The 55096-nt window shown below is 42.8% G+C and overlaps 1 protein-coding gene across 1 annotated transcript; it reads left to right on the top strand.

Annotated features, from left to right (window-relative positions):
* Positions 1 to 4270: 4270 nt before the first annotated feature.
* Positions 4271 to 39149, top strand: LOC139373389 (syndecan-2-A-like). Its single transcript, XM_071113837.1, has 5 exons — positions 4271 to 4906; positions 33213 to 33327; positions 33753 to 33922; positions 34863 to 34983; positions 37093 to 39149. The coding sequence occupies exons 1-5, from the start codon at positions 4847 to 4849 to the stop codon at positions 37254 to 37256; spliced, it is 630 nt and encodes a 209-aa protein (XP_070969938.1). The 5' UTR covers positions 4271 to 4846; the 3' UTR covers positions 37257 to 39149.
* The last annotated feature ends 15947 nt before the right edge of the window (positions 39150 to 55096 follow it).

Genomic DNA, 55096 nt, shown 5'->3' with positions numbered 1-55096 from the left:
TCCTAATTTAAAGAGTGGTATGTAAAACTCCTCAGAAGTCTTGCCAGAGTCCTTTCTCAGCTGATAGTGAGACTGAGGTAAGAGAAAATTCTGAAAGCAAGGTGACAAGGCGTCTGTTGTCCCAGTCGTTAATCCCAACATGTTTCAAGCTGACCACCATGGTCACTGTTCCCAAGAGCTCCAAGGTAACCTGCCTAAATGACCATCGCCCCGTAGCACTCACATCTGTATTTATTAAAGTGCTTTGAAAGGCTGGTCATGACACACATCAACACCATCATCCCAGGCACCCTGGACTCACTCCAATTTGCATCCCGCCCCAACAGATCCACAGATGACGCAATCTCAATTAATCTTCACACTGCCCTCTCCCACCTGGACATTAGGGGAAATAACTACGTGCAGTTGAAGTCAGAAGTTTACATACATCTTAGCCAAATACATTTAAACTCAGTTTTTCATTATTCCTGACATTTAATCCGAGTAAAAAATCCCCATTTTAGGTCAGTTAGGATCACCACTTTATTTTAAGAATGTGAAATGTCAGAATAAAAGTAGAGAGAATTATTTATTTCAGCTTTTATTTCTTTCATCACATTCCCAGTGGGTCAGAGGTTTACATACACTCAATTAGTATTTGGTAGTGTTGCCTTTACATTTTTTAACTTGGGTCAAACGTTTCCACAAGCTTCCCACAATAAGTTGGGTGAACTTTGGCCAATTCCTCCTGACAGAGCTGGTGTAACTGAGCTAGGTTTGTAGGTCTCCTTGCTCGCGCACGCTTTCTTTTTCAGTTCTGCCCAGGAATGTTCTATAGGATTGAGGTCAGGGCTTTGTGATGTCTACTCCAATACCTTGCTTGGGGTCATTGTCCATTTGGAAGACACATTTAACTTCAAAGCTTTAACTTCCTGACTGATGTCTTGAGATGTTCCTTCAATGTATCCACAATTTTCTTTCTTTGTGATGCCAACTATTTTGTGAAGTGCACCCGTCCCTCCTGCAGCAAAGCACCCCCACAACATAATGCTGCCACCACCGTGCTTCACGGTTGGAATTGTGTTCTTTGGATTGCAAGCCTCCCCCTTTTTTCTCCAAAAATGTGTTTAATCAGAACAGAGGACATTCCTCCAAAAAGCACGATCTTTGTCCCCATGTGCAGTTGCAAACCGTAGTCTGGCTTTTTATGGCGGCTTTGGAGCAGTGAATTCTTCTTTGCTGAGTGGCCATTCAGGTTATGTCGATATAGGACTCATTTTACTGTGGATATAGATACTTTTGTGCCTGTTTCCTCCAGCATCTTCACATGGTCCTTTGCTGTTGTTCTGGGATAGATTTGCACTTTTCACACCAAAGTACGTTCATCTCTAGGAGACAGAACGGGTCTCATTCCTGAGCCGTATGACGGCTGCATGGTCCAATGGTGTTTATACTTGCATACTATTGTTTGTACAGATGAACATATGGTACCTTCAGGTGTTTGGAAATTGCTCCCAAGGATGAACCAGACTTGTGGAGGTCTACAATTTTCTTCTGAGGTCTTGGCTGATTTTTTTTTATTTTCCCATGATGTCAAGCAAAGAGGCACTGAATTTGAAGGTAGGCCTTGAAATACATCCACAGGTACACCTCCAATTGACTCAAATTATGTGAATTAGCCTATCAGAAGCTTCTAAAGCCATGACATCGTTTTCTGGAATTTTCCAAGCTGTTTAAAGGCACAGTCAACTTAGTGTATGTAAACTTCTGACCCACTGGAATTGTGATACAGTGAATTATAAGTGAAATAATCTGTCTGTAAACAATTGTTGGAAAAATTACTTGTGTCATGCTCAAAGTAGAAGTCCTAACCAACTTGCCAAAACTATAGTTTGTTAACAAGAAATTTGTGGTTGAGTGGCTGAAAATGAGTTTTAATGACTCCAACCTGAGTGTATGTAAACTTCCGACTACAACTGTATGTGAGAAGGCTGTTCATAGACTACAGCTCAGCGTTCCAGTGTATGTGACAATATTTATTTTTCTTCAAGCTCATCACCAAGCTCGGGACCCTGGGACTGAACACCTCCCTCTGCAATTGGATCCTGGACTTCCTGACGGGCCGGCCCCAGGTAGTGAGGGTAAGCAACAACACCTCCGTCACACTGACCCCTCTACATGGGGTCCCCTCGGGATGTGTGCTTAGTCACCTCCCTGTTCAACCACGACTGTGTGGCCACGCACGATTCCAACACCATCATCAGGTTTGCTGACAACATGACGGTGGTAGGCCTGACTACCGATGGCGATTAGACAGCCTACAGAGAGGAGGTCAGAAATGTCCACATCAGTAAGGACTTAACATGGTCCACAGACAGACACACATTTGTGAACAGGGCATGACAGTCTCTCTATGCAGACTCTATGCACACTAACAAGACTTTATACAGTGCCGCTTCACCTCAGGAGGCTGCAAAGAGATCTTGACTGGCTGCATCACCACTTGGTATGGCGATGCATCATTCTCGACCGCAAAGCACTACAGCGGGTGGTTCGGACAGCCCAGTAAATCACCAAGGCCGAGCTCCCTGCCATCCAGGACTTCTATATCAGGCGGCAAGGAAGGCCTGAAAAATTGCCAAAGACTTCAGCCACCCAAGCCACAGACTGTTCACTCTGCTACGGTCCGGGCAAACGGTACCGGAGCATTGGCTCTCGGACCAACAGACTCCGAGATAGTTTCTACCCCCAAGCCATAAGACTGCTAAATAGCCATACAACTGCTAAAGAGTTCATTAATTAGTTAAACAGACTATCTGCATTGATCCTGTCTTGCACTGACTCTATGCACACTAACAAGACTTTATACAGTGCTTTGAAAGAATTCACACCGTTTTTACAGGTTTTGTTGTGTTACAAAGTGCGATTAAAATGTTATTAAATGTCATTTTTTATGTTAAAGATCTACACAAAGTACTTGAATGTCAAAGTGAAAGACCAATATGAGAAATAAAACACTTATCTTGATTCGATAAGTATTTAACCCGTTGACTTTTGGCAGCGATTCCAACTGTGAGTGTTTCTGGGTAAGTCTCTAAGAGCTTTGCACACCTGGATTGTACAATATTTGTCTATTCTTCTTTTGCAATTCCTCAAGCTCTGATAAATTGGTTGTTGATCATTACTAGACAACCAACCAATGTTAAACATTATTGCATACATACATAGTGAGTCCATTATACATTCAGACTGTAACACAACAAAATGTGGAAAAAGGGGTGTGAATAATTCCAGAAGGCATCTCAAATACCTCTTACCCCTGCACATTGATCTGGTGCTTGTACTCCCTGTATAAACCTTAATTGTTTTGTATTTTATTCCTTTTTGTGTTGCTGTTTTTATACATTTTTGGAAAACTGCATTGTTGCGAAGGTCTCCTAAGCAACCATTTCACGGTAGTCTACACCCATTGTATATGGTGGCTGGTGAGAAATAAAATGTAATTTGATTTGAGCGAGGATGGCAAATATACAAGCATATAACCTGATACAAAGATTGAATGCATGGTTACTTGTAAGGTATAAACAATGTTTGCCATTCACAGTATGAGAATGTAACACAATTTAAACATAGTGCTCATTTATTAAGATTCAAACGGTCATTTACTGACACTCTACGTATGGGTGATATGATTCTAGGATTCATAAAGTAGGCCTACTAACACTGGACCCCATTTAATATCACTCTACCGTTTAGGAGTGAATTATACCAGTAGGGGGAGACTTTGCATCAAAATGAACCATAGAAATGGACTGACCGGAAAATTCCTTGAAATGATCCTCTGCTATAGGGTTTCCCAAACTCGGTCCATGCCCTAGCACGACACAGCTGATTCAAATAACCAACTCATCATCAAGCTTTGATTATTTGAATCAGCTGTGTGGCGCTAGGGCAAAAAAAAATTGTGTGTGCACCCAGGTGCCCCAGGACCGAGTTCAAGAAGACCTGCTCTATTGGACTATAGAGGCCCTCAGGAAAAACAGTTGGTAGCACAATTACAATGTCAAGCTGTCACAGTAATTTCAGTAAAGTAATACTTTGTTACAGGGAAATAATAGCTGATGATATGTCTGCAGTAATTTAATGGTTGTTTTTGCCTCTCCATTGGACAGAAGATGCAGATATTTATAACCCACAAATTAAGATAAATGTTATCTTTGACTAATGGCAACTGGACTTTTCTAGAACATTTATGTAGGCTATTTAAAGGTATATCACGTCAAAGTGTATTAAAATAAATGTAGATGCAAGCAACAGGACAGTTGATTTGATGGCAATTCATTTGATGGCAGTCCGTTGATACTGTATGATGTACAGAGAGGCGAAGCTCTTGGCTTGAACAATGCTCCCATATGGTCGGAGTTACTGTCAATCATTGGACGAGCTCTCCCTCATATGACCTGTATTTTCTTGCCGAGTCTCTCTGCATACAGCAATGCGGTTGAGTTTGTGTAACGTGTGACATGGCCGAATCTTAGCGCGTTATAGCGGAACATCTGACTTGCGTTTCTACTACACTCAAGTGAATACAGGGTATAATTAAGTCCGGATTCAACTGTGAAACATCCAAGTCAAGTGTCCTACGCAGCAATTTGACTCGAACTACATTTTTTTTTTGTACGAAAAAGTGCGTGGAGGAATAACAAAACGCAACACGTATCCGGTGGGATTCCATTCTAGAGTAGAGAAACGCGAGGGTGCAAAGGGGAGAGGGGGTTAGTCACAAACAGAAGAGGAAAGGGAGAGAAGGAGAAGGAGAAAGATTTTGTATGTTTTTGCCGTATCGACACATTTTATTGAAGGAATAATGAGGAACATTTGGATAATTTTGACCCTCGGCATAACAGCCTTTCTATCGGGGGAAAGGGTAAGTTTTAAAAGCGAACCATGTCGATTTGTTTGAGGGGGTAGCCGGGAAAACGAACAACTTCGAATCTTTGACCACTCCACTTTTTCTTGATTGTTGCATTGTAACGTTAGAGTACTCGGAGCAATTATAAATGTAGCCTATTCTTGTCCTGAATTTGACACGTTGTAGCCTATCATATAACTTAAGAGCAATGTCAATTCAGTTTCGGCCAGAGGTATTTTTTAAAAACTATAGTCAATAATATTTTTAATTGTTTTTCTTGGTCTGGGAACCATAACGTTACTGTACTTGCATGTCGATGTTGACAATGTTTCAGCGTTCAGAGTTTGCTTTGAACAGATACACATTGTTTTTAGAGTTTTAGTTTAATGTCAGTACTTAGTATTTTATCTCCTAAACTATCATTTCGATGTACGTGGCAGGTTGCTGGTCAAAAATAGAGGAACCCTTTCTGTATGGAAATGTCAACTAGCATAGTTTTACAAATCAGTGCTTATAAGCTATCTGTTATCATTTGGTCTTTGGGGGTAATAAACCCCAGTCTGGTTCCATTTATGCGGCTTTTGTCGTTAACCTATGAATTGGCCATTAATTCTATCTTATTGTGAAATGCAAATAAACACTTTTGCTGCATGTAGCCTATCCAAATTGCCTAGCCTATTCATAGCCATGGGAAGTAGGGGTGCGGATGGTTCTGCAGCACCACCTGAAAATAATGTGTATGTATGTGTGTGTGTGATATATATTTGTTGTTATATCCAAACTTTTGAATGGTACTGTGTGTGTATATATATATATACACACACACACACACACACACACACACACAGTACCATTCAAAAGTTTGGATACAACAACTCATTGCAGGGTTCTTCTTTATTTTTACTATTTTCTACATTGTAGAATAATAGTGAAGACATCAATACTATGAAATAACACATGGAATCATGTAGTAACCAGAAAAGTGTTAAACAAATCAAAATACATGTTTGAGATTCTTCAAAGTACACTCCCTTTGCCTTGACAGCTTTGCACTCTAGGCATTCTCTCAACCAGCTTCATGAGGTAGTCAATTAATAGGTGTTAAAAGTTAATTTGTGGAAGTTGTGTTGTGACAAGGTAGGGGTGGTATACAGAAGATAGCCCTATTTGGTAAAAGACAAAGTCCATATTATGGAAAGAACAGCTCAAATAAGCAAAGAGAAACAAGTCCATTACTTTAAGACATGGTCAGTCAACACAGAACATTTCAAGAACTTGGAACATTTCTTCAAGTGCAGTTGCAAAATCCATCAAGCACTATGATGAAACTGGCTCTCATGAGGACCTCCACTGGAAAGGAAGACTCAGAGTTACCTCTGCTGCAGAGGATACGTTCCTTAGAGTTACCAGCCTCAGAAATCGCAGCCCAAATAAATGCTTCACATAATTCAAGTAACCGACACATTTCAACATCAACTGTTCAGAGGAGGCTGCGTGAATCAAGCCTTCATGGTCAAATTGCTGCAAAGAAACCATTACTAAAGGCCACCAATAAAAAGAAGACTTGCTTGGGTCAAGAAACACAAGCAATGGACATTAGACTGGTGAAAATCTGTCCTTTGGTTTGATGAATTTGAGATATTTGGTTCCAACCGCCATGTCTTTGTGAGATGCAGAATAGGTGAACGGATGATCTCCGCATGTGTGGTTCTCACCGTGAGGCATGGAGGAGGAGGTGTGGTGGGGGGGGGGGTGCTTTGCTGGTGACACTCAATGATTTATTTAGAATTCAAGGCACACAAACATGGCTACCACAGCATTCTGCAGCGATACACCATCACATCTGGTTTGGGCTTAGTGGGACTATCATTTGTTTTTCAACAGGGCAATGACCCAACACACCTCCAGGCTTTGTAAGGGCTATTTGACCAATAAGGAGAGTGATGGAGTGCCGCATCAGATGACTTGGCTTCCACAATCATACAATCTCAACCCAATTGAAATGGTTTGGGGTGAGCTGGACCGTAGAGTGAAGGAAAAGCAGCCAAAAAGTGCTTAGCATATGTGGGAACTCCTTCAAGACTGTTGGAAAATAATTCCATGTGAAGCTGGTTGAGAGAATGCCAAGCGTGTGCAAAGCTGTCATCAAGGCAAAGGGTGGTTACATTGAAGAATCTTTAAATATGTAGACTTCATAGTTTGGAGTTCTTCACTCTTTTTCTGCAATTTAGAAAACAGTGAAAGTAAAGAAAAACCTTTGAGTAGGTGTGTCAACTTTTGACTGGTACTATATGTATATATATATATATATATATATATATATATATATATATATATATATACACACACACACACACACACACACACACACACACACACACACACACACACACACACACACACACACACAAATTGGGGGGGGGGGTAATTTTTTCATGAAAGTATTGGAAAAGTAGTGCACCTTTTCTGTCACTTTTAGAAAGCAGAGGGCAGAGAGAGTGACATTTGCTTTGCCTGTCAGCTGTTTAGGCATTGCACCGATTGCTTTGAATTTGGTTTTCTTATAGCCAGGGGTTGATTAATTGGGAATTGGGAGGTGGGGAGCCCTCCTTTTTGGTGACCATTTGAAACCAAAAGCTGTTTTATTTCTATTACGATACAGGCTGTGATAGCTGTAAGCCTAATTGTTATTTTTTATTTAGTCTCCCAGTAGGCTAGTGCAATTTTGGTTTAGTGTAGGTCTATTGGTATGAAAATAAACAACTGAACAATTTTCTACTTAGAGCATTTCCCCAAAATACATGTCATGTTTTTGGCATCAAAGACAATAACAATTGTAGGCTATAACACATTTGCATTGTCATGCATTGACAGAATGATAATTGAGATAGCCCAACTAGGTAATCATTAAGGTTAACTGTTTAACTTCTTGCTGTATGCCAACATCATCATCATCCTCTTCCTGCATCTAAACCTGCATCCCTACCTGTAGCCTACCTGCATCCCTACCTGTAGCCTACCTGCATCCCTGCCTGTAGTCCACCTGCATCCCTGCCTGTAGTCCACCTGCATCCCTACCTGTAGCCCACCTGTAGTCCACCTGCAGCCCTACCTGTAGTCCACCTGCAGCCCTACCTGTAGTCCACCTGCAGCCCTACCTGCATCCCTACCTGTAGCCTACCTGCATCCCTGCCTGTAGTCCACCTGCATCCCTGCCTGTAGTCCACCTGCATCCCTACCTGTAGTCCACCTGTAGTCCACCTGCATCCCTACCTGTAGTCCACCTGCAGCCCTACCTGTAGTCCACCTGCAGCCCTACCTGTAACCTACCTGCATCCCTACCTGTAGCCTACCTGCATCCCTGCCTGTAGTCCACCTGCATCCCTGCCTGTAGTCCACCTGCATCCCTGCCTGTAGTCCACCTGCATCCCTGCCTGTAGTCCACCTGCATCCCTGCCTGTAGTCCACCTGCATCCCTACCTGTAGTCCACCTGCATCCCTACCTGTAGTCCACCTGCATCCCTACCTGTAGTCCACCTGCATCCCTACCTGTAGTCCACCTGCATCCCTACCTGTAGTCCACCTGCAGCCCTACCTGTAGTCCACCTGCAGCCCTACCTGTAACCTACCTGCAGCCCTACCCGTAGCCTACCTGCAGCCCTACCCGTAGCCTACCTGCAGCCCTACCCATAGCCTACCTGCAGCCCTACCCGTAGCCTACCTGCAGCCCTACCTGTAGCCTACCTGCAGCCCTACCTGTAGCTTACCTGCAGCCCTACCTGTAGTCCACCTGCATCCCTACCTGTAATCTACCTGTTTCTGGTGTAATACATTTCTACCTCACACTATATCAGTCTTGCCTGTCCATCTTCCTGAATTAAAACCTTTGATATTCTAACAAATCAATCTTGTTGGCAAATCATAAAATATTACAAAGTTATTTAGATATAGTGTGGATGTAGGGCTGTTTTTGTGTGTGTGTGTGTATATAATGAGCACCCAGATGCTGCGTAGGCAACACAATATCAGACAGAGACAAGCTGGCCCGGTGAAACATTTCCAATGTTGGCTACTAGGTTGCTCAAAAATGTTTCAATATTCTCAGTGCTGCCTCATTCCTTGATGCAATGCTTCAATATTCGCAGAATGTTTCCCTTACTTGGTGAATAATGCAGACAGGCAAATACAAAAAATGAGCTGGGTGCACACATAAGGAACACTTTTGCTGGGTAGCGCACAAAACAATGACACTGTCATAGTACACTGCATGCACTGTTCCCCAAGGGTGACTTCATATAGCCTATAGCAGGGGGTCTGCATCCTTTTTCATAGGAGTGGCAATTTACAATTGATCCTACAATTTCTAAAGGTCTGGGTGCCAGTTATGATTTTCAGATAAGCATTGTAGGCTACTCAACTGTGCCCAGAAAATGTCTAATTGCCCACAAACTGAATAGCCTAATTCCAGCTGCCTACTAGACAGAGACGCTGTTCATTCAGCGACACTCCACGGAGCTCCACTACGCCTGCCTGTACCGAGGCGTTGTCGATTCAGCGTTGCTGAATCACGGGTGTGTCCTTAATGTGTCGATTCCTTGGTCGAGTTTCTTTTGTCTTTATGCGTCCTGGTCTGTTGAAAGCCTAAGTAATACCTTCGACGTATGCCTTTTTATTTCGATGCATCTGGCATAGTTTTCATTTTGCCGTCAGCTGTTTTTCGCTCTGGTTACCTTCACATTGATGTCGGCATTTGAAGTGGGCCTTGATAGTGTGTGTTATGCATCTATTTCATGTTGCACGGTATATGTATGCACTGTTCCATAAGTAGGCTAAATGAGTAAATGTAGCCTGTGTATGATGAGGTTGAGTCGTACATTGTAGACGACATTCCACAGACCCTTTAAACCTAATATAAACCTAATATTGTGGTGATAATCATTGGGGGACATTTTTGTTTGTTTTTGCTGTTCTCCAAATAGGATTTTTTGTGTTTTAAAAATGTTCAGAAGTACAGTAAACGAGCTTCAACTGGTGGGTGTATTTCGACACACCCAACTTTGCCATTCAATAGGCTAAGCTGAACTGCCCACCGCCCACCCCCAAAAATACTGACCCGCGGCTATGGACCTGTTCATAAACTTAACCGGGAAAGTAACCTAGCTATAGTCCTATCCCTATGCTATGTTATGTTGCGCTGCTCAGCTCGGTTTACTGCTTGGTTATCTGAGTCAGACATAACTCCAGGCAACCCAACAAGATACTGTGATGTTTGCATTCACTTTAGTGAGGGCTGAATAAGTTGCTTGACGCATTTCCATTACAGGATGTACCCCCCAGTGTTTCCTAAAAGATTCAGACGTTTCTGTCTCCATCTACACGGGCCTCACCCGAGTCACTATGCCATTGGCTCTGGTGGACCTCTTACTAAGGGGCCAAACGCCAGGCCACTGGTACTTTTCAGCTTTCGTTTACATAACAATGGCTAATTGTGAACTTTAACACTTCAGAAAGCAACTGTTTTGATTATGCAGAGGTTGATTCTGCTCTTCACAGGTCCTCACTGTCACCATTAGCTATGAAAACAATTTCCCTATATAAAGGTCTATACACTCGTGTAACACTGGTGTTAGTCGAAAAGCAGCATTATTGTCCAACCTATTAGAAATATGTATAGTATGCTTTAAATGATAAAGTCCAAACTTACTATTATGCGATTATGTTGTTTCTATATCATGTTTAGTCATTCAATTGGGGCACACTGTTTATCCCATACATTGGCTAAAATGCCAGCATGGATATCAGTGAGCATTTGTGTCTCATGTAGTTGGTGCTGTAACTGAACTCTTATTCCAAGTGTCCCGCTGTTTTCTCTGTGGCTTACAGACTTGTCACTTGGCTCCGCTCCTCTATGAATGGTTGTCCAATTAGCTGATTCAGACATCAGTGTTTTTTAATGAGTCATAGTTTGGCATGAGGTCACTCCCAGACTGCACGTTTTTTTAATAGACGAGCCTTAACCTGAAGCCCTTATGTCTGCTTGACTCAAAGGTGTCACTCCCTTGGATGTGATTGGGGAGAAGCTCAAAGCTCAGAAAAAACACAAGTGGTCATGTTACTGTGCATTTTTGTTGTTCCAAACAATGTTGTGATCAGGCAATTGTGAAGAGAGCCTCCCAACCTGTCATTTTCTTTGACCCTTTGGGTTGCATGTAGCCTAACCCAGTTATGATTCATGGTTGTGTGGGCATGACAACTACAGGCCCAACTGCTCACACTGTAATGAACACGAGGGGAGACAGAGAGCTGGTTTCAAGCGCAGGGCGCAGCAGGTGTTTATCGCAAAGGACCACATGAGGAGACATGTCGCTGGATCCAGGGGCAGGCTGAAGGTCATACACAGGGGTCCAAAATGGCAACAGTACAGGCAGGGAACAGGCTAGTAACGTAGTCCGGGAGATCAGACAATAGGTAGATAACAGGAAATCCGATAGGCTAAAGTACAGGCAGGGAATAGGCAAAAGGCGTCGTTAGTTTTTGCCTGCCTCACTATCATAAACGGGAGGAGTAAATTACGGGAAAACACAGAGCTCCGAAAGACGTGTGCCACAAAACAACCAATAACTCCGTGATGGGGTGCAAAGAACTGAACTAAATAGTGTGTGATAATGACATACAGGTGTGTGAACAGGTGATTAGAATTCAGATGATTGGGATCTGGAGAGTGAGGTGCGTTCAGGGGATCTAGGTGTTTGAGGGTGTGAGTTGGAAGCAGACGTTACACACACATTAATTTCTAGTCAACCATATATGGTTCTATATCATAACCCCCCTCCCCTATCAGTATCACTTCTCTCTCAATCTGTATTTCCCTTCTTGCAGTGAGGGGCGTAGATATCCGCCACAATGAAACTCGTCACGTGGCATTGATTCTCAATGTTGGCATGGCCATCAAGTGGTTTGGCTGATAACCACCAGAAAAATCGATGTGTTAATTAGAAGGTTGACGTTTATTGTCATGAATCTTGCCCTGGAGGTAGAACTTAGAGATTTCCGCTAGATGTGCCGGCTGGAAAGTCAAAATTGGCCAAAAGTGACCGACCGGCTTGCTACAGTCTTATGTAGTCAAATTTGAAATGGTATTTCTGATAAAACTTGAGACTCATAGCTAGAAAATGTTATATCATACCTTACAGTTGAGGAACATTAGGTAAGTAATTCTGCTTTGAATGTTGATTAACTTGTAACCCCACTTTTGAGAAAAAGGCTCTTGAATATTTTGTTACACCTACTGGAGAGCTCTTTGTCTACATCCATTCAGCATCGTTCACACCCTCTTAAGCCTTGGCCCCACCCATCTCTTTAAGGATTCACATGTGAGGCCATGTGCTAAACAGAATGAGTACGGTAGTGTACTAAACAACCAAATATTTCAAGACTGAAAGGCTTGTTTATGGTACGTATATTGACATGTCTCTAGACAGTTGTCACACTGACATCATGAATATTCAATTGTTTTATATTTTGTTTTTTGAAATTACTTTTTACCCCTTTTTCTCCCCAAAGCTGCACTGCTACTTGATACACTGTTTGCTTAACCCGGAAGCCAGCCGCACCAATGTGTCGGAGGAAACATCATCCAGCTGGCGACCGTGTCAGCTTGCATGCACCCGGCCCGCCATAGGAGTCGCTAGAGCGCAATGGGACAAGGCCATCTCGGCTGGCCAAACCCTCCCCTAATCCAGACGACGCTGGGCCAATTGTGCGCTGCCTCATGGGTCACCCGGACGGGGACGGCTGTGACACAGCCCGGGATAGAACCCGGATCTGTAGTGACGCCTCGAGCACTGCGATGATGTGCCTTAGACAGCTGCGCCACTCGGGAGGCCCTTTGAACATTCTATTCTCGTCCGACATCAAACTTGTCATTATGAAAAAGTATTAACACAAAAAAATATATTTAGTATATGTCAATCTAGCTAACCAGGCAACTAAAATAAACTTTTAAAAAAATGCTTTGGTTCTTTTTTAGCTTGTTAGCTAGCTAACGTTATGTTAGCCGGATAGCCAGTTCAAATAATGACCATATCATATAGCTGACAGCGTCTTATTACAGGAAAATAAACTCACAGCTAGATCATTATTTACAATTTAAATAAGATAATTACAGAATATAGATTACGGTTATGAATGTGACGAAATTAAAGCAATTTTAGAACTTGGACACTGTCTCGTTGGCCTAACGTTATAACCTAATTTAACTTTGATGCAGTTCATGTTGTTCTTCACATTACCGTCTCTGGTAAACACATTATATCCAATAGAATCTACATTTATTTGTCACATGCACAGGTGTAAAAGGTACAGTGAAATGGTTACTTGTATAGTGGCTAGTTAGCTAAACAATTAACCAAAATCCCAACTCACAATGTATGAATCTCCAGGTAGCTAAATCTAACCAACTAGGTTCAAGCTATAACTAGCAATGCAAATGGCTCTGATATACGAATAATATTACTACACAGATCATACACATAACGTTAGTTAACGAGCCAGCCAGCTAATATTAGCTAGCTAGCTAACAGTACTCTTTAACTTGCAATCAAAATTACTTTCTGACAAATTGTAGTGAGGTAGACTCTCTTACCTGTATACATGGATGAACGCTTTTCCCTCTCTGTCACGGATGCCATCGTTGCCCCTAGTTTGAAGATGTAATCCGAAGACAGGTGTTTTATACAACATCCTTCTGTGTGTTCTCTTACGACTCCCTCCACATATTTGCAGTCAAATGCCACAATTTTCTCCATCTCCTTAGCGATCAAACTCTGCTTCCACCGGACATTCCGCTGATTTCAAAACTCGGTCCTCCAGAAAGTGGAGAGGATTAGTAACACTTTTGCATTTCTTTGTGATCTCTTTCAGAAAAGCTGCGTTAGAAAGGATTACCTACACATACTGAGCAGCTCATGTTATATGGCAGACCAATCCAAACTCATCTCTCGGCATGTCCAGCCAATCATGGTTAGCGTGAAGGTTCCTGTATTTTGCTGTAGCTAAACCAACTAGACTCATAATTTGACAATTGAGATCGTATTTACAAATGGCATACACGTTTGTTATTAAAGCACATGAACGTTCACATGTTCCAGAAGACATTTCTTCCAAAAAACATATTTAGATAAACTATTTACGTTCAAATGGCTCGCCTGTGAAGTAGTGACACACGACATACACCTAGTTTCTTGAAACGAGTCAGATATCGTAAAAAATTCATGAAAACCAAAATGAGCTTTTTGGTCTAAATGTAAGGTTAGTGTTAGGCATTAGGGTTAGCAGTGTGGTTAAGGTTTAGGGTTAGGTTTCAAATAAGGTTTTATGACTTTATAACTGTGCCAGCTAGTGGCCACTCTGGAGAGCTGCCTCCAGGGCAAGATTCCCTTCCCACCACCCTTTTCAGTGTATTGCGCACTACTTTTTAGTTACACTGAAATGTATGATCCAACAATCGATTGCATGCTATTATCTCATGTTGATTTTTTGAAATGTATTTAGACTCCAGGCTTTATTCACTCCATGTCGCGGATGTTCAGCATTGCAGCGTGGTAGAAATGTAAAGGCAATGTTCCCGCGTTAGCGGTAAACGCTGCATGTGTCGGCTCAATCAGAAATGACCTTTTACATTTCTATCTTTCAATCTGTAACGCTTCAGCAATACAAATTAAGTAGAGCCCTTAGTGTCATGCAATGCAGGACCTCAAAGGAATAACTCCGAAATGGCCTTGGAATCTTGGGACACTCAAGGACAATGAGTGGGGAACCACTGAAATTCCATTCTATACACTTAGAGGGACTTTGCATCCAACAAAATAGGTGATTGTTTACAAACTGTATATCATGAAGCATTACACATCTATAAGCACACCATAAATGCATGAATGCTTACATTAAGTTGTAATAATGCTATGTAGCTGTAAAGAAATGTTTATGATGTGCTTATGAATGTGTATTGTGTGCTTTATTATCCCGTGCCCTTAAATAACACGAAATCAAGGGGGTCAGGGGAGATGTACTACACAGCACATCAGAGTTTCATTTGTTGGCCGTTTGTTTTTTTTGTTCACTGATTTAAGTAATGGTGTGCCCGAGTAGCACAAGCTGCTAACTGACCGCTGCAATACCCCACACTCCTGACAGCTCATCACCTGAGGCTGTTTGGCTTCGGCATAAAGAAGAGGGTAACAACATCGATACACAAACTGCATTCGCTAGCAGGCTCAGAACCACAGATGCGAGGCCTTTTTTTTATTTCCTAGTTATACAATTTTTGAACAACTTTATCGATATTCCTGTAGATTCTTGCAACTTTTTTTTTTGAACATTTTGACCGGAATATTTGTACACGCTGCTATTGTGCAATTTTAGGACCAGGCTCTTTTAAGGTGAGTAGAGGAGGCCTTTATCCATCCTTCTTTTATAAAAGTAAGCTATTTAAGAAGAGCATCATCTCTAATTTAAGGCATGATAAATAAATAAAATGTGTGTCTGCAGTGGGCAAAATATTCACTTTCCTTAGCCTCCCATACCATCTTGAACATTCTAGTCTTTATCTGGGAGCAAGCCTTTTAGGTACATACAGCCACATAGAAACCAGGGCTAAGTTTGTGGACCGTGTTTTTATAAACCTACCACAAATCAAATCAACGTTTATTGGTCGTGTACACAGTTTAGCAGATGTTATAGCGGGTGCAGCTAATTGCTTATGTTACTAGCTCCTAACAATGCAGTAAAATGTCAACAAGTACACAAATACAAATAATATTTTTTTTTACAAGAAATGTTGAAATGTCGGAATGAATTTTATTCACCTAAATAGCACTAACTGTAATACTAGATTGCATATCTTTACATATATATACCATATCAATTTACACAATATATACTAAGAATGATATGTACAGCAGTAGATACAGTTTTTTCGAAGAATCCAGGAAATAAATCAATATGTGGTGTGTGTAAGCAGTGTAACTAAAGTGCAATAAACTGTAGTAATAATAGAATACAGTATTTAATTACACACTACAAAACTCCATGGCAAAATGGATAGAATTGCAGGAATTTAGCTTCCAGACCAGAGCCTGGAATATACATATATGTATGTGAATGGTGTGTGTGGACTGAATGTGAATAGAAAAGGTGTGTACAGCAGTGGTTATATAAGATGAGCCATGACTAGAATATACTATATACATGTGAAGTGGGTAAAAAAGTATGTCAACATTATTAAAGTGACCAGTGGGAATAGTCATGTCTTGCTGTGTGCAGCATCTACTTCATGCCCCTTCCGGGGGTGTATTCATTTGCTCCCTATCTGACAAACATTATGTAATCTCTAATGGATTCTACAGGCCGAGGCTCCTTGGGCCTCTGAAGGAAGGCGTCCATCCCTTGTGCTCTTGCTTCGTCATCAGCCACGCAGCCCTGATTTGTCGACGCAACCCCGAAGCTAAGATTCTGCTTGTCATTACCGCTGTCTATTTGAGTTGCGCTGAGAACAGTTGCATGAATATTCCCTTTAAGACAGCTGAAAAGAATGAAGGCAAATGCTTTTTATTTTTTTTATTTAAAGAACAGAGCGATGCAGCAACACACTCTGCTTTGTGGACACTCAAGAAGCGAGTGTTTGTGTCGGCGTCGCGAACATCTGCAGGACGTATGTGTGTTTGTTTGAAAGGAACAGCTTCTCCCCCTCACGCCTCATGACTGGGTGGAAGGGATTCTTTCATGAGGCTGAGGTTGTGTGTTTCTAAAAGACAGTCAGTCCAGCCTTCTAGGAATGGGGAAAACACATTGGGGAGAGGCAGCACATGGACAGTGGTTTAACTTTGGCACCTTCCACCATGCATGTGGCAGGGGCAGTAAAGAGCCACAATTTGACAAACTAGTGACCCCTCATCTTTCTCAACATGGATGTCAAGTTTTTGTTGAAAACAGTAACTCATAGCAGCTTTTGCTTATAAAGCAGTCTCTCCGCACTCTCTTGATTAGCATAGCAAATGGAAAGTTCCTTCAGTGGATTGCGGTGGAGGTTCTGTGGTTGTGACGAAGAGAAGAGGGGAAAACCCTGTTTTCTTTGCTTGTTTCATTTACTACCCTGCATGCAGCCTGGTGACACTTTTTCATGGAAGAGAACAGTGTGAATTTGGTTTCCCTTTTGGCGAACAAATCTCCCTCTATCTGGTGCTTTACTGCGGGGGAACGCGTGAGTCCGTCTGAGGGGGGGGGGGCAGACCCATGTGCCGAGCAGAATGGCACTGGATTGGGCTAGTTAGGACAGTAATGAGAGTTAAGTGTTTGGCTTGAGCACAGCATCACAGATCTGCCTGATACTATCCCCAAGAAATCTGGGTTGCCAAAAGTAATAACGGCAATATTGTGTCAAAAAGCAATTTGTGCTTTCCCTCATTGAAATGAAAAATGTATGACCAACAATCGATTGCATGCTATTATCTCATGTTGTTTTGAAAGCTATTTAGACTCAGGGCTTTATTCAATCCATATCGCGGATGTTCAGCATTGCAGCGTGATAGAAATTTAAAGGCAATGTTCCCGCATTAGCGGTAAACGCTGCATGTGTCGGCTCAGTCAGAAAGAAATGACCTTTTACATATCTTTCAATCTGTAAAGCTTCAGCAATACAGATTAAATAGAGCCTTACTGTCATCCAATGCACTAGATACTTCACTGCAAGTAGTGAAATCTGAGCAAGCCTTAAGGTAAAATATCTTGAAATGATAAATACATTTAAAAATACATTTTTTTAAATAGCTAAATGATCTGCCAATGATTTTAGATGAGTAAAAACACATTTGTGTTGAGTGAGGTAAAAATGTACAGTTTCTGCAGCCTTGAAGGTCCTCAAGAACACCGTGGACTCTGGAGCTGGCCGCCTGGCCAGACTGAGCAATCGGGGGAGAAGGGCCTTGGTCAGGGAGGTGACCAAGAACCCGATGGTCTCTCTGACAGAGTTCCTCTGTGGAGATGGGAGATCCTTCCAGGACAACCATCTCTGCAGGACTCCACCAATCAGGCCTTTATGTTAGAGTGGCCAGACGGAAGCCACACCTCAGTAAAAGGCACATGACAGCACGCTTGGCGTTTGCCAAAAGGCACCTAAAGGACCCAGACCATGAGAAACAACATTATCTGGTCTGATGAAACCAAGATTGAAATCTTTAGCCTGAATGCCAAGCGTCACGTCTGGAAGAAACCTGGCACCATCCCTATGGTGAAACATAGGGATAGACATGAATAAACTGTGCAGCAACCCTCCCCATCCAACCTGACAGAGCTTGAGAGGATCTGCAGGGAACTCCCCAAATACAAATGTGCCAAGCTTGTAGCGTCCTACCCAAAGAAGACTCAAGGCTGTAATCGCTGCCAAAGGTGCTTCAACAAAGTACTGAGTAAAGAGTCTGAATACTTATGGCAATGTGATATTTCAGTTGTTTATTTTTAATGTGCAAAAATGTTTGCTTTGTCATTATGGGGTATTGTGTGTGTGTGTGTGTGTGTGTGTGTGTAGATTTGAGTTTTTTTCCCCATGCATTTTTGAATAAGGCTATAAAGTAACAAAATGTGGGAAAAGTCGAGGGGTCCGAATACTTAACAAATGCACTCTGTGATTGTGTAAAATTGTGTTTTTACCGTTGCCACATTTAAAGGAAGGACATCTCCTTGGTTTTCCAGGTTCAGTAAAGAGGAATACATCTGGGTGGACATTCTTTAATCTGGGCCTCCTTTCACCCTCAAATCATATTTTAGGTGCCACGGAATTACTCTCAAGTGAATTCAGTCACAACTGGAACTTTGAACAACACTCTCCAACTCCTTGCTCAGACTTGGGCACACGCACGCCACACCAGAATTCAGAATTTACAGAACTCTTTGTTGGTTCACAGTTTCATAGTTTGTGGTCAAGCTTGTTGGTCTGCCGTTTTGTATATCTGCTGCCTGCTAAATCAAACGTTGCTTGGAGGCCTCTCCTTGTCCCTTTTGGCTCTGTTCTGCTGTATAGACAAGGATCTGAGTGGGAATGTGCTCCATCTGTGGGGTGTTATCCAAAGAATGGGGGATATATGAAGGCATGACGTCAGTTTAACTTTTTCCATCTCTCTCCCAAGATTGCTCTGGAAAACGACACGGTGCATTTAACACATCTGTGCTCACTCATATTTACGAGCCCGTTTTATCAGTTCTAAAAAGCTCCTAATTGAAACCTGTACTGTGCTCCACGAAGCAGAAGAATGTACTTTAATGTCTGGTGTTTCCATTGTTTTTCCATGGCTTGATTCTATGCAACACTGAATCAGCTGCCGGGTGTACATCTTGCACTCTAATCAGGGTGTGTTAGGGACCACAAATTATACCTAATAATCTCGTAATGTTTTCATGAGAAATCTCCCAGATTCCAAAGGCATTTTGAGGAACTTCCGTAATGAAATGGATAGAAATTTGTTAGGGGCTTTCAAAATAACACCTCTCATTTGAATGCTGTGGTCATGTGTAAACCTTTCTCTTTTATTCAATGGTACTGCATTTAAAGTCCCTGATGGCGCACTCATGAATATTCAGCAGAGTAGTGGTTGTCATAGGAACAGTTTTATAAAAACAGGAAGTACTTTAGTTCTCTGTCTAGTTACACCGTACCGTAGGGAAATACTATATAACCAATAATTGCTCTCTAAGGCACAGCTATTTTTTTTACTATTTTGCTCTCCTTCTTAGCATGTAGGAAAATTGCCTCCAATTCAGATTTGGTTCACTTGTACAAAGACATTTTCACCTTTTGTGTTTTGTAAAATAGCTACATTATTATCCTTAATCCTAGCCGTGTTTAGAATACAGCTTCCTGCGTCTTCTAATTTGGATCCAGAAGACAACCATGATGTCATGATTGAAAGGAACTAGAAGCACAAGCATTTCGCTACACTCGCATTAACATCTGCTAACCATGTGTATGTGACAAATAACATTTGATTTGAAGACTCTTTCAAAAATATTCTGTAGTTTGGTTCTCCAAGGCAGCGGTGGCAGGCACACTGTCCAAAGCCCTAAACCCTGACAACACATCATCAAACAAAGACCGACAACGCGTCATTCAGCAAAGGGCAAACCAACAGTAATCAATGGCATGGGATAAATATAGTACAGGTCAGATGTAAAGCCCGGCCAGACGAGACCGAAAGAGATTTGGTGGATCTTTAATTAGCGCAGGTCAAAAAGTCTTTGGCGTGCTCAGACGCATTAATGCACCGGTCCTGCGAGCCCGTTAATCTTTACTAATGCATTCTGTTAACACCCATCTATGTGCTAAACACCAACTGTAAACCTGGCGCAGCCAGATAGCCATGTCCAGTGTCCCGTAGCGCTCCCATAACAGAGAGAAACAACAAGGGCACTCTTATTCAACAGGGGAGGAGGCTTTAGGGAACCGTGTCGGATGGAATCCATTTTGATTTGAAATGCAAATGCCACTGACATGCTCATTTCTCGCTGTCCTTTTGAGGCGACTGCACAGTCCTAATGGGAGGAACATTTCAAGGAGAGCCTCCAAACAAACAGGAGTTGAATGGGTGGCTGGCTGGAATGAGGGCCGACTGCCCTGACTCCAGACCCAGGATGTCCTGCAGAGACAGTTGAAGCCTCATGGCTGTCTCCAATAATTCATCCTCAGTGCCAAGGCTTAGTAAAATATCAGACCTGATCTACCATACCAGCCAGTGCCTGGACTTAGATATTAGGTACAAAGTTTTCAGAACCTCTTCAAAATGTTCCATGGGTTCATGGCATCTTCTGAAGCGTTGTGTTCCCCTTTTTGCGTGGCTTCACATCACTATGTTTTGACTTATTGACCACATAAGGCATCTTGACAGGTTTTGTTGGGGTCTAGGCTACAAATGCTTTGAAGACATCTGTACTTGTGTGGGGTATAGTAGCATCTCCCCTTTTAGTGAGGTGTGTATGTACCACCACAATCTCTGCTCTCCAGCTTTAAGGCGCTATGCGTCTCTTCTGTTCCTGCTTAGAGGTCCGCCCTTCATAGAGTTCCCGGGTACCTGCTACTGAGACCTATTCAAAGGCTCTAAAGTTGTGTCTTGAAGTTTCCGGTAACCAATGAAAACACTGGCTAGGTGCTTGGTGTGTCTCCGGGACCAATCAGAATGCTTCTTCTACTTGATCCTAAGCATCTTCTGCCCATCCATATGGAGGCAGTGAGACAGATGGTGGAGCACAGGGTGGCCTTGTGTTGTTTCAGGAACTCAGGGAAAGCTAGGCGGCAGATTTCATAACTGCACATTCTTCAGGAATTACAGCAGAGGGATAGAATTGGGTTGCGTAGCGAGAGTAAGATTTGGCAGATATGTTAAAGCTGTTTTTAGCTTCACAGTTTTGTCAGCGATCACAATTGCTGGTTCTTGACGGAGGACAAAACGATACATTTAGGAGGTTCTGGCCGTGTGTGTGTGTGTGTGTGTGTGTGTGTGTGTGTGTGTGTGTGTGTGTGTGTGTGTGTGTGTGTGTGTGTGTGCGCCTCTTGGTCGAAAGTGTGTTTTCTGTGTTGATAAAGTTGGCTTCTCCAAGGGTCCAGAGGGGGGAAGATGTTCCTTCTGCCACACATTCATTAATGATGGAGAAAGCAGCCAAGACGTGGTACTGGTAAAGGACCTATTTCTGTTTCCACAGAATGGAATATGAATTGCCTCCTCTTTCTCAAATATGAGCTCAGGGCTAGAGCGCTGCTTTGAACAGTCAGACAAAAGCTCCATAGAAACCAAGCAAACCCGCTTTTTGTAAAAGCCCTGCTATTTTTATTCAGAGGGTAGCTTATATGCCTATGGGTTTTGTGACTTCATAACTTTATTGCACGGAATACAGAAAACAGAGACCGGAAAATCCTGGTCTGTTACAGCTGTTTTACAAAAGTTGTCTACATAATGTGCTGGAGATGATATTGTCCAGAACCGTGTGAGTTGTTTACCCTTGCTTTGTGAGCTAACTGTGGCTACATTGTTTTTCTGTTAATTAGCTAGGAATGCAATCCCAGCAGCTGGCATGCATAAAACATGGAGTGGAAAATTATTTTCCCTTTGTTGTGGAGTGGTTTGTTTCAACAAACATGGAAACCAAATCGGATGGAGCGGTGGTATTCTGTCAAGCGTCACACACGCACAAACTCAACTGGCTTCCTCTCTGTAGAGTAGTGTTTGATCTCTTCCTGTGTACGGGGCCTGACTCGCTCCCCGAACGCCGGCTATAGCAGCTAATCTTCAGCATATGTCACTTCCTAAACTGATAATCCTCCCAGTAATTGTGTGACTGTGTGAAAGGTTAGTATGTACTGTAAGTATGTGTGTCTCTCCCCCCCCCCCCCCCCTGCACCTTCTTGTTAACAAAACAGGAAGAGGCCACATATTTAAAGCTGTGGCATCATTCAGAGCAGCTTTGTTCTCTGAGAGTCTGAGGTTAAGGTCAATGTTTCAATATGTCTTCATGATGCACTGTTGAATAGTATGTGACTGTGCAAACCTATAAGGTAACTAGCCCAGCTCCCAGGGCCTTGTCTCATTAATTGGCTATTAGATGACTCTTGGCTTCCCACTCTTCATATGTTGCCACTTGGCTTGAGCATGCCTTTAGGGCTGTTATTGTTTCGATCTTACCTCCGTAGTGCGGACAGAGTATGTAGCTTGCGATGAGGGCTAAGTGCCCCAGTGTGAAACTTTAGACCTGTCTCTGAATCAGTGTTTGAACGAAGCGACCGGGGCTAACCCTCCTAGTCCTGGATCACAGTCCCTGCAGGTTGTGCTGAGACCCGGGTTGGTGCTCCAGTCATTTTATTTGATCTTGTGCTAGCGTTGGTTTTGTGCTCTGCTGGATTAGCTTTGGATAATGGGATCAGGGATCACCACCTGCTTCTCTCTTCCTCCCCCTGCCGGTACTGGCTGTGTGTCGCTCCCTTCATCAACCTCTCAACATTCATTTTCCTCTTCATTGTCAGCATCATAGTCCGCATCGTCATGCCCTCAGGTACACTAACAGATAAACAGGTCCACACTGCTCTCAGAGGAACAAGTCATCACCGCTATGGCAACTCCATCTCCACTACCTCTCTCCCTCGTCATTATTTCTTTCATCTGGGCCAATCTCTCTCCCCCCCCCCCCCCCCCCTTCCTATCTCTCACAGTCCACCCTCTTCCTACTGTCGCCCCCACCCCCCACCACCAGAGTGTAGTGCCCTCCTGACTCCCGTGAACACAAATCCTCTTAAGGGAAGGGTTGGATGGGAATTCAATTGCTGCACTGTTAAGACTGAAGCAGATCAGCCACTGAAGCGGTGAAATCACCCCCCATACACATGGCCCATATCTATCCAGATAAGGGCTCATTTGCAGCAGTGGAGCAGTGAGAGATGAACTGAGCTTTGGAGGAATTTGGCAGGTCATATTTTTTTCTGCACAAATAGATAAGTGGGTGGGGAAAAGGCCATATGTATAAATGAGCTTGAGTGTGGGTGAAAGAGCATGAACATTTTCGCATCCCACCGGTCCGTTCTCAAGTTTTCTTCCTGTAAATGAAAGGAATAAGATTGCAAACTCTAAGTACTATGACCTAACACATTTGGAAAATAATCTTGTTACGACAACTCAACTTGCCTGTCCATGCCTGTAAAATTGGATAAGTTATCAAATAAAATGACAACAAATCCTCAAAAGTCACATTGCGCCTTGACTATGAAGAGACAACGAAAGCCCCCTCCCAACGAGACACTTTTCTGCATTATGTTGTGAGAAAGACAACATGACATTGTGGTCAGGTCACCTTTGACCCCCCCCCAACCCCCACTCCTAGGAGCTATTTCATGTCACAGCCCTTCCTGGCTGCATGGGGTTAATGAGCTGGCTCTGAAATACTCATGAGTTTCCTGTTAAGAAAAGGGTTAAAAGCCTGGATTGAAGCCGGACAAAGGCTCACCACACAACAACTTTTTTTCACCACTCTAGCCGAGGCTTAGAATCTGGATTAAATTAAACTTTGAACCAGAAGCTAATTTATCCATCACGCCCCCCCCCCTCCCTGGATGCCATAGCTCTTTTAGGGGCCCGGGGAACCAAACACAAAGGCTTTGAGCGATGCTGATTGAAGCCATGCCTTTATCCTGACACGCTGAAGGGGATAGCAGACTGTTTGAAGTGTGAATGAGAAGTGCCTTGTGACACAATGGCAACAGTGGCATGGATCAGAGGTATTGCTAGTTAGCATAGTGGTTTAGTATAGCTGGCTTAGGCTGAAGCACATGGGTTGAGGTGACTGGTGACTTCTTTGGTCGCCTGTGTGCCTGAAATTCTTTCCAAGCATGTTGAAAAGGCTCCGAACGGGGATACAGCCCCACAATACAAATAGGTCAGCCTTGAGAAGGTATTAGATTCATCTACAGTTTGAAATGTTTTGTATGCCTTTTTGTAGTGGGAGAGGCAATGAAAATAAATGTAAAAATCTGTATTACTGTGTGGGCAGTATTGGGGGGGGCTTCAAAATACATATTGTACAATGAATTTCTCACGCACATGCCCACGCTTTGTTTACAAAGTGCAGTCAGCAGTGCAGAACATGGGTCCGGGTGATACCATATGGTCCCCTTGAGTGTGAGTGCTTATATATGCCGTAGCAGAGGGATGAACCCCCTCCAATTTACTCATCCAGGGGGTAGCTAGCTAGCAGCACCTGTGTTTGTAGAGGAATGGTGGAGATGGCAGACAGGCTGTGGCCTGGAAGGGTGCATTCATCTCCTGCTGTTGAGCCCTGCAGAGCACCTGAAACACCCCCGACTAATAGAGGGGTCAGAGGGGGGTCGGGGGGGCTGGGACATGCGAGGGAGCATGTTTCCCTGTGTCCGCTTCATTTGTTTGTGCCTCTCTGCATGCCTCTAGGTTTGTGTGCCAAGGCAGTGTAGGTCTGCCGGGCAGCTTCCCCCGTGAACCAGGTGTTTGTTGCTGTTTTACGTAACTTGTTTTCATTGCGAAAACCTTGAATCGAGTCCTTGTAATACGAAACTGAATACTGTAAGGAGGATTTGGTTCACTCATTGTCCATGTCAAAGTCAAATTATACATTGTTCTTCTTATTCAAACAATGCAGTAATCGGGAGGTACATCTTTGGTGAAAAGTATCCACCCTCCTCCATTCCCTCCCTCTGGCTCGTATTAAGATATAAGGAAAAAGTGAAGGCCTGTTTTCTCTCTCCAAGAAGAGGACTTGGCAGATCCTCTCAGCATTCCTCCTCCTCCGATAGCTTTTCATCAGGGAGGAATGCCTTTCAGTCACTGACAGCTCCCGGCGGAACGTTACGAATCTGGACCACACGCTGTTAGCCAGCCCTGTGTTCAGGAAGAATCCAATCGTACCCGAGTGTTGCATATCAAACCAAAGAGATGAGCGCTTTGAACAGAACCCAAGGCCTGTTTCCTGCAATATCCATCCTTCATTCTCTCCCTAATGTGCACAGGCCCCATCGAGAATAGTCAAGCATACTGGGAGCAAAAGTATTCATTTCCTTTTTGTAGAAAAAGCAGGCCTCTCTTCCACCTGTAGGTTAAACATCTAAGAGATTATTAATATGCTGCAGGTGAAGGCAGAAAGGTGGAATCTAACTCTTTGAGGCCATAAGGACATTTAAACATTTTCCTCCACACTGCCACCAGGGATTTTACTACAGGAATGGAAATCCGGTCTGTGTTATATTAAGATCAATGAGTCACGGTAGAGTTACTCGGACTTGGAGAATGAGCTCTTGGGAAAGTGTTAATTTTCTTCAGCGTGATTGTATGGAGCCGACCGCGGGGCAGGCCTGCTCATTTTCCCCATGACTGAAATGGCCTCATCTTGCTTTAATGTGCCTCTAGCCAAAAGTGCTTCAGTAGAGGTTACCGTGTGAGACAGTTTTGGTCCGGCTATTAATTAAAGGTGAAACTGATGACGCCGTTGGAATTGTGTGTGTGTGTGTGTGTGCGCGCGTGCGTGTGTGTGTGTGTGTGTGTTGGCTGCAGTAATTGCTCTTACCTGAGGCTTTCAAATGCCCCCTCGTGCTTTCTCTTTTGTGCACTCTCCTTTTTTAACGTTCTCTCACTTTCCCCCTCCCCTCATCAACCTCTCTTTTAGGTGATATGAGCCATGATTTATAAGGCCAATGATTAACTGGCTGGAGGAGTAATTCAGTGCTTATAACCTGAATAGATTACATTTTGTCAACCGCTATTCCACTATCATCCTCATAGTAATTTTGCTGCATGATATGTGGCCTTGGAAAGGTCTGTTCCAGTTTCTTTGTGATGAAGTGCGTGTTGCTGAGTTAGTCAGGGATGTGTGAAATGAACGCTAAGCAGGTACAAAGGCAGGGCGAAAGAGGGCCAACGACATTCAGACAAGTCAGAACCGGTCAAAATGGTTAATTTGCGAACATGGCGTGGTACTTTTCCACTTCAGACGATATCAATTAGGGGGGTCAGTGGTTTGCTGAGGATTGAGACTTTTCTAAGCCCCTTCACCTCTCTCCCCACTCGTGTTCAACAAGCAACATCCCTCCTCTCACAGATCTGCCCTCTGAAGAGACCTACCGTTCATGTTTACACGGGCACCATTTTGACTGGGCCAGTGTTATTTGTGTGGATAGTGGACTTTATATATGGTAGTCAAGTAAGACCGTTGCTCCTGGATGTGGGAATTCTAGATTACTGATGCTTCTGAACTCAATTATTTTATTTTTTTATAGCAAGAGATTTTAGGGTTATAGAACATTAGACCTGTTTTTATACAGGCCTAAGCACTTAAAACCACCCTGTGCTCGTTTCTGTTCAGCCTTGCCTCTGTTACAGCTTCCTATTTCCACTGTGACTTGAGGGAAGAAACCTGCCGTGCTGCGGCAAATCTTTCAGTTTCCCTCCTCACTATAAAATGACTCGCAGGTGAAGCCCATTTCCCAGCATATTGGGTTTCCGAGCTGACAAAGAATCTAGGGTTTCCTATGCGTATCAAAAGATGTTTAACGGGGCCGAGGAATTTCCCAATTCCCAACCCCGGGGGAGGGGGGGGGGGGGCAGTATTCCAAATGGTAGACTTGGTGTTCCAGAGAGGGCTGTGTGCAGAAAGAACTCTGTCACTTTCTACGGGCTTAGATGCAATAGAGCTGAGGTCTTCACTCAAAACTTTAAATGTTGAAACCTCGTGAGCCACCTTTTGCTTCTTATTGTTTCACTCAAGGTTTACATTTAACTTTACATTAGGTTCATCAGGTGCCTCAGCGAATGAGTCAAGCAGACGGGCTTTAATTGGTATGCGAGTAAAATATTTAGTGGTCCGAGGTGAAGTTAATTAGCCGTAATGTGTTGCTGCGCGTGTGAGCGTTCACACACATTGACACACCGATACCAGAGCGCAATTGGCACATATGTCGCATGTTATGTTATATTGCAACATTGCAAAAATGATTGTGTCTTATGAATCGTGTTATGGCTTGTTATGATTCATGGTCTCATTTAGGTTTACATTCAGACCATTAGAATACATATTTCTTGCCTTAGTTTATCTTGCTGAACTGCGTAAATAGGATTGTACAGGCAGGTAGGTTTACTCTATTGTCCCACAGCCAGGCTATCAGTGAGCGTCTGTTTTCATTGGAAACCTTGAAATTGACTTTCTTCCTCTCAGGATGCTGTCTCTTATTGGGCGTCTATAGGAAAAACATCAGATTTTTTTTGGCACAGGCGCAAAATAAAAGTATTTTGACAAAATACTTTTTTATTTTGCACAGTCTGTACTATCAGGTTCTTTATGATTCTTGCCTCGTGTTATATTTATGCAGTCTGAGGTAGATTAACCGTCAGTGTATGTGAGGACAGAATTAGTCAAGCGCTCCGTTCTCTTTTTGTGAGACATTTTTTTGCGAAAACTCCTGAGCCTGGTCTTATTTTGGTCAAACTGTAACAAAGGTTCCCCCCCAGCCAGCTTATGCAGCTTGTGTTTGTTCACATATGGATGTAGTTTAAGGTACTTTGAGCTGCTTGACCGAACTTTGACACGTTGTTTGTTTGGAGGACTAAAGCAAAGCTTTATGCATCAGAACTTGATGGCCTTTTTGGGGGTATAGGTTTCTTTAGTTCTTCCACAATGCTAGGACATTCTATCTGTCAAACGGTTCTCAAAGTACTGAGCATATTTACCCAGCAGTATGTGGTGAGCTGATCCAGTTCCATAGATCAGCAAGGTCTGCTGGTTTTAATTCTAGCACAGTCCCAGACAGTTTACTCAATCTTTATGAGGACATAAAGATCAGCTAATGCACCCGTAAATGGCTACTCTCCGCCATTAATTTGATGATGGAGTCCAAACTGCGCCCCGGAATGAAAAGGTAACAAATCCACCTATAAACTCTCCGCGTCAACCCAAGCATGGCACTGCTTTGAAACGGGAAGGAGCCATAGCATCTAGATTACTTCCTGAACTTTCCAAAGGAGCACTTCAGCTGGGTTCATTTCAGTGTTCATCATTCAGTTTATTACGAGTGGTGACCGTTTTGGAATCTCAGATCAACCAATTGTTCAAAAGCTAGTCCTAGATATACTGTCAACGCTCGTCTGTGTAGCTCTTCTTAACTGTGTCTTTGTATTGCAATTAGGATTATAAAGGCTTTATACTTAAAAAAAATCATTAACCAGAAAGCCCTGTTGTGGATGCATTATTTATGCTGTTATGCATGATGAAAAAGGAACATGTGGCAAAGTGAGCTACTAGCAACAGAGCCAGATGAACAGATTCTGTTTCCTGGATTTTGTGGTAAATGTCAACACACACACACCAAGCTACAAAGCTGTCCCCCGCACTCCGGGAATAGCTCCAGGGCACACAGTCTGGTTTTAGGGAGAGTTTGATTTGTGTCAACTTCCTGCAGTAACAGCCCCTCCCCTCCAGTGTCTCAAAGACCATCAATTTGTTTCTTATTATGATCCCAGGAGGGCAATAAAAGTTGAAGGTTCTGAAGAGCGCGAAGAGACATCCGTCCACCCTACTCCCCCTCCTTTCCTTCACCACCACAGCCATTTGCTTAGCTTGTGGGGTCAGTGTTTGAACTCCCACTTTGTTGCTGTAGACTTGTAGCCTTTATGAACTAATTTCTCAACCCCAATTACATTTGACAAGCAAATCCTCACCAACAAACATCAATTATGAAGCCAGCTTGCTCCTGCCGGTTGCTTGTTTAGCATTAGCATGTGCTAGCGTTAGCCTACAAAATGGCCGCCAACAGGTGCCAACCTAGCAGTCCATTTGCTGTTGTCATTATCTCTTAAGACAAAAAGTGACACACTAAACACCACACAGAATCGATAATAAGAGTAAAGTCTTCACTATTGAAACACTGCATCTCGAATCCAGCCATTCTAGCCCACTCAAGCCAATTGCTCTCACCCAGTCACCTCCAATCCTTTCCTCCCAGCCAGGTCCGGCACCGGGAAAAGCCGTAGCCATCCCATCCGCTCAGGGCCAATAAAAGCCACCTTGTAAATGTGCCTGTGGGAGAGAGATGGGAAGGAGGACAGGCCAGAGTGGTGGCAGTATTGATCACCGCATGGATCCGTGGCTCGCTGAGTTTGCAGATAAACTCACATCTACCTGCACTACTTTGTTGTTTAACAAAGAGACACTCTGGCTTTTTTTCCTTCAGAGAAATCATTGACTTTCAGGGTTCACGTTTGTTTTCCCCAATCCTGGGGAGAGGAGACCGATTTCTTTTGATTGTACAGTGGTACCCAATGTTCTTACAGAAGCGGACTGTAAGACCATTGAAGACTTAACTGTTCTGTGAGGTACAATGACTGGCATCAGTGAATATCCTTAAGAAAGGTGAAATGACAGCAAAGCAAGTCAAGTGCTTTATGTTGTAATGGTTCTCTCTCGCCCTCGTAGTTAACTTGAGGTTCTCTCAGGTTAACTCAAGTTTTTGAGCGGGAGCAGAGCAACAGACGGACAAGGAATGTCTGAGGCACTGTCTGCCCTCTGTCTCTTGCTTTCCACTCCTGTCAATGATGTAAGTCGTACTGTGTGTACGAGCCCATGCGCGTGTGAGCTTTTTCATGTTTTTTTTTTTTTTTCCTCCCCTGTCTCCCCTGTTTTGGGGTGGGATAATATTGACCGTGTAAGAAGTGAATGCAATGTGTCTACACGGATTAGAGACAGGACAAGATGGCTCACCCAAGTTACCCTACACTACCCCCATGACCCATAGCCACCCACCCTACTCTAACTACCTCCTCTCACAATAGCGCTAGCTTACTGCTAACTGCACACGCCATAAAGAGAGCCTCTTTGACTTTCGGACACCGCCAGCCATGGGCTTGGCGGTTTAACAAGCTTTTAGCAAAGCAACCTGCAGGCCACAGATTGTCTACTGCAGCGCATAATCTCCCTCTCTCTCTCGCCCTCCTACCAGTCTCTCTCTCCTCTTTCTATGTCACTCTCCCTCCTTGTCACTCTTGCTCGTTTCTGCCTCGCCTCTCTTCTTCCTCCTCTTGTGTATTATATTTCTTTCCCTATAGACGTTCTCCATGGAGACTGACTGCATTCACCACCAAGCCTCCTGCTGGTCACTAGTTGTTCATTAGGTGCAGACAGACCGTAGCTCTGTTCTAATAAATGCCACAGTGCTGCTTGTTATCGCAGTCTCGCTGTCAGTCGGTCGCTAGGCTAGGTGCTGCTTGTTAGGGTCTCCGGTAAGGATTAGGCAGCTAAGGCTCTGACTGGCTGGATTCTTCATGGGCTTTTATCCCCATTCAAACCAGTGAAGAGGGATTGTGTTTTTTTGTATCTGCCAGCTCTGTGTTAGTTAGGGTCATACCTGGAAGTGGACAATGACCCCCGGACGTAGTCATTAACACTTTGGGGGGGGGGTATATTTACAAGCACAAAGTTTGTGTGTGTGTGTGTGTGAGCTTGAAGCATTAACAGATGTCTGTCCGCACTCTAGAGCCCTCGTCTTTCTAAAGGAAGGAGTTATTTAAATAGCCCGCTCTGAAGAAACCCTTTATCTCTTGAGTTCAAATAATGCCAGTGCGTAGTAGTCAAAGCATGTGTAGATTAGGCTTTGTTTGGGAAGAGAACCCGTTTTTTTTTAATGGTGTCCCACTACACGATTACCACATCTTGAACGTCAGTAGCTATAATAGGCTAATTGCCATTTACACGAGTGGCGTTGACCAGCTGAAAGAGAACCCGACGCTCTGTCTGGCCTCTCACTTTCTGTGGAAGGAAAGTAAACAGATAGCATGGACTGGAAGGAGAAGAGGGTTTTTCATGCACAAGAGAATGGCCATAGAAATGGAATTACTAGTAGCCTAATTCTATAAATTATATTTCTATGAGGAGGGTGCTCCTTTGTTATGGGGTTCCAGGCTTGAACTCCCAGCTTGTGATAAGGATTCAAAGGCAAGTCCTCCTGGAAGGTTAAACATGTCAATAGTGATAAGAGGCAGGAGTTTACGGACCATTTCCGCTCCAGAATGAACATCTGATTTGATTCACTCCTTGTCTTGCTCTTTGTGCCATGCACGCTACAGTTGTTTAGTTTCACTTTCTTTAGATTTGTGCTGTGTTGAATAATGTGGGTACACGTGTGGCCTCAATTGCCTCTATCTCATTAGGCTCTGTTTTTTTTGTGGCTTGATTTGTGGGCTCCACCCTTTGGTTCGTTAATTGTATTATTACTGATGCGTAGTGATGTGTAGGCCCAGCTAGTGAACTGAACTGGGGGGAGGGGTTGGTGAAACAGAATAGGCAGCGAGGTTAAAATGAAGTTGCTTTGATCAAATCCAGCCTTTGATCAGCCAGCTCTGGCCTGAATGCCTTTCTGTTGGAAAGTCATTGCTCCTTTTTGGAGGGGAGGCAGATATCGTTCTGTTTTATCATCCCCTGCCTTTTCACCAACCGCTCACCGCCGCAGACCTGCCCCTTTGTGACGGCGGAGAGTGTCAGGCAGACAGACCTTCAAAACACACACTTTACCCCCACACCCCGAGGCATTTAGGGGCTATGTTCACTCATACCCATAGGCTCAGTTTGCAGTTTTATACTGTCAGTTGTACACCTATTGCAGTCAAAGTAAAACAGGCAACCATGCATAGATACAGACACACATATGCAAACGCACACACACGCGCGCGAACACACACAGGTTTTGTTCTTCTGTCCTGGTGAGGACCGAAACAAAAATTCCATTCAAAACCCTAATTCTAACCCTAACCTTAAAATAGCCTTTGTCCTCATGCGGATGTGGGAAATGGTCCCTCACATGGTTAGAACACACACACACACACAACAACACAAACCTACTTATCACAGCTTCCTTCTGAGAAATGTGTCACCCTTATGTTATGTCCTCACTCTCTTTCTTTGACTTTTCTGCAAAAGCAACGAGTGTAAAACTGATCCCAGGTCATTTATTTCAGTATGGAGGGGACATCACAGTCGGACTCAGTCTGAGGTTGAATGGAGGTTGCCATGGGTCCTACCTAGCTATTCCACTTAATGCACACACGCACGAAGGTGCGCACTCACACAAACGACAATGATGGCAGTGTTTTGCCCATTGTGCAGTAATTTCACTGAGTTTGTATGAAGTTGTTGTTTGTAAAGGAAATTGCGGATGGATGACATTTTTATTTACTAGCATTCTATAGTCTTGAGGGGGTTGATGTCTTTGCAAGTCACACGAACAGCATTGTTCAATTTCAGCTTTTCTATTGGCCAGTCCGTTGTAAGACAAACACACACACACACACACGCACGCGCTTCTATGAACTTTTACCCCGGCAACGATGGTGGGAGGAGCTAGACGTTTAAAGAGGGGTTGTTTGACTCCGGTGTGGTTTGTTGAGACAAGTGCCCTCTGTGGTACATGGACTACGATGTTCAAGCACATAACGATGGGTCTACCTGGCAGAACATACTGGAGTGCTGTAACGACTAACTATCTTTGGGTCAACCATGGCTTTGAGTCAAGTGATAAGCCCTTTTGGTGTTCACTTTTCATTGAAACTCGGTGCTTTCTACCAAACATTCAGATCGTGGTATCCAGAAACGTGTTCACTGCTAGAAGTATTTCAAAGACAAAAGTGGTGACTATAAGAAAGTTATGTTGGACTTGCGCATTGAATACTGGTCTCGGGAACAGTCTAAATGCCCAGTACTTTGTCTAGATTTCTGTTGTTTTCCGTTTCAGATAGCGGACGCGGCCAAGTCGTCCTCCGAAGTGGATGAACTTTTCATTGACGACACAGGGTCCGGGGGTTACTACCCTGAGGATGACGACGACTTTAACTCGGGGTCAGGATCAGGTAAGAATCTGGTCACAGTAGCCTTCGACTGGGTCGGCAGGCTGGCAGGCAGGCTGGCTTTTCACCCAGAGTGGGCATGTCTGTAGGACTGAGGTCTTACTTAGGTATTGAAGCCCCTTTTTACAAAACTTTTAACAACATGCAGATGGCCAAAGCAAAGCAGGCTGTAAGAAAGAGCTTTGATAACTGTGGCGAACACTGTTCCCAGTAAAAATGAAACCAGACTCAATTTACCTTCACCTGATCCCATTCTAGAATATCAGGAGGTGGCCTTGTCTGTTGTGATTGAATGTGAACGTGAGGTACTTATGAAAAGCCGGATTTCTCTTAGGTACAGACTCAAACATAGACTGACAAGCAACTGAAAGTAATTGAGTGCTGGTGAAGTAGTACAAACAGTGCTATCTCCTCATCTTGCTCTGCAGGCACTGCTGAGGAGGTGATCGAGGAGGCGGTGACCGTGAGCACGCTGTACATTGCGCCCAAAGCAGAACCCACCCAGGACTCCACCAAAGACTTCACTCCCAGAGTGGAGACAGACACGCCCAGAGAAGACCTGCCTGGGGAAACGCCCTGGAAGCCAGTCAGAACTGAGGTGAGGGAACACGACAACCTTTTAGACCGGCCCACTAAGCTAACGATGGACCGGCCCATTGGGCATTTGCCCAAACTACCCTAGGACCAGTCCCTTTTTTCCCCCCGTATGGTAGATATTGAAAGATTGGAAATTGTGTAAAAGTCTGTGGGAGCCTTTCCCCTCCCAAAATAACAGTTGAACATGCATTGACCCCGATGCTGGAATGCTATACATAAAAGTAGTCATTGGTAATAGAGCCCTAATAACGCACTAGTATTATAGCATTTTGCTAGACAGTGATCTATACTCTTTGACCTCACCACAGATGAAGAGTATAAACCATCAGCCATAAGTCTTAACTCGTTGACATAGAATGTCATCAAATCCCTCTAATGCAGTGATGATAATACCCTCCAAGAGGTTCCTCTGGGGATAAGGATCAAGCAGTCATCTAGGCTCCTGATGTTGCTCTGGTTTTGTTGTACATTATGCTGGATTACTGAATCAAACAGTCATAATCTCCCGTTTTAGAACACTACAGAATCCGCTCTTGTTGGGTGATGGCCTAGATTCTTTCTGGCCTGGTTCCATTGTGGTCCCTTTCTCCTTCCCCTAATCCCTTACCGTTCAATATTTACACATGAAGACACTAGGGAGGTGACAGCAATACAGTGACGACTCCACCAACCCCTCCAATAGTTTTACTGTGGCTTCTGCCATGTTGCTTTCACCTATCCAGTCTTTTCAGATCTGTTAACACAGATGGTGTAGGGCAGGTGATTTTACTTGGCCCTGGTTTCGGAGCTAGAGACCCAAATATGGACCCAGGCATCTATGTTAGTACATAAACGATATCCCTCCACCTCTAGCTTCCATTCTCCTGGCCTTTTATGTTTGTAAAATAAAAAATAAAAAAAACGGTATACCACCATCGTATCCTTCCATTCTCTCCTCCCAGCCCCCAGTACCCGTCACCGAGGATCTACGCAAGAACCAGATCACCAGCACCCCCAGCTCCCCCCTGGAGCCCATCGATGTTCGCTCGGAAAACCTCTTCCAGAGGACGGAGGTGCTGGCAGGTATGTACGGCAACAGCAGCACAGGGGTTCACCATTTTCCACACTCGTCGCAGGCAACAGTGTGCAGTCTTTACACCTGTGTCTACCCATCTAAATGTTGATTATGGGTTGTTGAGCTGTTGAATGGGACATTCTGTCACATCAGGTAATTACACTGCCATGTTATTTCTGAATGTCTTGATTACAACGCTGATTATGAAGTAGGTCAGGTGGCGGGTCTGGAGCGACGCTAAAGTGTGTCTGCTGCCCAGATTGATGACAAGAAAATCTGCATTTGGATGTCTGGCGAGTTTTGTTGGTTGGATCTTTGCTGCATCTTTAGCATATGTAGCAACTTCATATATCCTCTGCCATATAACACTTAATAATCTGTAATATAATTGCTATAACATTGTTGTTATACACTGAGTGTAAAAAAAACAACATTAGGAACACCTTCCTAATATTGAGTTGCACCACCTTTTGCCCTCAGAACAGCCTCAATTCGTCGGGGCACGGACTTTACAAGGTGCCGAAACCGTTCCACAGGGATGCTGGCTCATGTTGACTCCAATTGTTCCCACAGTTGTCAAGTTGGCTGGATGTCCTTTGGGTGGTGGGACCATTCTTGATACACACAGGAAACTGTTGAGAGTGAAAAACCCAGCAGCGTTGCAGTTGTTGACACAAACCAGTGCGCCTGGCACCTACTACCATACCCCGTTCAAAATACACTTAAAGCTTTTGTCTTGCCTATTCACCCTCTGAATGGCACACATACACAATCCATGTCTCAATTGTCTCTTCAACTTGTCTCTTCAACTTGTCTCCTCCCCTTCAACTGCAGTGATTTGAAGTGGAGTTAACAGGTGACATCAATAGCGGATCATAGCTTTCACCTGGTCGGTATGTCATGGAAAGAGCAGGTGTTTATAGTGTTTTATCCACTCAGTGTACATTGTGTTTATTTCCAGATCAGATCCACATTCCTTAATCATGATGTTCTGCCCACGTCTCTAATGCTCTCTACAGCTTCTGAAAATAATGTATAAAATACGTTTCTACCCGTCAGTGGGACCTTCCAGAGTTCATAATTTAGTGTTAATTCACTTCTACTGAAATCCAAACTAGGAAAATGATCTGACTGGCAATCGCACTCTCTGATGCTGTTTTCCTTTCAGTGTCGGCGATAAACATGTAGAGTGTTACAAATGGACTGGCACTTCTGTTCCCCTTTGTTCTGACATCCGACTGATAGTTACTGTGAAAAAAAGTGACATGAATGAGGACAAGTAGGGGACGTCAATACAGTCATGCTGGAAATATATCCCACAAACATCCAACCAGTTAGCCGCCTTTGCTCGTTTGGATTTTGTTGTTTATTCCAAAGTTTGCAACGTAGAAAACATGGTCTAACTATTGTATTTCAAAATTGCTCAAATTACTGGTCATGTAGACAGACATGTGAGGCCCTGACTTTTCGAACTCTCTGCTAGCTAGACTACTTTTTTCTGTTTTCAATTATGGTCATGTTGGCCACATCCACTAAAACCCTGGCCTTGACAGGGCTGTATATACTGTGGATTAGAGTAATGTAAAACTCTTGGGTTCAGGAGGCCCAGGCCCACTGTGTAGAAACAGATCTGGCTAGCTAACCTCCTCCTGTCCTCTCTACCCTCCTACCTTTCCTCATCCTGTCCCCTATGGCTCCCACAAACTCAAATGGTCTGTAATCTAATTTACATTTATCCGCTCCACACCGAGGAGCCGCACGGTTTCTGGCTGTAAGCGTGCCAGATATCTTTTTACCCATGGGGCCGAGGCGCCAGTTCAACATGTGGAAATATAACTGGAGCAGAGGGGCGATTGTTTCGCCACAAGAGCCCTAAAACAGATTAAGGGCTGTAAAGAAACCTTATACAAGTATAATTGGAAGAATGATGAAATCCTATGTAAATAATTAGCATGCAGGAAACAAGGGCATGTCCTGGGAGTAATCTTGAGTAGTTTGATAGGGGGATTGTGTAAGAAAGGGTACAGTGCATTCAATGTTCCCTCTCTAGATGCTATAAGCTTTAATGTCCTCTGAATAGCCTTTGACCTCTGACCTCACCCTCTCTCTGTCCACAGCTGTCATTGCGGGTGGAGTTATTGGCTTCCTCTTTGCCATCTTCCTCATCCTCCTCTTGGTTTACCGCATGAGGAAGAAGGACGAGGGCAGCTACGACCTGGGAGAGAGGAAACCCTCTGGGGCAGCCTATCAGAAGGCCCCAACCAAGGAGTTTTATGCATAAAGCCCCGCCCCCTCATGAGAAGATTGACAAATCGGAGTGACGGTTTATAGCAGTCCATGACAACGAGAAAAAACCTGTTCAAATATACTGTAACAACAAAAAATAAAAAGTTAATTGAGGAAAAATGACATAAAGGAAAGCTTTTGCATAGAGTATTGTAATTAAGACATTTTCTTTTTTTTTTAATGAAAAGCCAAGCATTGCTTATTTTATGGCATATCTCAGTGTATTTAAACATTTTGTGTATTATTTGAAAAGGCAAAAAAATATAAAAACATTTTAAAAAATCTGTTACGGTGATAAAAAACTATTGCATCTGTCTTCTGTCAAAGGAGCTGTTTTTAGTCACTGACTACTATTTAACTGTAGCAGTATGTATTTGTAAAGAAATGTTTTAAAAGTGGAAATAATTGAATATAATTATTCTGTATCAATCCTATAAAAAAATATTGTCCTAGCATGTCTGGCGTTGATCTTTAAAAGGTGTATTTCATTCATTTATATTTTTTTCTCAGATGTAAAAAAAAAAATATATATATATGCCTTTTGTAGTTTTCATGAAGCTTTTTCATCTTCATATTAACGCTGATAACTGTCAATGTAAATGTTCTCCCTTCAGGTTACAATGTCAATCAATCTAGTTGAACTTGAGCGTTTCATTTATTTTTTTTGTTCGTCTTGTTTGTTTTCTTTCAATGTTTGTTTTGGTCAAAACCATTTCTTATACAGCATACATGTTAAAACACAGTAATCGGTCTTAAAAAGCTAAGATGTGTCAGGGGCTCAAGAAAAACACAAGACTTACTTTACAGTATGTCTTGTGGATGTTTTTTTAACATTTAATTTAATTGCATACGACTTCTCATATTGCACATTCACCTCATTGCTTCTTTGCTGGTCTCGTTTAGCTCTGAGTGTTTACGATGTTTGGGGTTAAATTTGGCTCTGGGGCAATGTTTTCCCCTAGTTTACTCTGCCTGTCCCATCTGCCTTTGCTCCTCCCTCTCATCCTCAGCATTCTCTCCATCTCCTCCATGTAAGCGGTCGGCCTCTCCCCTTTTTCTCACTCCACTGTGTTGCCAGTGTTTTTGTCTCCCCTGTGTCGATGGTTTAGCCCGGAGATCCTCGATTCTCAGAGCGTAAGGTTGGTTACCAGGAGCAAGACAGAGAAATACACCATGGGATTGACCTGTTGTTGCCATCCTCTCTCATTGAAACAGTCACCTCTGCATGAAAGGTACAACAGGTTGTGAAGTTGCCTTTTGAGCTGTACACAAATGTGAAGTAGACGTCATCTGAACTCCCAACCACCCACATGAGGCCATCCTCCTTGCACCCCCTCCTCCCTCATTCCCTCCTCCTTTCTGCTATACCCTCCAGCTTCTGCCTGCAATCTCTTTCTCTCTCTCTCTCTCTCTCTCTCTCATATTATCATCATATAAAAGATAGGTACTAAACTGCAAACCAAAACCCAAAGACACAGTATTCTCACCATTGCTTGAACTTATTCCCATTATGGCCACGTTACTCTCTCATTTTCTTTTCCTTCATTTAATTTTTTTTTTTTATAGCTTTTTATTTTGTTAGAGACTTGACCATTGAGTCCAATTGCTTATTAGTATACAAAAAGATATATATTATATATATAAATGCATATTCACAAATGTTTTAAACCTTCAAAGTGCCTACCATTTGGAAATGTACTTGCTCTCCCGGAGAGCATAAGGAGATGCATACGTTACACCAGGAGGATGATGATAATGACTGGCATTCTGTGAGCACAGATGACTGTAATGGTCACCACTTTTTTTTTTTAAGTCTTACAAAAGCAGACAGTATTGTACCTATACGTTGAAACAACACTACTGAATAAACATTGTGGCCTAATATCGATCTTGTGTAGGCTTTATTGATCCCTGTGTCTTTTTCTCTTCACGGTTTCTTCTCCCTCAGGCCACAACCAATGACTGAGGAATACTGCCAATACGCCATTTTACAGATGCTTATATCTCGGTAATGATTAACATGAACTATATACCATAAAAGCATCAATTACTTATCTGATTGTCGGTGTTGATGAGTGATGGGTGACGCATTATCATTTTACTGAACTAATCTGATGGGTTCTGGATTGAGATTAGTATAATGGGGATGTAAAGTGCTAACTGGGAGATAATCCTGCCTCATGTTTCCATATCTGTCACAGAGATTTATTTTTGACCTTTATTTAACTAGGCAAGTCAGTTAAGAACAATTTTTTATTTTCAATGACGGCCTAGGAACAGTTAATTAACTGCCAGAACGACATTTGTACCTTGCCAGCTCAGGGATATGAACTTGCAACCTTTTGGTTATTAGCCCAACGCTCTAACCACTAGGCTACCCTGCCACCCCAAATATACAGTAGTGCCATAGTGTTCCTGAGGCATCCGGATCTCTTATAGATGGTGAGATTAAGAGCAAGTAAAATCTTGGCTAGAGCGCCAGCACACTACAGCTACTGTAGCATGTGAGCAAGGTTTGTTCATTCAGAATGGGGTTATTAAGGCCTTAGTTGAGCAATGGTCGTGAAGACCCCGACGCTTCAAAGTGTTGAAATGGAAGACACCATATTTTGGTGTTTTCTTGGAAGAAGTGGTAGGAAAGGGTGGATGTGTGTGCACATTAGTGGGTAGCGTGGGCATGTTTGTGTGTGTCTTTGCTCGCTTGATCAATGGGTTAACAGACCCATGCTATCACTAGTTAAAGCACGTGTTGTTTCGCTGTACGAATACGCTTCTCTATACAGAACAAAGTCAGTACGTGTAAGTATGTGATATTTGCCCAAGAACGATATATGTACGACACATCCCAAAGAGAGGCATCTCAATAGGATAAAGCAAAGAGCCAATAGGATAAAGCAGAGCCAATAAGAGAATGTCTCTCCAACTCTTGCTCAACAACACTGATCGATCCATTCCCTACACATCCATCCAGTTTCCACACTTCTGTTTGTGTGCCTATGTGTCTGGGTGTGACCACAATTTATAGCCCCCTGAATGGTTGACTCTGTTGATGTTTGTGTTGGGGTTAGGGTCGGTGTGTGTCTATGTCAGAGTGTAGAACATAAATTCATTACCCTTTCAATAGGAGAGAGACTAGGGAAAGGGGTTTGGGTGGATGTTTTTAGGGGACAAAAACCACTACGCCTCTCTCCCTCTCTCTCATGCTCTGAGACAGAACTAATTCAATAAAGAGGCCGGCCATCAACTGTTAGTGAGCGCCAAACCATGCAGAAACTTCTAGGAAATGGAGTCCAAAGTAAACACGCTGTCAAGCCTCATAAAGACTCATGGCTGGAGGCTAAGCCGTGGCCGGCGTGGAGACGTAGCACCTCAGTGACCCAAACACAGCCGACCGACACTCCACTGGGCCACTGCAATGCACTGTAGTACTACTATATGGCCACAAACTGGGTCAGATTATTACAGGATTGGATGTGTGTCTATACCAAACACCACAGGAACCTTACCGGACAACACCTATCATTGCCAAACGTCTGTGCCAAGAAGAGGTGGATAGAATGAATGGATACTAGGCATCAGTGGAGTTCAGTTCGAAGCTGTTCTGTGCCAAGTTGCAAGGTACCTAAATGACTGCATTACTGGACTGATACTTCACCCGAAAAGACCACACCGTTCTAATACCAAAGTAAGCTGAAAATGTGGTAGGAAGGTGTGTGACTGCACCACAGCCGCTCTCTGAAGCACACTAAGCAAACTGAGGCCTCTACCATTGAAGTACATTATAGTACTTCTTGTTTTTGCTGCCACGTCCCCCATGCTGTCTGAACGCTTCTCTCGATTGCCCACGTTTCTTTATTCTCAGGATTGCGAGGAATTAGTTGAAAGAGCTGTTGATTTGTTGGAGGCACTTTATTGGACTCAGGTTTTGACAGGCGAGGAAGTGAAAAGGAGTTCCCTGTGGGGAGGTGAACTACTGTTTCCTCCCGGTTGATTGTACCAATGAGACACAAGACATTTATGGATAAGGTGAATGATGTCATCTAAGGTTGCGCGACAATTTCTATAGCACATACAGTGCCTTGCGAAAGTACTCGGCCCCCTTGAACTTTGCGACCTTTTGCCACATTTCAGGCTTCAAACATAAAGATATAAAACTGTATTTTTTTGTGAAGAATAAACAACAAGTGGGACACAATCATGAAGTGGAACGACATTTATTGGATATTTCGAACTTTTTTAACAAATCAAAAACTGAAAAATTGGGCGTGCAAAATTATTCAGCCCCCTTAAGTTAATACTTTGTAGCGCCACCTTTTGCTGCGATTACAGATGTAAGTCACTTGGGGTATGTCTCTATCAGTTTTGCACATCGAGAGACTGAAATTTTTTCCCATTCCTCCTTGCAAAACAGCTCGAGCTCAGTGAGGTTGGATGGAGAGCATTTGTGAACAGCAGTTTTCAGTTCTTTCCACAGATTCTCGATTGGATTCAGGTCTGGACTTTGACTTGGCCATTCTAACACCTGGATATGTTTATTTTTGAACCATTCCATTGTAGATTTTGCTTTATGTTTTGGATCATTGTCTTGTTGGAAGACAAATCTCCGTCCCAGTCTCAGGTCTTTTGCAGACTCCATCAGGTTTTCTTCCAGAATGGTCCTGTATTTGGCTCCATCCATCTTCCCATCAATTTTAACCATCTTCCCTGTCCCTGCTGAAGAAAAGCAGGCCCAAACCATGATGCTGCCACCACCATGTTTGACAGTGGGGATGGTGTGTTCAGGGTGATGAGCTGTGTTGCTTTTACGCCAAACATAATGATTTGCATTGTTGCCAAAAAGTTCAATTTTGGTTTCATCTGACCAGAGCACCTTCTTCCACATGTTTGGTGTGTCTCCCAGGTGGCTTGTGGCAAACTTTAAACAACACTTTTTATGGATATCTTTAAGAAATGGCTTTCTTCTTGCCACTCTTCCATAAAGGCCAGATTTGTGCAATATACGACTGATTGTTGTCCTATGGACAGAGTCTCCCACCTCAGCTGTAGATCTCTGCAGTTCATCCAGAGTGATCATGGGCCTCTTTGCTGCATCTCTGATCAGTCTTCTCCTTGTATGAGCTGAAAGTTTAGAGGGACGGCCAGGTCTTGGTAGATTTGCAGTGGTCTGATACTCCTTCCATTTCAATATTATCGCTTGCACAGTGCTCCTTGGGATGTTTAAAGCTAGGGAAATCTTTTTGTATCCAAATCCGGCTTTAAACTTCTTCACAACAGTATCTCGGACCTGCCTGGTGTGTTCCTTGTTCTTCATGATGCTCTCTGCGCTTTTGACGGACCTCTGAGACTATCACTTTGCAGGTGCATTTATACGGAGACTTGATTACACACAGGTGGATTGTATTTATCATCATTAGTCATTTAGGTCAACATTGGATCATTCAGAGATCCTCACTGAACTTCTGGAGAGAGTTTGCTGCACTGAAAGTAAAGGGGCTGAATAATTTTGCACGCCCAATTTTTCAGTTTTTGATTTGTTAAAAAAGTTTGAAATATCCAATAAATGTCGTTCCACTTCATGATTGTGTCCCACTTGTTGTTGATTCTTCACAAAAAATACAGTTTTATACATTTATGTTTGAAGCCTGAAATGTGGCAAAAGGTCGCAAAGTTCAAGGGGGCCGAATACTTTCGCAAGGCACTGTATATCATGCACTGTCTTTCTCCAGGCAAGACTTTCATCATCATTTGAACAGTTAGCTACTTGAAGCTACGTTTAGTGTCAGAACCCTGTGAATAACACAGTTGGTGATCTCTGAAATCTTTAATGGCTTTCGTATTCAGATTAACCTACGGTAATGACAATATTATGCTTACAGATGCTCAGAAGAGGGCGGTGTAAATGTATCACACACCTGGCACACACCTATAACTCCTTTACTCATTGAACCATCTAAACCACTGGGGAATAAATCTTTCAATAACCAGAAATATTGTATTTTCAACTGAAAGTAAAAGACGCAAATACTAAATTTACCGTTAGCATAGTGCACATAAAACAGATCGACCACTTCTTAGACTTACTGTACTTTTAATGAGAATGACAGATCTATAACACCCATTTCTATGTGAATTTGGTCGGGTCGCCTAAAAAGTTACATATTGCAGCTTTTAATCTGACAATCCAATTTGGTTCAAATGTCAAACAGAAGTGTTAAAGAAACAAGTCTTTAGTCTCGTAAAAATAACAGAATTAGAACCTTACTCATAGAACTGCTGTGAGATGGAAACGAATAATAACCCTTGCTCACACACACACAACAAACTCAATTTCGAGAAATGACAAGCTCCTCAATTTGCTACTTAATCACTCCGGCTCTTGATTAAACACTGACTGATAATGAATGCCAATGTGCCACCTTGGTTCCCTCTGATAGGATTTAGAAATCATCATCCCCCCAACACGCTCGGCAGCATTCTCATCTTCCCCCTACCAAGAAACACGATAGTGCGCTTCCTTTTAATACTACTAGATCATTGGAGGCCTATTTTGAAAAATGAAAGTTTTGTTTTGATTAAGGCCTTTCTGATGGGACCGTTTATAATCATTATATTCTAATTAAGTCAGAGAGAGAGAGAGAGAGAGAGAGAGTGAGAGTGAGAGTGAGAGTCGTGGATTTGAGCTTAGAGCCCATGGGAATTTGTTGTATAAGTCACACTTGAAACTTGGTAATTTTGTAATCAGGGTTTAGTAAAGTTACAGGCCTCTAGTTCTAGTATCTGAAGCGGTGTTGGAACTACACTGTACCATAGAGCAGTGTTCTTCAATTCTGGTCATGGGGAACTTCAGCGACTGGTATCATAGACTAGACGTAACATAGCAAATGTACATCCGAAACACTCAAATTAGTATGATATGTTCTTTTTGATATGGCTCATTTGAGGAAGGGGATGACCATCTTCAGTGAATTTCAGATGTGATTTTGTGAAACATTAAAACTATACTAAATATATTCAAATGTCGCAAAATAATTTATTAAAACACACTGTTTTGCAATGACGGTCTACAGTAGCCTCAACAGCACTGTAAGAAAGCACCATGGTGTAGCTGGAGGAGAGCTAGTTGCCGTTCTCTGGGTATATTGACTTCATTACAAAACCTAGGAGGCTTGTGGTTTTCACCCCCTTCCATAGACTCCCGCAGTAATTATGGCAACTTCCGGAGGACATCCTCCAACCTATCAGAGCTCTTGCAATATGAACTGACATGGCTATGGCTATCCAACACTGGAACTATTCTAAGTCAAGGCAAGATTTTGGATTTATTCATTTATTGCTACGGGTCCTGCCGGTGTAACTGCTAAACTGCTCGATGCTGACTATAAACTGTACAGCATGATTATAGCCGGTTTACTAGCACATTAGTTCTAGTAGCTATATTGACTATGAAATTAATATGGTGACAATGATGTAGGCTGTGTGTAGCAGTTAGTGGTTATGATATGAAGGTTTGGCTTGGAAATGTTTTTTCACCTAGTCACAGAAAGCTGATGTGTCGTCCAGAAGCAAAGGGAAAAGGTGAGAGGAGAGCGCGTAGATGCAAGAATGAATTATACAACGAGTAAAAGGATCATGCTGTTTGTATGTGGCTGCTATGAATGTAAACCGTGTTTGAGTGTGATCAGGGGTGTATTCATTCTGCTGATTCTGTTGAAAAATGTTTCTTAAACGGAAGCAAACGGAATGAAACAGGGATAATCATACCTGAATTTGTCCAATAGAAACTCCTGCTTGCAACTGTTGGACTAATAATTACACCCTAGATCAGATAGATGCAGGCAAGTGTGTGCAAGGCAGTATTGAATGTGTCACTGTCTGTCACCTTGATTACTCCATTTTTTCTCTTGACCTATGTTGTATACTTTCATTCATAGGCTAGGTTAAAGTAACATCATGATGGGTATAGTGAACATTTGAGTATCATGTAGTAGCCTAAACTTATCAATGTTACATTGAGCTGGGTGAATGGAATATGAATGATAGTTATCCAATATGCTGTAATAGAAATAAAGCCATTCTGATCATTTTTTGGGGACCCGTTTCAAGAAGCTAGGCATGTTAATGTTTTTTGGCAGAAATGCCTTCTGGAACATGTGAACTTGAATGTGCCTTAATAACAAATGTGTATGCCATCTGTAAATAAATACATAAAACAAATAAATTGTTAAATTATGAGCCTAGTTGGTATAGCCATGGAAAAAGCGAGGAACCTTCCCGCTAGCAATGTTTGGCTGAGATAATGGCTGGGCTGGACATGCCGAGAGATGAGTTCGGATTGGTCTGCCATGTAGCGTGATTCTGTCTGTAACATGAGCTGCTTAGTATCTGTAGAGAATCCTTGCTACCGCAGCTTTTTTTAAAGATGTAACATTAGCCATGGAGAACTGAAAAAGCTTTGCTACTGCTCTCAACAACATTGCTGCCCAGAATTTAGCAGGCGCTATCGACAAGGATCAGTGGGAAAAAGGTTTTGATGGACTACTTTCTGCACACGGTCAGTGTGAACCGGAGTGACTTCACACAACAGACCAAACAAGCTGCAGCTAGCTGCGAACCAAAATGAAAAGACACGCTGCCTTGAAGCATTCATCCATGTACAGTAGCAGTCAAAAGATTGGACACACCTACACATTCAAGAGTTTTTCTTTATTTTTATTATTTTCTACATTGTAGAATAATAGTCAAGCCATCAAAACTATGAAGTAGCAGATATGGAATCATCAAATCAAATCACATTTATTTATATAGCCTTTCTTACATCAGCTGATATCTCAAAGTGCTCTACAGAAACCCAGCCTAAAACCCCAAACCGCAAGCAATGTAGGTGTAGAAGCACGGTGGCTAGGAAAAACTCAATAGAAAGGCCAAAACCTAGGAAGAAACCTAGAGAGGAACCAGGCTATGAGGGGTGGCCAGTCCTCTTCTGGCTGTGCCGGGTGGAGATTATAAGAGAACATGGCCAAGATGTTCAAATGTTCATAAATGACCAGCATGGTCAAATAATAATAATCACAGTAGTTGTCAAGGGTGCAACAAGTCAGCACCTCAGGAGTAAATGTCAGTTGGCTTTTCATAGCCGATCATTAAGAGTATCTCTACCGCTCCTGCTGTCTCTAGAGAGTTGAAAACAGCAGGTCTGGTACAGGTAGCACGTCCGGTGAACAGGTCAGGGTTCCATAGCCGCATGCAGAACAATTGAAATGGAGCAGCAGCACGGCCAGGTGGACTGGGGACAGCAAGGAGTCTTCACACCAGGTAGTCCTGAGGCATGGTCTTAGGGCTCAGGTCCTCCAAGAGAGAGAAAGAAAGAAAGAGAGAATTAGAGAGAGCATACTTAAATTCACACAGGACACCGGAAAAGACAGGAGAAGTACTCCAGATATGACAGACTGACCCTAGCCCCCCGACACAAACTACTGCAGCATAAATACTGGAGGCTGAGACAGGAGGGGTCAGGAGACACTGTGGTCCCATCCGACCCATGGCCAAACAGGCAGGATATAACCCCACCCACTTTGTCAAAGCACAGCCCCCACACCACAAGAGGGATATCTTCAATCACCAACTTACCATCCTGAGACAAGGCCGAGTATAGCCCACAAAGATCTCCGCCACGGCACAACCCAAAAAAGTGTTAACCTTTTCATGTGTGAGTTCCGAATATCTCTACAGGTCGCCCAGCATGAGTTTTTTCATGAATGTGATGTCAGAACGTTCTCTCCATTCCAGAATGTGATTGTTTTGCAACAGTACAACAGTACACGCTGCCCTCAAACCAAGGCACGCAGCCTGTTTTTATTTATAGGCTGTTTCCAACTTGTCAATTTCAAAATTACTTTCTAACAAGTTTTTATTTTCTAAGAACATCCTCATTCATTCACATAAAAGTAGTTATTTTTACTTTTGAGGACAATACATTTTTATTTTTTTTACATTTCTGACCTGGACAAAATTCCCCAAGCACTTTGCAATTGTTTGTGCAGTTCAAGTCTGCAGACATTTGCGCATCTCCAGTCAGAACAGGATCTGCATACACATGTTCACATTTTCTGTCTGTTGCCCGCATCGCATTCATTGTTTTCGTTACCAATAATAACTTTGGGAATGGTTGCGTTTCTACCAAAGTAAGTGCCTTATTACATTACAATAGTTTCAGTATGTTGTTTCTACTGTTGCTCACTGTATGTATGGAGCATAGTATATTTGTTTATATTCCTTATAAATGCGGCCACGCGAGGTAACTTAACCTTTAGGGATGACCTTTATGGTGTTATTTTCAATCGTTCTTATGTAGCTAGCTACATTCTTCTATTAGCTCTGTAAAACAATGCTAATTGCGTCAGAGAAGTATTAGCTTGTGTTGTATTTTGAAGCTACCCTGGCTTTACGACTCCCAAGTGGCGCAACAGTTTAAGGAACAGCATCTCACTGCTAGAGGCATTGCTACAGACACCCTCGTTCAAATCCAGGCTGCGATTCTATCAAAGTAAGTGCCTTATTATGTTATTAGCTTCTGTATGTGATTTGTATGTGAACTGTACGTCCTGTTAGTTGGTGGTGAACTATGTGGACATTGAGGGTAGCGGCGATCAGATGGAAGAATATCTTCTTATACCCCTTGGCCGTGTCCACAAAGCTGTTTATCATGTCCGCCTTATCCACTGCCCCCATTTTGAGGTTATAGTCAAGCACACAGTCTGATTTGATTTTTCTCTTTCGTCAGGTGGTCCACCTTCCCTGTGGCCGATATGGTTGCTGTATGGACAGTGGAGAGGACATGGACATCTTGTTTGTCATGCCACTTTACTGCCAGCAGTTGACTGTTCTCCTTGAACTCCACCTCCCCTCTCTGCATCTTCCTGCATCCGAATGCTGGCATCCCCTTCCTGTTCGACCTGACTGTGCCACAGGCTCCTGTCCTGTGCTGTTGAAAGAGCAGAAGCTACAAAGTGTGTCCCTTGCTGAGATGAGGAGCCAGCATGGTCATCACCGTGGACCTGGACACCCCAAGCCCCTCATAATGTTGGATGTCAGTGGTGGACCCTGGGTAAACTATAATGTCCTGGACAAATCCTGTCTTCACGCCGCACATGACAAAGAACTTGACCCCAAACCTGTAACTTTCCTTAACATCAGGTACTCATCAATGCATAGGTCCTTGTATGGCACAAAGACCCAACCAAATGCTGATGTCAGGCTGGTAAGAACATTTCTTATTTTGTATAACGGGTCATTTAGGATGGCAGTAGCATTGTTGATGAAATGCAGGCATTTGCAGCAGAACTAGGAAGTGATCTTTGGAAAAGAGGGTGGCAAAGAAGAGAGTTGCAAACATGGGATCTGTGCTCCAGTATTCTCTTAGGGAGTTCTTCTTTACTATCCCCATGAGAATTACTGTCACCAGGAAGGTATACATTTCACTAATTGTGGTTGCCACCCATTTAGTGAGTTTCCCCCTCACTCCTGGCTCTCTCTTCTCTTGTAGCTCCAAGGCATAGCAATTGGTCTCCTTTACAATGTCTCCCACCAGCTCCTCTGTCAGAAACAACTTGAAGCACTCTGCCTCAGAGGGAAATGGCAAGGGGCGTTGCTCTCCAGACTGGGACTCATCAAAGCAAACAGCAGGGCCAGGAGGAGTGAAATGGCTGGCGGCCTTCCAGCTACCACAAACCTCCTGTACTTCATCCACCATTGGTCTGCCTCCATCACCACCAGCATTTTCAAAGGGACCTGGGACTTCGTCAGTAGACAAGGAGTCCTCAGATTCAGGGTTCTCAATGGCTACAAGGTTGGGGGGCAGCTCCTCACTGTCAGAATCTGATTCCTGACTTTCAGACTCATTGTCAGAATTGATAAAAATCTCCAGAATTTCAGCATTTGTGAGTTATCTCCTTTTAAAAGACATTGCTCATGCTACAGCTTAGCTACATACATAAACAACAACACTGAATAGCTCAGAGTGGGAGTCAGAGATTACGTGATTGACTGCCGGCACGCGCCACTAGTATCAATAAATCACTATCATAAAGTGTTTTGTGTGGTAATTATTTATATATTTACTGTTTTATTCACGTTTTCAATTACCGGTGACAAATCATGCATTCCGATTCTTGCATAGATTGTAAAGGGCACATATTATGTGTGTAAAATAGTTTTTTGAAGGTTGTACTGATTATGATGAGTTTAGCTAATTCTAGCTATGTGTGGGGCCATGTTTGTTGACATACAATGCATTCTGGGTTCCACGTAATCGTCTGTTAGACCACAGATGTTATAACACAATGAGGTGAGTGAGGGTTCACAAATTTTTTGAAAACTTCCGGAAATTAATGGTGGAATGATGTGTACAATGATAGACGACACACCCCCTTCAACATGCATACTATAAAACAGACCAAACTCATCTTGTCTTCTCGTATTATCTTTGGTTTCTGTGAGAGAAAAAAACATGACAGAGAGCAGAGACTACCCATCGTCGGATTACTGATGATGTGATTAACAATAAATAGCCATTTATATTAGCTAATTCATTTTGTAGTTTATGTCAGCTGAGAGTTGTCTAAATATGATTGCTTGTGTTACATAAATCTTTCCTCAGTTAGCGCTAGGACAAAATGTAGCCCACATTTTCCTGGTTTGGATGATTGTGTTATGCTATAGATACTTCTGTGAATGTCTGAATAATGCATCCAAAAATAAACTGCTCACATTCTGGACATAACTTTGTAAGGACTGTGTTTTTGAAAAATGTTTCTGTGTGGCCAGCTCAAATGCTGATTGTTGCGTCATTCGAAACTGTCCGTTCTAAATAAGCCTCTAAATAAATGTTCTAACCACACCGGTGTGATCGTATGCTACAGGGACCACTGTAGAATGGGTTAAACAAATCAAAATAAATTTGAGATTTGAGATTCTTCAAAGTAGCCACCATTTGCCTTGATGACAGCTTTGCACACACTTGGCATTTTCTCAACCAGCTTCATGAGCTAGTCACCTGCAATGCATTTCAACTAACAAGTGTTAAAAGTTCATTTGTGGAATTTCTTTCCTTCTTAATGTGTTTCAGCAAATCAGTTGTGTTGTGACATGGTAGAGGTGGTATACAGAAGATAGCCCCATTTGGTAAAATTACCAAGTCCATATTATGGCAAGAACAGCTCAAATAATCAAAGAGAAATGACAGTCCATCGTTACTTTAAGTTTCTTCAAGTGCAGTTGCAAAAATCATCAAGCACTCTCATAAGGACCGCCACAGGAAAGGAAGACCCAGAGTTACTTCTGCTGCAGAGGATAAGTTCATTAGAGTAACCAGCCTCAGAAATTGAAGCCCAAATAAATGCATCACAGAGTTCAAGTAACAGACACATCTTAACATCAACTGTTCAAATGAGACTACGTAAATCAGGCCTTCATGGTCAAATTGCTGTAAAGAAACCACTACTTATAGACACCAATAAGAAGAAGAGACTTTCTTGGACCAAGAGACACGAGCAATGGACATTAGTCCAAATTTGCGATTTTTGGTTCTAACCGCCTTGTCTTTGTGAGACGCAGAGTAGGTGAAGGGATGATCTCTGCATGTGTGTGTCATACCTCAGATGACACACACATGCAGACCACATCTGAGACCCAGATGTAGACCGTTCAAAATAACAAATGTTTATTTATGAAACAGGGGGCAGGCAAACGACAGGTCAAGGGCAGGCAGAGGCTCAGGAGACCGAAAAGATTTGGCATGGGTCCCTCAAACCTCAAAAAGTTCTACAGCTGCATGGTTGCATCACTGGTTGCATCACCGCCTGGTGTGGCAACTGCTCGGCATCTGACCGTAAGGCGCTACAGACGGTAATATGTATGGCCCAGTAATTCACTGGGGCCAAGATTCCTGCCATCCAGGACCTACAGTATATTATCATTGTTATTGTTATTTTATTGTGTTACTTTTTATTTTATTTTTTATTTCGTAAATATTTTCTTAACTCTATTTCTTGAACTGCCTTGTTGGATAAGGGCTTAAAAATTAAGCATTTCACGGTAAGGTCTGCACCAATTCAATTTGATTGATGAGAGGAATAAAAAAAGATATATTCATTTTAGAATAAGGTTGTAACATAACAAAATGTAGAAAAAGTCAAAGGGTCTGAATACTTTTCAAAGGCACTGTATATGACATAGACAAGCTACAGTAGGCTCAGACCATCCTTAACCATTGGCAGGGATCCAATTTAAATTCTTCACTCAAGCTCATGCACACCTATTGTTCTTTCTGTAACCTAACCATAGAGCATAACAAAAGACGATGAGAAAGGATTCAGAGGCGTACATGAGCAACCACAAGAGAAAACAGTTCCTAAGAAAATACATTATCCACTCCGAAGACCCCTTTCGTTGCCTGACTGATCTCTCTCCTCTTTTATCTCCCTCTTTCTCTCCTCTTTTTCCCTCCGTACTTCACTCCCTCTTTACCTTCTGTCACTGTAGAAAGAGGGGAGAAAGAGGGAGAGAGAAGAATAGAGGGAGAGGGGGTTTCTGGTTCCCAGGCGAGGTTTTGATGAAGGCTTTTGAAGTACGCCATGATTGTCCATGAAAGGGCCCTACGTCTCGCCCAAGATGCTATGCTCTCCATCGCCTTCTCTCCTTCTCCCGTCACCTCTTTCCCTCTCGCTATCTCCATGATCAGGATATGGATCATGTGTTAACCTTAACTAAGCATGCAGGACCCATCTAATTACCTACAGGATTTTGGTGCATACATGTGTGGATAGAGGGTTGAGTCGTCGGGACAGAGGGAAGCAGAAAAGAGAGATGGAACCCCCGTAGGATTCTGGGAAAGTGCTGCCGATTGTCCGTCGACTGCGGTGACAGCGCTGCGGCAGTGGCACTTTGTTATCTCGACAAAGTGGGGTCCAGGGGCTATTTTACAGTATTCCCTCCTCTCTCCATCTCTCCCCTCCTCCTCCTCTTCCTCCTCCTCCTCTCCATCACTCCTCTGCTCCTCCTCCTGCTCCGCCTCCTCCTCTCTATCTCTCTTTTTCTGTGTACTGTCCAATTACCCCTCCCCATACTTTGAACTACAATTAATTCCTATCCTAAGGCGCACATTAACATCACGTTATCGAGAATATTTTTTTTATACTATAGATTTTATTTTCATTTGAACTGAGGTAAATATGTGTTATCAATGAGAGGCAACTATATAATCCATCTCTATGGAAATATACAGTTAATTCAATGCATAATTGATTCTGCAATCTTTTTTTCTCCATTTAGGCTCCACGTATCATCATGTGATGTTGTGTTTAACCGGCTGGGGATGGCTTGATTGCATGGTGTGGAAGGGAGACTGGGGAGGGTCCGGGCCAGTGTGTAGAATGAGAGGGGTCTAGAATGTTGTGTGATTCTAGACCCCTCTCATCCCGGCCCCGTGTTTGTAGGGCACCCATTGAGAGATGAACGTCTTGAAAGAAAACATTTGTGTGGCAGCGTGGTTTTAGTCTCACCTCTTTATACAGTACAGCTCTCTCTCTCTCTCTCTGCATTCTCTCTCTCCCTCTCTCTGTCTGTATGAGTGCCTGTACAGAAGGTTTAGGCACTCGTTTGGAACACCTCACGCCTCCTGGCTATCCAGGAACACTGAACAAACAACCTGACCTAACGTCCAGCCAGAGAGGGGAGAATGTGAGAATGCTCCAAAGAGAACTAAATAAAGAAGGGATATCATCCATACTGTGTTATATGATGATCATCATGACGACGATAATTGTGATGGACGTAAAGCATGCATTCATAACGATATTGCGATATTTCATCCATAGACGGTATGAGAATATATAGAAGTATAACAATCACATTTCAACATGCAGTCTCACACAGTGTAAGTGGACAGCATCTTGATACTCACTTTAGCGATATTGTCCCTAGATAAGACTATTATTCCCATATTGCCTCTGCCCAACTGCTACGACTAGCGCTTTTTCATTTTCAACAACCCTATTCTGTGACTCTAGACTTTTTCAAAGTAGTTTTACTCACATTGCTTGTAACACACTATAAAGCTGTTCTTTGGGAGCAGTATAATTTGGGTGAATGATCTGCTGCACCTATTTAACTCAGGCAATAGCTATAGGAGGTGGCTGGGTGGGTCAATAATGACTGAGATCAACACTTATTCCAAATAGGCAGTTTGGAGAGAGAGAAAAAAGCTGTTCCAAAGTGTTTTCAGACTGAATGTAGCGGAATTTCCCGTAGTGACTTATTTCCCCCTTTTATTGCTCCTCTCATTGAGCAGCTTGCCAAAGCAATTTCAAAGGGTTTTAAGTCCTGTGGAGCTGCCTTATGCTTTGCGAACAAGCAATTTTTAAACGACGTATTTATCAAATAAGCAGTTCGGCAGGCATTTATATTCAAGTTGGCATAAAATTGGTAAAACACCAATGTGATTTAACTACGGGTGTTTGAAATATACATTTAATGGGTTTGCCTTGGTGGATTTCGAAAGACAAGCACTTTAAAAAAAAATCTGTCTTTTGAGATGTAAATTAACTAAAAATAAAACACTTGACTGTCTATAAAATGTTGGTCCTTAGTCACTTGAGTCACTGGTCATTAATAAAAAGCAGTTAAGTTTTAAAACTGTGTTGATAACCCCTGAGGGTACATATGTTTTATGGAAACTTTCCCATAAGTAACTTTCGGCCAATTAGAAGTCACTCTGCCCAAGAGAGGAAAGGGGTTTGATTAATCTCGCCCGGGCGCCTGTGGAGCCGTGTTTTGCATCGGCTGAAAGTTGATTGCATTCGATTTGTATCCGGACTGCCACCGGGCATGAGCCAGGTGCCCCGTTCAAAGCCCACGGCGAAGTTGTCTCAAAACAAAAGTGACGTAATTAAGTATGCATAGAAAGGATTAGAATTCCGTGTTTTCCCATGCAAAAGTGATTGCTTTTGATAACAAGGCTTTATCTGCCTTCCGAATGAAATCTAGTTAGAACATTTTAACACGTATTTTATGGAAAATGTGTGTTGTATATTTCTGGAAGATGCACGGTGCTGCCTTGTCGACAAAATTAAAGAGCGACAAGGTTATAGCGCTCCTCCCTCCCCGCTTTTACCCGATGACGTGATGTGCCTTTGCCTGGTGCCCCGCGGCTCAGCATAATGGAATCCGTCCATTAATATCCAGTAAACTGCATAGGATGAAAGTTCAAAGGTCCATTTCTAATTTCTAAAGGACCAGGAAGTAAGTCTGATCAACAATATTGGCAGTTAAACTCAAAGGATTGATTTTAGTTCAGGGTATAATAACATTGGCAGGAAGGATTTCAGGAAATGTTTGTAAAATACTGTAGGAATGTACAAAAGGTAAGAATAAATAAAAGGTAATGACTGCAGCTCTGAAACATTGTGTTTACTGTCGTTCATGATGATTACAGGTCCTTGCAATGAATGGTTTATACATTCATTCATGTGCATGTATGTTGATAAACATGAACAAATCATGATTGTAAATGGTTTAGAAACTGTTCAATAATGCTTTAAATAACCATTTATTTCTTCAAATGAATATGAAAGCCAGTATCTTATAACTTTTTGTGTTATGTTCCCTCCCTGCGAAGCCAGACAAAGGTCACGTGTATTTCACAGTAACTATGAACATCAAAGAAGGGTGTGTGTTTGTGCAAAAAGTCCCATCTCAAATGTTGATTGCACTGACAAGTATAGGCTTGCATGTAAATGTGCAGGAAAACAGTCACATTAGGCACTCTGAATGGCAAGTCAA

This window comes from Oncorhynchus clarkii, chromosome 18 (genome assembly GCF_045791955.1).
Source record: "Oncorhynchus clarkii lewisi isolate Uvic-CL-2024 chromosome 18, UVic_Ocla_1.0, whole genome shotgun sequence".
In the NCBI taxonomy this organism is placed as follows: domain Eukaryota; kingdom Metazoa; phylum Chordata; class Actinopteri; order Salmoniformes; family Salmonidae; genus Oncorhynchus; species Oncorhynchus clarkii.
Note: the sequence above shows the minus strand (reverse complement) of the source record. Positions and strands in the feature narration are given on the sequence as shown.

What these genes read in the sequence shown, in the direction of transcription:
- LOC139373389 (XM_071113837.1), top strand. Translation starts at nt 4,847, where the DNA reads ATGAGGAACATTTGGATAATTTTGACCCTCGGCATAACAGCCTTTCTA. An exon ending in TAACTCGGGGTCAGGATCAG is followed by an intron (nt 33,328 to 33,752) that starts GTAAGAATCTGG and finishes CTTGCTCTGCAG; the next exon opens with GCACTGCTGAGGAGGTGATC. An exon ending in GAGGACGGAGGTGCTGGCAG is followed by an intron (nt 34,984 to 37,092) that starts GTATGTACGGCA and finishes CTCTGTCCACAG; the next exon opens with CTGTCATTGCGGGTGGAGTT.